This window comes from Rhinolophus hipposideros, assembly GCF_964194185.1.
Source record: "Rhinolophus hipposideros genome assembly, chromosome: 19".
Classification (NCBI taxonomy): Eukaryota; Metazoa; Chordata; class Mammalia; order Chiroptera; family Rhinolophidae; genus Rhinolophus; species Rhinolophus hipposideros.
Genome location: NC_138065.1, coordinates 3742243 through 3803693, shown reverse-complemented (window position 1 = coordinate 3803693; position 61451 = coordinate 3742243). Strand labels below are relative to the sequence as shown.

Below are 61451 nucleotides of genomic sequence, written 5' to 3'. Positions count from 1 at the left end.
CTCCGTGTTTAACACAGGGAACTTGTTACAAAGGTGTTGGAAGAGCTAAAAAGACATACATAGGATGGGGAGACTCTCTAGCAGGATCTGTAACCATGGAAACACAGCTAGTACTTTGAGATGCTTCCCAAAGCAAAGAGAAGGGGAGAAATCCCCTGACTTCCCCCTGCTTCCCGCCTTCCAGGCGGCCACCAGAGCCTCCCACAGCCAGATGGCAAAGGAGACTGGGAAATGTCGTTGGTCGGCACTAGCCATCTGCAGTCTAAGGCAGAGGAGGGACAGGGTGGGGATCTGAGAGTCATCAAGCAAATGACTGGCACACCGGGTAGCCAAAAGTTGACTTTATTGGCACAGTCAGTTATCAGATCTGGAAGGAAGTTGGAACTCACCTCAAGTAACCTCTCATTTTCACAGAGCGGGAAACAGACTCAGAAAGCGGTGATGTGGCAAATAGCAGCGGGGTTGAGACTCTGCTGTCTCACGCCTCAAAGAGCTTTTGTACCCAGTGGTCTCCAGATGTGAGCAGAGCTGCTCCCTTGGACGCAGACCACCAGGCTGCCTCCTCACCTCTTCCAGCACCATTGCTGCCACGCCTCGAGACCTTCACAGGTGACCCAAGGGCTCTGACCTTATGTTTTTTGCTGGTCTCAAAGGACACTCAGAGACTGGGCAGTACAGAGTGCCTTCCTGGGTTCAAACCAGATGAAGAGGCAGAGAGTGGGCAGGCCTTTCCTCCAGGTAGGTAGGCAACAGCTGCAAGACCCCTTGGGCTTCTGGGTCTCGCTAAGCTGTGTGTCCCGTGGCCTCGGCTCATGGCCTCAGGCAGCATGACTTAACCAACCGGTGCTCACAGTGGGTGCTGGCAGGTGAGGGGCTTGGTGACACATGGTGTCCTGTATCGGGCCCATGACGAGTGACCTGGCTCCTCGGTCTCTGTCCCCAGAAGGCCTTAGGGGCCCCTTCTCTAAGAGCTGGGATGGGCACTGATACCCCCTTCCTTCTTGAACTGCTTTTTTTTACATGTGCCGAATCCACTCTTTGGTTTCCCTTGGCACTTGACTCAGGCATCCAAAGAATATGTCACTATGCTGCAAGCAGAATAAGCTGCCGCCTTTGGATGGCCTGGGTCCCCCAGCACCTTCCTCTCCAGGTGAATGAATGCACTGCACAGCGGAATGGCTGTTTTTAAGGCTGGAGGAAGCAACTCCCCCCGTTTCTGCCTAGAAAGCTGCAGTACTTGGCCTGCTGGGGGAAGAGAGACATCAGCCAAAAGCCCTAGACACAGAGTAAGAAGTGTTCCAGCAGCCGACCACCTATTTCCCTCACCCAGACCCCTGCCTGCCCCCCTCGCCTTACCCAGTTAGGGCTGCCACACGCCGCCTGGCTGGGGGCCTCACCCGACAGCGTCCCACTGTAGATTTCCAGCAAAGAAGTGCCAGGATGTAGTCAACCTATTTTAATGTGGAAACTCAAGCATAACTGTTTTGTTTTGCTTCTTTTTCTTGACTGCATAGGAAGGCTGGAATGTCTTTCCCTTCTCTTGGGAGAGTTTAAATGAAGATTAGGTTCTTCTTGACCATAAATAAAGGACAATCAGGTTTTTGGTATACGATGATTTAGACCAGGGGTGTCCAAACTGCAGCCCGCGGGCCAACTGCGGCCTGCAATCCATTGTTAATTGGTCTGTAGCAAATTCCAAACATACATTTAGTTTACTTAAATAAACCGGGTGAGGCAATACGTACTTTACCTCAAGTGAGTGGCCCGGCTTTTGTGTATTTTACCGCATATGGCCCTTGGTGAAAAACACTGAAAAAAAGTTTGGACACCCCTGATTTAGACTCTGGGTTTAACAGATTATCAAGGGCAAGTGGGAAAGCACAAAAGGAAGAAAAGTTTTTAAGTGAGTCTATGGGGGAGGGGGTAGTCGGTCTCCACAAGCATTCTGATATGAGCCTAGCTTTTGGAGGGCGCTGGGTCAAGGCCCTTCAAATCCATGTTCACCAGTCCTTGGCCTGTTCAACATTGATGCCTTACCAAGTGTGTGCTCCAGTTACTGGAAAGAGAACCTCACCCACCCACCTCCCCACCACTGCTGAATTTGTGCACAGCTCTCTGACCCTGTCCCATGTCAGAAAGGGTTTCATCTCTCAGATCCCCTGAGCCTGGAACCTCAGCTTACGCCTGAATTTGAATTCTTCACTTGCTAGGATAAGGGTTTAGACACAGACTTCCTTCCTCTGCTGATCCTTCTCTCAACCTGAGGCGGTGGCTGCTAGCTTCTCACCAAACCCATTTCTCTTTCTTCTACAACATATGCTTAGGGCGTATTCTCCAACCACCCTCCCTTGTGACTGCATTCGGGCCAATGGAAACGCTTCGAGACTTGGCTCCACCCCCAACCTTGTGATGCTTTCTCATCTCATCTGGCAACTGATTTCAACACCCAGGATGACTTTGGAGGTCAGGTGTGGAAGATGGCAGAGCTTTGGTCATCCAGATTCCTGAATGACCTCAAGACACCACCAACTGGACATTTGTGAGTGAGGGGTACATTCTATTTAAGCTGTGGGTTAGGCTATGGACATGTAAAGGTCGCTCTGTTTCAGCGTTTCGCCTTACCATACCTAGTAACAAAATCCTTTATGTCCCTCGGAGCTCTCAGTCTTTGGTAAAACTTCTCTAATTCTTGACCTCTTCCTGGATATCCCTTCCATCTACTGGCCATGATGGCGTCCTGCCTGTCCCTGTGGGAGCCACCAAGGTCCCCACGCAGAGAGGGCAGTGGCCAGTCCCTCCTCCCATTCGTGTTCTCCTTCACGGCAAACCTTCCTTCCTTAGAAATGTGTACCAGCCATGTCGTTCTCTTTCCTTCTTTGCCACTGTTCTCACTCACGTACCCGCCAGTGCCCATGAGTCTTGGCAGCCGGCTCACACCTTCCTCTTACCCCGGGTCGGTGCCACTCCAGGTTAGGACCTGTTTTCTACCGGCAGCCGGGCCCTCAGCGTGCTCGGGATGCATGTACCTCGTCACTTTGTTTTCCTGCTCCCCACAGGGACTTATCCAATGCAGTGCCCTTCTCCAGACTCTTTCTCGCCCATGACCTGCCTCCTAGCTCACTGAGAAAATCCAGGTGCTCTGGTGTGAATCCCCTCAACTTCCTGTCCTGCTCAGCACTGGCCCCACTCCGTTCTTTGGTCTGAATCATGCTGTCCTGTGACTCATGTCTTTACGTGTGCTCTCTCTCTTTCTCTCTCTCTCTTTTTCTCTCTTTCCTAGGGTCTTAGCCTCTCTCCACTGGCTCCTTCCAAAGCAATTTATAAATATACTCAAACCTCTTTCTTTGAATATTGTGACAACAACAGATTCCTAGAAAGAACCGCCTAGATTCACCTCGTCATCCCCATTCATTTTTTCACCCGCGATAATCTGGGTTTTGTTCCGCCTCCAGGCAAAGGAGCCCACCACCTTCCTGGTGGCCAAATGCGAAGTTCTCATTTGCCTCACCTTCTCTTTAGCCTTTGGGACTGCGGGACTCACCCTCTTAAGGACAGTCTCTTCTGTCCTGTTCTTGGCCCCTTAGAGGGGCTTTGGTCCTCTGCCCCAACCTGAAGCCTTAGTGTGACCAAAGGTTCTACCTCGGACCCCTTCCACCATCCTTCCTTTCTCGCCCCTCCCCTCCCCCTTACGCCCCTCGCCTCCTCCTCGCTTTCACTCTGTGTAATCCACTCCCAAGAGTTCCCTGCCAGCTTTTACACTGATGACTTACAAATTGAGTCAGCAGCTCATCAGTCTTGAGCTGGAAATCACGATATCTGGCTTCCTGCTGGTGTTTACCTTGTGATGGAAGTTGCATGGGCCCTTTGAGCTCAGTGCAGGTGAAACCGAGCTCATTATCTCCCCCCATCTCAAACCTTTGTATCCCCACTGATGCCACCTGGAACCACCAAGGCAGAAACGTGGAGTCACCGTCCAAGGCTCCCCTTCACAGACCCTCGGTGTACAAGTTGTGGCAAAGTCCCACCCTCTGTTTGTAGCGTTTCCAGTTTCTCTCATCCTCACGGACCTGGACCCGACCCACGTCAGGCCCTTCCTAGCCCCCCTTTGGTGCCCTGTAGGGATCTCCTAACCAGGGCTCCCACCTTCAGTCTTGCTGACCTTTACTGCCCCCAGAGCCACCTTTCTAAAGCAACAAAACTTTATGTCATCGCCCAGCCGGAACCCTGTAAAGGCTCCCTGTTGCTTTCAAGACAAAGTGTAAGCTCCACAGCAGGGTTTAGGAAGCCCTCCACGGCCTGTCCCTGCCCCCTCTCCTGCCCTCTTCTCTTTCCCTGAACTGCCCCACTCAACCCCTGGCTGTTCTCCAAGGTCACTGCGCTTTCACACCTCTATGCCTTTGCTCTTCCTCGCACCTCTGCCTGGAGTCTCCTCTGACCCTGCCTGCCTGCTGCACACCACGCATAGCTTCTTCTAGAAAGCCTTTTCTCTTCGCTTTCGTAGAGTAAAACCGACCCCTCTCCCCTTGAGTCCGCCCTGCACCCATGGTAGGAGGCAGGATGGGGTGGGGGCAGCTGCTGGGACACTGCACTGTGCCCCTGGCCAAGGCTGCCCATCGCAAGGCCAGCGCCCCGTCTTTCACTGCCAGGTGCTGGGTGCCTGACCCAGTGCCTGGTGCCTGGCAGACGCTCAGCAAGTCTCTTCCTTTGGTGCTGACCGGGCAGGTGGGTGAGTGGGAGGCTCCGGACGGATTCTGATTTCCAGCGATAGAAAGGTCTCGGGCTGAAAACGGGGCCATGAGACTTTATTTACTCAGAGGAAAGTGCTCTCTCCCTCACCTCATTGGTCACGTCCCTGGCCAGCCCTCCCTTCCCTGTGGAGGGCCCCAGCAGGCTGGACAGCCAGAGGCGCGGTGACTGTTATGGGGACGACTCCTCTTCCAGCTGCAGCTGAAGGAAAACGCCTGCAAGAGAAGTGGCAGGAATGTGGGCACAGATGGCGGAGCTTGTGGGGCACCCTGAGGATCTGCACCCAGTTCCCTAGGACCCGGATCCTGCCCTGGGCTCTCCCTCACTTACCTGTGACTGCGGCACGTGCCCCAACCCAGGCTCAAAAGCTGGACCCCAGCTTGGGACTGGATCCCTTCCCTTTGTTCTGGGGGGGGGGGGTGGTGCTAATGGCAAGACAGGGCCTGGGGGTGAAGAACCTGTTTACCTGAGGACTTGGCATAGACGGTCTGCCCATCTCTGCTCTGGGCGACACAGGACATGTAGAGCTTCTGGTCTTCGATCTTTTCCACGTCGACGTTTAGTACAGCCAGAGAGCCCACGGGGATCAGGCTGGGAGAGGAGGCAGCTTAGCCCATCCCTCGTGTGAACCCCTGGCCCCCTCCCCTTACCCCTCCTTCCCCCCACTCATCCCAAGGACTTAAGCGGCTCTGGGCTCAGGGCCGGCCTGCCAGCTCCCAGAGGCAGCCGGCTGAGGAAGGAGAGTGACAGGCAAGGCTCCCGCACCCCCACTGCCCAGGATGGCCACCCCCTCATTGATGAAAAGGGCCGTGACTTTAGCCAACACCCTGGGGGTTTGTACTTACTTTTTGAACCTGATGTTCAGGCTTAGTGTGAACAGCCCCTCCCCAGCCAGGTAGGCAGTTTTAGAAAAGGTCTCGTCCATCAAGGCTGCCAGGGACCCTCCGTGGGCAAACCTGGGGGAGGGGCGAGGAGCAAGGCCAGGGCTGCAGCACTGGGCAGACTGCTCCCTGGGCCTCCCCCGGCCCTGAGGTGGGACCACCCTGCCTCTGCCTTTCCCCAGAAATGAAAGGAAACAGAGCTGGATCCCATCTGATCAAAAACGAACTGAGCTTTTCTGCTGTTCCTTCAGCGGGTGTCAGCAGCCACTGATACAATTGTTTTATTTCACCAGGAAAAGAATTTCTGTTTTCTGACAGAGTGAATAGAAAAACATTTTTCTGATTCGTCACCTCATTGCTGGCAGCAATAGCCATAATTTGAAAAGATGCGCTCACACAGAGATGGGAAAAGCCCCCAAACTTTTTGGCTTAGTGAAAAACTAAATGTGAACTGTAACTTAGGACCCATAAAGTAACTTAGGACCTAAAAAGTGTCCACCAGGTGGGCTCCTGAGGACTGCTGCCGGGAAGGCTGAGAGCCGGCTAATCTGGACGTGACGATCCTCTGCTTTATTTAACGTGCGTCAGACTCTCATTCTCACTCGTAAGCTGACCTTCACACCAAAGCTGCTTTGTTGTTGGTTGCATTGGGGCAAATAGAAAGGCATCACATTTTAGAATGCAGATAATACAAAACAGATTCGAGTTTCTGATGTGGGAGACGGAAGCTCAGTTCGCCCCCCGGCACCCCAGCTCCTTAGGGAGAGGTACAGACCCCAGGGCCTGGTGTGTCCCATTCACCTGCTGAACTAAGCCCAAGAAGCAGCCAAGGCTGTCCACCCAGGCCCGGCCTGTGGTCTTACCCTGGGGCCCCCTCCAGGTAAGGGCCTGGTTGGAAAAGACAGACGGACTTCTTCTTGGACGGGTGGAAAAAGATGGCATACTCGTAGCCTTGTCCTTCCATTGGGATGCACCTGGTGAAAATGCGCCAGTCACTTTTGTCTGGGGAGAGATGGACAGTGTTACAGCTGAAGAAGGGTGTGCGTGAGGGCATGGGGCCCCACTCAGGACATAGGGCTGGGCAATCGGCACCGTGGGTGAGCCCTGCCTCAAGCACAGGGTCAAGGAGAGAACCAGAGGACACCCAGGCTCCACCCTCAGGGAACCTTCAGTCAGAGACGAGAGGCACAGGGAGCCCTCGGTCTGGAAGGAGAGACTCTCAGGAACTTCCCTGGCTGAAGGTGGAGATAGGATTAGGGCCGGGTCAAGACTTTCACAGACCTTACACGTTGAAAATTCAAAATGTAGCTCCTATAATTCACATGTAGTAATTCAAAATAAACAGCAAAATGAGTGCAATAAAGTCCATCAAAGTTCTAATTGCCCCCTAAGACAACTACAACTTTTTTTAAAAAAAAATATTAATATTAAAAATATAGCTAAGAGACAATATTATATTGGTTTCAGGGGTACACCAGTTTTCAACATTTATTTACCTAAAGAAGTGATCACCATGATAAGTCCAGCAGCCATCTGACACTGTACCATGCTATCACACCATTACTCACTATATTCCCCATGCTGTACATTACATCCCCATGACTTATTTGTTTTATCCCTGGAAATTTGAGCCTCTTATTTCCCTTCACCTTTCCCCCATTTTTATATGTTTTAATGACAGTATGTCTGTTTCCTTTGCCAGGTTAGCAAGTTTTCCGTCATTTTTTCAAATAGGTTCTCAATCCCTTGATCTCACTCTTCTCCTTCTGGTACCCCTGTGATGTGGATGTTGTTCTGGTTAATATTGTCCCAGAGGTCTCTTAAACTCTCATTTTTTTTATTCTTTTTTTTCCCCACTGTGCTGATTAGGTGTTTTATGCTACCTTGTTTTCCAAATTGCAGATTTAATCCTCTGCTTCATCTAGTCTGCTGGTGATTCCTTCTAGTGCATTCTTCATTTCAGTGATTGTATTCTTCACTTCTGACTGGTTCTTTTTTATGGTTTCTATGTCTTTTTTATGCTTGCAATCTCTCTGTTGAAGTTCTCACTAAGTTCCTTGAGCATCTTTATAATCACGATTTTGAACTCTGTCTCTGGTAGGTTGCTCGCCTCTATTTCGTGTAGTTCTTTTTCTGAATTTTTCTCCTGTTCTTTCGTTTGGGACGCATTTGTTTCCTCATTTTGACTGCCACTCTGTGTTTGTTTCTATGTCTGAGGTAAATCTGTTATGTTGCCCAGTCTTGGCCAGGTGGCGTTATGTAGTAGGCGGCCTGTGGGCCCAGTGGCGCAGTCTCCCTGGTCACCTGAGCCGGGTGCTCCAAGTGTGTCCCTTGTGTGGGTTGTGTGTGCCCTCCTGTTATAGTTGAGCCTGGGCTACTATTGGCACATCAGTGGGAGCGATTGACCCTCAGGCTGACTGGCTGTGGGGTTTGGCCACATCCACAGCTTATGAGCTGTTGTGTGGAGGGCTTATCCCATTGAGTGGGATTCGCCCCAGTGGGCTCTGGTGCCTGTTGAGACCACCCTTTGTGTGTGCCACTTGTGGGGCCAATGGGGCAGTGCTCTGCTGTGGTCTGAAGCCAACCTCCAAGCATATTGGTTCTGGGGCCTCTTGGGAGGGGCTCCAGGGCAGGCCCAGGTCTGCCACTGCCTGTGACTCGCCAGGGACTACCTGGTAGGGACACAAAGCGATTCGCCATTGTTCGATGCCTGTGCTAAACCTGAGGCATGTGGGAGAGATTATGCTATGAACCGAGAACAGCTGTCACCAGTACCAGGCCTGGGGTAATTGCAAAAGGCCAGGACACCCAGAAGCCTGCTGCCACCTCCTGGCTCCCCTAAGGTTCAGCCACTGATAAAGTCTCATGTGGTACTCAAGTTGGGTGAGTCAGGGTCTCAGAGAATCACTAGAGTGGGAAGAGCTGTGGTCACCAGGTTAATGTAGATTTTGGTTTGGTGCCAGTGCTGAGCCTGGAGCAACTCAGCAAAAGTCTCAGAGCACAATGAGGCCAGTTGCCGCCCACCTGGGGCCTGTGGACTCTGATAGTTTTCTAAGAAAGAGTGCAACGTGGGAGGGGCTGGCTGCTCCGGGAGAAAGTGCCTCCAGCTGTGGGAGAGTTGGGTGGGGTGGGGTCCTTGCTGAGTCAGCAGGGTGGAGTAACAGAGCTCACCAGGCCAATCAGATTCAGATTTGGCCTGTGGGGGCGGGCTCAACACAAGAAAGATGGTGCCCGCCTGCCAGCTACACTAAGTGGACTCCTTGCTGGGAAAATGCTGACTGTTCTCCAGCCCTCCCCCTGCAGCCACACACCTTGGTCTGCCACCCGAATGTCTCCGAGGCCCCCTGAGTCACTGTCCCTCCGCTGGAGCCCAAGGTGAGTTCCTGCGAGCGAGTGAGCCTGTGTACGGGCTGTTTAACAGGACGTCTGGGTTTCCTGCAGCCTTCTGTCCCACCTGAATGGGACACTGTTTTTCACAGCCAGATGTTGTGGGAGCTCCTCTTCCCGGCACCAGTACTCTGGGCTGGGGACCCTGGTGTGGGGGGCGGAGGTCCCTCGCTCCTCTGGGGGTACCTTCACGGCCAACATATCCCTCCTGATTCTCGGCCACCACAGGGAGGTTTGGGGCCGTTCCGTGTCTCTGTCCCTCCTACCAGTCTTGACATGGCTTCTTTATATTTTGAGTTATAGGACTTCTGTTTGGCTAGACTTCAGATGGTTTTCCAGGTTGATTGTTCTGTAATTTAGTTGTAATTTAAATGTGTTCATGGAAGGTCATAGGCACAGTGTTTATCTAGTTCTCCGTCTTGGACCTTTCCTAGTACATCCTTTTTGAATGGATACCAAATTCTTGTAAACAAATTATTTTGGCGCCGCTGCTTTGTTTGTGCCATAAACCCAAGGGTAGTCTGCCTACTGTACTACCCATTCCTTAATGGCAAGAAAACCACATATATGAATGAGAGAGGCAAGAAAACATGGACACACACATGAAGAAGGATGGAGGTGGAATGCTGTATCAGTCTGATTGGTGGGTGTTTCAGGAAAGGTGGTCTCAGCCCAGCAGAGCAGGGACAGTGTGCAGTGGGGGAGGGATCCCAAAGGCCTTTGGGGTTGTGGGGGGGCACTTGGGACCCGACAAAGGGCAGGGAGATGAGCTGGCAGTTCTCCAGGGGGCCACTAGGGTGCGCTCTCTTCAGACAGGAGGAGGGGAGTCCGAGAGCCAAGAGGACACTCATCCACCTGCCTGGGGCTGCAGCCCGAGGCGTGGAGTTAGGTACCAGGTAGAACTTCTGGCTGAGAACTGGACGGCAGCTGTGAGTTTCCTTCCCCAGCATCTTTGAACACGGGGGAAGGGGCTGGCTGAACCGACCCTGGTGGGCTGGGACGCCTGTGCTGGGGCCTTCTCAGGCCAGGTCTTACCTGAGGTCACTGCTAATCCGGATGGGAGCTTGAGCCCTTGGATGTGGTCTCTGTTGGACTTGAAGGAGGGCAGTTTGATCCAGCCATCGGCCTTGGTCTTCTCCAGAAATTCCTGGTACAGACTCAGCATGTCTGGACACCAGCTGGCATTGGGAAGGGCATAATCCTTCAAGTCTGTCTTCTCTGGGCAGAATCTTGAGACCTGGGCAAGAAAAATCAGGGGGACTAGACAGCTTCCTGGGAGTGGGGTGGGGTGGGCACTGCTGCTTGGTTGGGGGGACCTCCAGCTGGTGTGCTCCTGCGCTCTGGGCTCCTCGACCCCTCCCACCAGTATTGACAGGAGGGAAATGGCCCTTCTTCCTTGCAGAAGATTTGGGGACTCCTTGGGGACTCCTTGGGGACTCCCTGATGCTAAAGCGCCAGGGAAGGGAAGGAAAATAATTGGGGCTGACAATTGGAAGCATGCTGCTCCAGGTTTGTGAATTTCAGTGGTCCTGTTTTAAGACCTGTGAGCTGTTCCTTGGGACTGTGAACTGCTAGTATTCACCCCAATGTAAAGATGGGAAAACTGAGGAAATATGGCTAAGTCTGCAAAGCTCTTGAGCGCCAGAGCTTGAGGGTCAGACCAGAGCCCGTTCAGAGGCACTGTCTTCCTAGGGGGTTGGCCCCAGTTGGTGAGGACCCTGGGTACCGTTCCCTCATCTCATGGGCCCCTCCAGCTCTGTCCACAGCTGTGGGTCTGCCTGGGCAGGGTGGCTCATAGAAACATGTTTTGGGTGTTCACAGAGGTGAGGTGCCATCTGGACAAGGAGGAGTCCTCTATGGCATCAAATGCTCACACACCAATCACAACTGTGGGCAGGAAGCCAGCTGCTTGCTGGGACCACACACAGGATCCTTTCTCTGGGGACACCCCAACTCAGCTATAGCAGACTCAATCCCATGGGAGGAAAGTGACCACTGGTGGCCACGCAAAATTCATGCCAGGAAGAAACGGTCCTGGTGGTCTCGGTTTTGGATCTGGGCTACTGGGGATCTTACCTTCCCTTTGCCCAGTCAAATAGCTCCCCAGTACTCTGCCCACTTGCCCCAGCCACGATCTGGGAAGAGGAGATTGGCGGTGCTCCTTCCACCCTGGGCCCCAAGGAGAAGAGCTGTCCAACCAGCTGAGCTGGGAGCTCACTCACCAGGGAGTCTGTGGCTGATCCGAATGCTGAGGCCGGGTTGAGTCTGGGCAGGATCCGGCGTGTACCAGGGAGGGCTCTGTGGTGGCCGAGTCTTGCCACCACCTGGAAGCCACTCCTGATCATGGCTGAGTGCTGGCCCACTCCTGATGAGGCAGCAAGATGAGTGAGCGCTTTTCAGCGGCACTTGGGGGCCGTCGTGCAGCCACCTCTGTCAGGCCTCTCTCCTTTCTGTCACAGAGCCTTCATCAGCGAGCTTCCCCTGCAGGTGATGAGACAAGGCCAGGCTGGTTTGACACAACACCCTCAGACGCTGGGGGCCTTTAGCTGGTCCCAGCCCCACCCAGTGCTTGGGGAGGAGCAGAGGGTGGCTGCTTGGGCATGAATGCACAGCCTGTCTGGCTTGAGTTCAGAAAGAAGTATTTTTTAAAGGAGCAAAAATGTGCATAAAGAAATAGTATAGGTTACACGGAGGCGTGGAGAGCTGCCCTGGAGTTTGGAGTGTGGGGAGAACCCAAGAGAATTCTCAGAAAGATAAGGGAGGGCCGTCTCTTGGTTGGAGAGCATTGGTGGAGTGTGTGTGTGTGTGTGTGTGTGTGTGTAGCATTTGTGGGGTGTGCTCCCCAAGCTCTGGTATGATTCTCTGGCTCAGAAGAGCAACTCACAGCCCTTAGCCACACTCTTCTTTAATCCCAGACAAGAAAATGGGGAGTGGGGAGAGGAAGGGCTCCATGGGGGACCCTGAAGTCTGGGAGCTGATCCCAGCCAGGTTGCCCAGGAGGTGGTAAGGGCCATCCTCCCAAAAAGAGCCAGAAGCTCAACCTGGGAAATTCTTGTTTCAGTGTCTGAGAGCCTCCTGGGAGCAGGGCTGCCACCCTCGTGTGGCCAGACTTTCTTTGCAGATCGTACCTCCCAGTGGGATCTGCATCTCTTGTCACCTGGCTTAGAGGAGTGGATCCTGTGGCCCAGGGGAAATACGGGGGAATTGAAGGAGCTGACCAGTGGTTGAGACGTCAACCTCTGGGACGGAAGAGGTTCCACGAGAGAGGAAATACAAGAAATGAAGATCTGGTCAGGTCTGTGATATGTAAGAGCAAATATAACGGGATCAAAACTATGGCCTTTGGAGGTAATTAGAAAGAAGGAAATGTGAGAAGGACGTCTACAGCAAAACCATAGGTGTGGCCCTGACTTAGGGTGATTGGAATAGAATGGTGGAGGTGGGCTAAGGCCATCTTGGAAGAGAAAGGTTAAGGTTGTGGAGAAAGCTCCCCTTTCCCCCTTTCTGACTCTCCCACCATTCCACACATCCTGTCAGTTCTTCCTGCGACACTGAGCCCTTCCTAGACGTGGGCTGGGAGGTCAGCTGTCCAGAGAGATGGGAACATGCTTTGAGCAGGTTTTGTGCCTTGAGCGGGTTTTGTTACAGGAGCTATGGCCCAGCCCTTCTCTTTCTGTGAACTCAGCTCAGGGAAAACAAAGCATCTTCCCAGACCGGGACTCTCTGAAGTGATTAGGAGACAGGGAAACCAGTCATACTGCCCGCCAGGTCCATTTCCAGAGTGGGACCCATGGGGGAATGCTGAGTTTGGGGCTTCTCTTGCTGAGATGGGACCCATCCCCAGAAGCACGTCCTGGGCCTGCCCTGCCCGATGGCACACAGGAGAACCGGCAGTGACGTGCGGGTGAACGATGACCAACCAGCTCTTGGTGGGAAGGAGCTCTGATTGGCAGCCTTCGCCAACTTCTCTGGTGTAAACTTTCCCACAGTGGCTGATTTCAGGCTACCAAAATGAAGCCCCTGAGCCCGAGTGTGAAGCTGGTAGAGACGTGCACACTCGGCTGCTGCCGCCTGGTAGAGCAAAGCAACGGGTGACCCGCCTTGGCAGGTTCAGCGTCACTTCTTGGACCCAGGCCCTTTCTTCCCCTTTATCAGCTTCCCAAGTTTAAACTCATGCCCACTTCTGTCTTGGAGTTCCCTTCCCTCCCAAGAAGGACCATGCTGTAGCTCTCAGACCCGTCTTCCCTTGCTGCTCGCAAAACCGGTCCACAGGACATTTAGAGAGGAAAATGGTAGCATTGCCAGAAACCTTACAAAGACCTGGGGGCCTGGGAAGCCCTCTCAGCCCATTCTGGACGCCGGTGGAGCTGCCCTGAGGGGGGCTGGCCGGCTCCCTGCTGTGATGGAGGTGTCCCTGGCATTTTGCGAGCGTTCCCTCTAGTCCTTCTGAATGAGGAAGGAACTTCCCTGGTGGCTTCCTAGGTGCCACGGCTGTTGTCCTCTGCGAACTCAGCCTCTCCTGAAGACTTGGCCCTGTAGCCTGAACCCCGACACTTCAGAGGGCTCCCAGGCTGCGCACGTCCCTCTCAGGCTGGGGCTGATCTTAGACTCTGTCCAGCCCGGTCCCACCCTCAGGGAAGCTGTTTCTTTGACCTTCTTCTGAGCTAAGGGTCAGGGGCAGGCTGGATAGGAGCAGCTGTGCTCAACAGAGAGTGACAGGCAAACCTGGGGGTGCTGAGGAGGCAGGGGGCGCGGCCCTGGTTCTGCTCCTCTAGGGAGCTGCCGCGATGAAACGCAGACCCAGTGCCAGCTCTTCTGACTTTCCAACGGTAGACAATGCCAATCCAGACTTTTATGTGAAACCTTCTAACTTTTAAATGTTGCAACTGGTTTATAAAGAGATTGCATGAGCTAAAACCAGTATCTCTGCCTGGATCTGGTCCTGCAGGCTGCCAGCCGGTCGTGCCACAAGCTTCCCAGCTCATTCCTCGGCCTTTCCCTCCCCTCATTCTTCCTGGAGTCTGTTGCTTGTCTGCCCCAGATCTCGTCTCTCTGCTAGCAGATCAGCCTTCTTTTCCTGGTTACCTCTGGGAGGGAACCTTCCGGACATTCATTTTACACACTCGATGCCCACAGTGGACCCTTCGGAAAGGAATAAATCGTCATGTGTTAAAATTGATGTAACAGTTGGCTTTATGCTGATTCAGGGTTTTTGCTTTGTCCAGTCTTGCCTTATTATTAAAACTTTATCCATTTCTTGATCAGGGTGTCATTCTTTATGAAATATACAGTTCTCAAAACTCAAGTTTGAAAACTCCAGCCTTCAGCCAACGACAAGGGAAATGAGTTTGCCCCACCCCTGCCTCCTCCAAGATCGCGCTCGTGGTTTAGCCCTGACTCAGTCACACTTTCTCACACTTCTGTGCCTGCACTCGTCATCACGGCGGGGCCGTATGTCCTGAGGTTGGGCACTTGGGGTCTGGAGTCGGGGTAGTGGGGAGACCAGATACAAAGCCTGGGTTTGCCTCAGCTTCCTCATCTGTAAAATGGGAATCATCTGAGGGGGAGATACAAAGCCCGGGTTTGCCTCAGCTTCCTCATCTGTAAAATGGGAATCATCTGAGGGGGCTGTATGATTTGGGGGAATTTACTTAACCTAGCACAGTTTGCTCACCCGTAAAATAAGGCAATCAGTAGGACCTAAGAAGTAAAGGAGGTAAGGCAAATAATGTGTTTTCACAATGCCTGGGAAACTGTAATTTTAGGTCATAGTTTTCAGAATCCCTGTGCTGCAGTGGGCATTTCCCTCATGAAAGGGCATGGCCTCTTCATAAACAGCCTCTGCACGTCCTTTTTACCCCTGCCTCTCCCCTGAGGCAACTAAAGACCTCATGGGCTAAGGACAGCAAAAGGCTCCCCTTATCTCTTGCACATGGGCATTTGTTTAAGAAGATTCTCTAAGGTCAGGGTAAATCACCGCTCCCTGGAGGCGGACGGCCTGCAGTATCTGCCTTCTTCCTTCCTCTCCCTGAGCTGCACTTAGCTAGGTTGCCACGTTCTGGACGCACAGACTGAAGGCATGGAAGGGCTTAGAGGAGGGGAATGAACCGCAGTAGCTCAAGGCTGGCCACGTGTTCCCAGGGGGAGCCAGCTGGGAGCCTCATTGTCACTAATATCATGTGTCGGTGTGCACACACCATTCAGAGTGTGAACGCTGGTGTAACCAATGTGCCCCAAGTCAGGCACATGAGCTGCAAAAGCCACCCCAACCTGTGCATGCAGGTGAGTCATGTCTTGCCCCGCCCCAGGGTGGCTCCTCCCGTCCTCCTGCCGGAAGTATAAGAAGCCGGGAGCCACCCAGGACCTGGGGACAGCCCCAGTGCCTGACATGGGAAACAGTGGGGAACGGAAGCCGAGGGGCCGTTCTCTGTGGCTGGTGCTCTGGTATCTCCAGTGGCCCCTTCCCTCACTGCGGAGACTGAGACATGTCCCCCACTGACCCCGTACTGAGACATGAACCCCACTGATCCTGTCTTTCTTCTAGTTACGGTGGCCTCCCAGGCACACACTTGCTTCCACAGTGAAAGCCACCATTGCTTTCTGAGGACGGGGTGACAAGAGGAAGTTCCTCTCCCAGGTGAGGCTCACCTCTGGCTGCTCCTGCCAGGTGGGCCTGGTTTCCCACTGCTAAGCCTCTACACACAGACTCAGTTCTTCAGCTGTGGGCACACATGTGGCCACTCTACACATGCAGATTCTGTTACTCAGGCGGGCTGAACGTTTGGGAGTCCGGCCATCTCATGGCTCTGACCCCCCAAACCCCTTCCCTTCCTACTCTTGCCGCTGCTCTTGCCTTTCTGCCCTTCTCTCTCCCTGCAACTCCACCCATGCCACCTGGGTACTTCCAGACATGACTCAGAAACTTTCACTCTTAGAAAGAACCCAGGATCCTTATGCAAATCACCATCCCCCTCACCTCCCACTGACTTCCTGGGACCCACATATCAGTAGTTACAGGGGGTAGTGTGTGAAGGGATGGAGTGGCTTAGCTGCCTCCATCCGCCTGCCTGCCTGACAAGATTCCACTACTGGAGACAGAAAGGGGGTTGACACGTCAACCAGAAATGGCTCATTTTCTTAGAAACATGATTTGACCAGGCACTTCTCTGTTGGTTCTGTGTTGAGCTCGTCTCCTGTTGGCTTATAAATTCCTTGACTGTCGCTATGCTTATTTGATGTTTAAAATCCCAACCCTTAACATGTTGCTATGTCTTGTGGGCTCGTAAGTGTGCTGGCATGGCTCCCAGCCAATGCATGCGAAGAAAAGAGGGACAATTACAGAAAACATGCATTTTTACCTTCATTTACTCACTTAGTCCACATGACTGTCCTAGGAAATAGGGACTAAACCACCTCGATTTTACAGATGAGGAAATGGGGCCATTCAGAGGCTCCCTAACGTGCCCAAAGGCACACAGCCCGCACATGAACCCAGGCCGAAGCCCCAGCTCTTCCACCAGCCAGAGGCTGTAATGGTGGCTTAAATGCCTCCTTAGTTGAGCACAGAGCCCAGACTTGGCCAACAGAAGGCAAGTTCCAGTGAGGTCTGTCTCCTCTATCAGGACACGGTCCTGGTCGAGGCCCTTCTCTCGCTCCCTGGGGATAGTCACACATTCGCTGAATACTCTGCACGGAACTAAGGGCTGTGTGTGGATTTCCTCTTTTAATCTCCATATCCTGAGGTCGTCACCGTTGTAACCATTCCGCTTGTATTTTATCAAAGTAATTTCTTACACAGCGCTTGGCGCTAAGCTTTGGGGAAGCCACGTTGATGACAAAAAAAACAGTGTAATCCCTCCACCCTGCTCCATTCCCTCTTCCACAGATTCAACCCCTTGTAACCATTCTAACTGTTGTGCTTTGGTTTTTTACAACTGGCCTAATATGCTTTTTGATTTGTCAGTGTTAGGTTCATACTCGACAAAGTGCTTTGCTGTTGTTTCCCTTCCTAACATTGCCATATTTTGTTTTGAATCAGAACCTGTGAAACTCCAAAATAGGAACTTTTTCATAGGAGCTTTATAAGAATTTGTGTATTCAGTCATGAAATGTTTTAGATTTCTATTGTACCAAATTCTCTCTTAAGAAACACAATGTTAAAAACTCAATCCTGGTGTTGGGGGCCTCAGTCATGGTTTTATTTTGTAAAAAGGTCACAAGCCCTTGGTCTACCACTCTGTAATTTATTTGCTGCCCCTGATGGTTTTGTTTCAACAGCACTGCCAGGCTTTTCCCACACATAAATACAGTGCACACTGAGGAAATAGGAACCACTCCTAATACCAGCTTAATAATCAGGCGTGTAAACCTGCTACGTAAAAATCTTCACTACGATTATGTGGTTGGCTAGCGTGTGTCACCAGCATTGAAATCACCTAATCCTCTTTGTCAGTTATCCGTTGCTACATTACCTCAAATTTTAGAAGCTTAAAATAACATTTGTTACCTCACATCATTTCTGAGGGTGGAGAATCTGGGAGTGGTTCTGGCCCAGGGTCTCTCATGAGTTAGCAGTCAAGCTGGCGGCAGGGACGGTAGTCTCTGAAGTTGACTGGAGCTGGAAAGTTCCTCAACACATGGACTTCTCCACAGAGCTGCTTTTGACACGGGTTCCCTCGGAGTGAATGACGAGGGAGAGGGAGACAGACAACTTCGCTGAATTCATTTATTAGCTCTAGTTGTTTTCGGTGGATTCTTTGGGATGATCTACATCTGGAATCGTGTCATTTGCACATGGTTTTATTTCTTCCTTTCCAATTTCGATGCCTTTTATTTTTTTCTTGCTCAGTTGCTCTGCCTAGGACTTCCAGTACGATGTTGAATATCGGTAATAACAGTGTGAATCCTTGTTTTGTTCCTGATTTTAGGGGGAAAGCTTGCATACTCTTTCACCATTGAGTATGATAGTAGCTGTGGGTTTTTCACAGATGCTCTTTATTATGGTAAGGAAGTTCTTTCTATTCCTATTTTGAGTGTTTCTGTCATGAAAGGGGATTGGATTCTGTCAAATGCCCCTTCTACATCAATTGAGGTGATCGTGTGGTTTTGTTCCTTTGTTCTATTAATGTGGTGTGTTACATTGATTTTCTTATGTTGAACAACCCTTGTATTTCTGGGATAAATCCCACTTGGTCATGGTTGTAATCTTTTAAATGTGCTGTTAGCTTCAGTTTGCTCGTATTGTTGAGGATTTTTGTATCTGTATTCATAAAGGATATTACTTTGTAGTTTTGGTTTCTTCCTTGTGGCATCTTTGTCTGCAGGCCACTTAATTTTAAATCCATAATTAAGATGAGGAATAAGCTAATTCTGTGATTCTGAGCTGATCACGGTAGTGCCAGACCCAGAATACTATTAAATTTTAAACTTTCCCAAGACATCAAATCCATGACTTACTTTCAGTGATCTAACTTTGAAAGTGATTGCCTTGTTGTCTCTGCAATAGAGAATGTTGTACACTTAACATTGAATCGTATATTCGCGTAGGGTTATTAGGTAGAACAGTACTTTGGCCTCCCAACTGGCTGGGATAGCAGAAAAGTCACGGTCCCAAGAAGGTAACAGGGTGGGAAACATAGGAACATAATGGACATGAGCTTCCTTAACACCGAACAAAAAGATTTTCTTGACTTCCTTTTATATTTCCTTCTGCCTTCCCATGAGAGAAAAAAAAGATAATTTTATTTTTCATTACTTCTTATTGCTCCAACAATGGATTTCTGTACATGACTGTCTTTCTATTCTGCTTCTCAGACATTTAGAAACCGGGGGGTTAAGAACAAAAACTCACGGCCTAATTATGTTTGTACTGACAGTTCTAAGATATTTTGACACTGACCGGCATCCATTCCTAATCTTCATTCAAAATGTTACTTACCTCCCTGTGTGAAGAGGGGACATGGGCATCGAGGAATGGCTCCCTGGGTCACACAGCAAACTCGCGATAGAGTGGGGCTAGCAACAGTTCTGATCACACCTCCCTTCCTTCTGACTTTTCAGCCACGTTTGGCCTAACTTACAAATTTATCAACATGCAACCCGATGAAAGCAAGAATGCCAGGGTTTGATTGAGCGTAGGAACAGAGTCTGCTGCAACAGAGAAACCGTTTTGCCCTCACTGGCCATGGGAAAACCCTGTGTTAACAGCTACTGAGCTTTTCTATTAGTCGATTCGATAGAGTCACGTTCATGTGCTGCAGCGAACGCTAGACATGGCCAGACCAGTGTGAGAGCTAAAACTGACTGTGGGTAGACAGGCAGGTGTGAGCACACTTAACAGAAAGAAGAAAAACTGGTCGTTGGGCATTCTCTCAGGTTCTTTGGCCTTGAAGGAAGGTCAGGTGTGCTTTAGCACTGTTGCAGACCTGTTTGGATAAACCAAATGTTGAAAATTCTTTCTTTAAAATTCCTTCACTGTCTAAACATTCGGTGCAACTAAGCCAGCAGTGCTTTGGCTTCACGTCATTTAACCTGCCTCGTGTCCACAAACAGCAAGAGAACCAGGATTAGAAATGGAGCCTGAAGATGGGACTGAATTCCTGCAATCTCATGACAACACGTGAACAGTTGCTTCTTGTGGATGAGCAAAGTGGCTTCTTGAGGTGGAAGCTCCTCCTGATGAAGGTGCCGTGAAGGTTGTTGAAATGACAATTAAGGATTTAGAATATTACACACACTTAATAAAGCAGAGGCAGGGTTTGAGAGAATTGACTCCAATGTTGGGAGAAGTTCTACTGGGGGTACAATGCTATCAAACAGCATCATATGCTACAGAGAAATCGCTTGTGAAAGGAGGAGGCCATCAGTCAGCAAACTTCATTGTTGTCTTATGTTAACAGCTGCCACGGCCACCCCACCACCCTGATCAGTCAGCAGCCATCAACATCGAGGGAAAACCCTCCACCAGCAAAAAGATTATGACTCACTGAAGGTTCAGATGATGGTTAGCTTTTTTTTTAGCAAGAAACTATTTTTAAATTAAGGTATGTGCATTGTTTTAGACACAAAGCTCTTGCACGCTTAATAGGCTCCGGTATAAACATAGCTTTTACGTGCACCTGAAAACCAAAAAATTCATGTGACTCACTTTACTGCAATTCTCGCTTTCTTATGGTGGTCTGACACCGAACCTGAGTTTCACTCCCATCTTCTGTCTTCCCTGGGCCTTCTCCTGTGTGTCTTCACATCCTCTTCCCTCTATGCATATCTGCCTCTGTGTCCAAATGTCCTCTTTTTATAAGGACAGTAGTCATATTGGTAGGGTTCATCCTAATCATCTGATGCTAACGCAATAACATCTATAAGGACCCCTTATAAGGTCGCATTAGGTAGTGGGGGTTAGGACTACAACATACCTTTTTGGGGGGACACAATAACCCATCACAGAACCTTCGACAAGACTGAAAATGAACTGAGAGACTAATGTTCTGAAAAACATTCTGCTTCTAATAGATTGAATAGGATCTCTTGTAGACAATAGACTCCTTGGCTTTCAATAGACTTCTTCTTTCCTTTCTTTCCCTCTAAAAAAAGTTCAGGCTACAAAGGAACAAGACAAACAGAGAAACAAATAAAAACTCATAGACACAGACAATGGTTTCGTGGTTACCAGAGAGTAAGGGGGAGGAGGATGGTAGATGAGGGTAAATGGGGTCAAATATATGGTGATGGAAGGAGAACTGGCTCTGGGTGGTGAGCACACATTGTGAACTATAGGTAATGTATTACAGAATTGTACACCTGAAACCTATATAATTTTACTAACCACTGTCACCCCAGTACATTTTAATAAAAATAAAAAAAAGAACGTTCAGACTGAACGATACGAAATTACCATTGCTGGTCAGAATATTGACAATTTCCTATGGTCTGACCTAAGAACTTAGGGGTAACCTTGTGGTACCCTACCAAGTCATCCTTCCAGCCAAAACATTAGCTGGACTCCCACTGCCAGAGCTGACTGACCCTGGGATGGCCAAGCCCAAGAAAGACTCAGGCCCAAGGGCTCACAGCTCTATAGCTGAATGTCTGGCAACAGCCACCCTTTCTTTCCAGGCTTCATTCTATTACACTTGACCCTGAAACTACAGAGATAGTGGGCTCTTAAGACTTGCATGACACAGGATTGCCACAAACCTTCGATTAGTAAAAGACACGGTATCTGAGAACTGCAATACAGCAAAGCACAATCAAACAAGGTGCATTTCTATCTGCGAGCCAAGGAATGCCTGAGGCAACCAGCAGCCAGGAGAGAGGCCCGGCCTTGCTGACACCTTGGTTTTGGACTTCTGGTCTCCAGAACTGAGACAATGAGTTTCTGTTGTTTGAAGTCACCCAGGGTGTGGTGCTTTCTTACGGCACCTCGAAAGCTATGGTCTGAATATTTGTGTCCCCCTAAAACTCAGATGTTGAAACCCTAATGCTCAATGTGATGTTACCAGTAAGAGGGGCTTTTGGGAAGTGCTTAAGTAATGAGGGTGGAGCCCTCATGAATGGGATTAGTGCCCTTGTAAAAGAAGATCCAGAGAGCTCTCCAGTCCCTTCCTCCATATGAGGACACAGGGAGAAGGTGCAGCTACGAACCTGGAAACAAGCCCTCACCAGAGGCACCTTGATCTTGGATCTTCCGGCTTTCAGAACCGTGAGCAGTAAAATCTCGGTTGTTTATAAGCCACCCAGTCTGTGGTCTTTTGTTGCAGCAGCCTGAATAATTGAAGACACACAGGAAACAACTCCAGGCTCCTTCCAGTGATGACAAACGATGCTGTTGGTAAGACACAACTACACAGCCAGTGTTAGAAACGGCACAGTGGTTTAACCCCTAGAAGCCAAGACAACCGACTGGAGGTGTCCATTTCTACAGGAACTGGCCGTGCATCTGCCTGTGGTCAGAAAGATTTGGATATACCAAAGCTAGCTTTGTAATTCCTCGGCCATAAAGAATGAAATCTTACCATTTACAACTATATGGATGGACCCAGAGACCATTATGCTAAGGGAAATAAGTCAGACAGAGAAAGACAAATGCCATATGATCTCATATGTGGAATCTAAAGAACAGAATAAATGAACGAACTAATCAGAAACAGTCTCAGAGACATAGAGATAAAACTGAGGGTTGCTAGATGGGAGGGGGTGGGGACGAGGGGGAAGGTGAGGGGATTAGAAAGCACAGTCAGTAACCACAAGATTGCCACGGGGATACGAAAGACAGTTTGGGGAATATAATCAATACTGTTGTAAAGATTTTGTAGGGTATCCGACGGACACCTGTCTTATTAGGGAGACCACTTCATGGACGGTGTAGGTGCCTGACCACTGTACACCTGAAGATGGAGCTGAGTAATACTGTATGTCAACTATAAAATATATATATGTAGTCACAGGATGTGGAGTACAGCGTAGGGAATAGTCAATGGAATTGTAACAGCTGTATACGATGTCACAGGGGTAGTAGATAGGAGGAGGGGGTTATCACTTTGTGAGGAGTGTAAATGTCTAACTAGTACATTGTTTTATACACCTGAAACTAATAATAATTAACAACAACAACAAAAAACTAGCTTTGTAATTGATCACGTATGCACGCTCGTACCACACATACACATATATGCACCCACATATTTATTCCTTCCTTGGTGTTCTGGCATTTCCAAGTTTGCAGTGAAAGTTTCAATATGAATTGTTCCTCCAGTCTGCAGTGGGGCAGATATCACATTTCAGGAAAACCAGACACTTATCCTAAGGCGACACCAGGAATTGCTGACACTCACAGGAAGTTTCTCTGTATGAAAAGTTTAGAAGGTGGAAACAGAGCTCCCAGAGTTGTATTCAGGGGACCATTCAGGAAGGCAGTGATAGCAGGCTTCACCCTATGGGGTGGCTCAACAGTGGGTGAGCAGGCAGGACTGGGGACCATGGCTTCTTCTGGAGGAAGGAGAGCCTTACGCAGAGTGGTGTGGAATTCACCAGAAGCTCTTCTATGTCAAACTTTTTCCAGGCTCCAGCTTTATAAATAAGCCTACACAAATGAAAAAAACAGAAGAGGATTATAAGTCAACTGACTTCAACGTGATGGGACTTCTCTAAGTAGAAATATATATAATCAAAGAAAGGCATTTAGACTCATATTTGCACCCTCAGTCTAGCTCTCATTTTTTCAGCCAAATTAAGAATCAACTTTTGACTATCTCCATACTGTATTATTTTCCCTGGGTAACCAGGTTCTCCACCACTTGGTCATTTCATGGTTCATTACTGCTTCCATTAGTGATAGTCAGAGACGTGAAAGGAAGTAAAATTACAACTGAGCCATCTGGTACCTTCATGAGACTGAAAGGCTGAGTAAGACAGGAAGTATAAACCACAGCCTGGAATGGAGTTTTTAAACTGACTATGGATTCAAATTATTCATGATCTTCCTCCTGCTTCTTTTCTCCATTATTCCTGCAAACAGCTGATACTTAGGGAAAGAATGAATTTCTTAAACAAGACACACAAAGCATTAACCACAAAGGAAAAAATTGAATAAATGAGACCACAATAATATTAAAAACTGCTGTTCGTTAAGAAAGATACCTAAAGCAAGTAAAAGACAACGTACACACTAAAAGAAGATATGTGCAGCTTATATATCCAATAAAAAGATGAGTTTAACATAAAATAATAAAGAACTATACATCAGATTAAAATAAGGGAAAAAAACACACACAAAAAAGAGGCTGACCAAACAGGAATTTCACAGAATGGGAAACAAATATGGTTAATAAATATATGAAGAGCTGCTCAACTCCATATGTGATCAGGGAAATGCAAATCAAAATTACACTGAGACACCACTTTATAACCATTAACTGGCAAATATCCAGGAGTTTACCAATTGCTGACTTTACCGATTGCTAGAGAAGCTCATATATTGCCGGTGGGCATGTAATTAAGTAGAACTTGAGAAAACAACCGGACATTCCCTGGTGAAGCGGAACATTCTCACACTCTACAACCCAGAAATCCTAAGTATATGCCAAGCCCACACACCCCACGAGGAGACACGAGCAAGTGCGCCCACAGCAGCTCCATCCACAACCGTCAGAGGAGAGAAATCCCTTGTGACACAGTCACACAGTGGAATGTTATACAGCAGGGAAAAGGAGCAAACTCCAGAGCGAGCACCGTGGGTGAACCTCAGCCCCGTGAAGCGAAGGGACAAAAAACCCGGGTGCCAGAGAAGCACTTGCAGCGCGGTCTCTTTTCCACGAAGTTCAAAAACAAACACTAAACAACATATTCCTTAGCTATGACTATGGCCTTGACAGAACAACAGAATCAAAAGTAACAAGGCACAAAGGAATAAAGTCCACAACATTCTAGACCAGAGTTACTTCTGGAGGGAAAGCAGCAGGATGAGATGGGGAAAGTAATTAGGCAGGGATAAAATATGATTACGATTCTGGCTCTCGTTTGATGGTAGGTTCCAGGGTGTTTATTATTCAATGAAAACTATAAATATGTTAGTGAATGACTCAATGACAGATGACCATTCATGTACCAATGAGGACTGAGTGTCCGGAAATCAAGGCTTATGATGAACCCAAACCTGTGCCACCTGCGGCCCATTAAAATAAAAAAGAATACAGACAAACAAGAAGCCCTGGGTATCTAAATTCACTAGTCTCAACCCCTTCCCGTGAGGCTGCAGGGGCCCCGGGAGAGCTGGGAGCTGTGCTGTGCTCAGCGATGTGATCAGGGAGCGCTTCTGTGTGACAATGGCTAGTCCACTGCTAGTACCGAGATCTCAGAAGGAAGCGACCTGCATTTCCAAGACAGCGGCAATATGGTGTGATTGCTTTTCTCATTTAAAACAATACTCGCTTTTGTACCCAAGTTTGCAATCTTTTCCTTAAATCTGGCTTCTTAAGTTGTCTAAGCTTTACTCCCCACAAAACCTAGCTCCTCTTCTGGTCAATCCATTCACACAACCAACTTTCACAACGTAGAAATGGCCTACGGTGGACCCTCCCTCCCAACCCACCTGGTCTCCTTCCCAGGGGCAGCCCGTGTTTGCGTGTGTGACTTTTCTGAAACAGTCTCAGCCATGTACGCATGTACAGATATTTTTGCCTCCCTCCCATGTCTGCCTTTTCATTTTGAAATAATTTCAAGCTTACAGAAAAACTGTGAACCTAGTACGAGGAACTGTTTTGTCCTGAAACACTGAAGAGTAACTTGCCAAAATCTGTGCAAAATGACAATATACCAAGTTACTAATTACAACATGATTGGCAAGAGCAAAAGGCTGGGAAAACATACACGTCGAGCATCTCGGATCCCAGTCCACACCATAGGGTTCATTCTCAGTTCTTCTTTCCGTATCTGGAGCCGCCTTCTCCGACAGCAGGAAACCTGTCCACTCATGACCGCCAGCCTGTACAGATGCCACCCTTGTGCTGTGGGCTCTGACACCCACACCACTCTCCGTGTGGACCCCTTCCTTGGGCCCTGACACCGCACTGGGCTACTCTCACGAGCAAGCGGACACCCGCCCTTCTCCTCTCAGGCCCCCACATGGAGCTGGGCCATTGCAGCCACCTCTCCCTGTGGCCTTCCCCTCCCCCTCCCCCTGAGCTTGACTCTACTTAATGGCTTTTGGAATAAATTATTCAGGAAGGAAGGAAAGGAAGAGAATGGGAAGAATCTCTCTACTTTTTCTGTACTAATAACGTACTGTATTCACTGTCCTGTACCTTGTGTTTTTCTTGCAATACGTATTAACGAGCTGGTTCCAGAGCATGCATAAAAAGCGTCCTTGTTTATGGCACCGCAATATTCCCCATAAGACTTCTTATGGCACACATGATATAGTTTATGGATGAACTGTAGTCTCTTTAAGCAGTCTCCTGTCTATCGATATCTGTATTTTGCCAATCTTTTGCTATTCCAAATTACGTTGCACGAGTAACACAATTACTGGGACCACAGAGCAACCTCATACATTGTAATTTTGCACACATGTTGGCACACCTGTGGGACGAAGTCCTGGAAATGGGTGAAAGGGTACATAACTTTGTAACTTTGATAAGTTTTGGCAAATAACTCCCTACCAGCATGTGTAAGGAATACCTTTAACTTATTCTTTGAATGACAGGGAATTAAGAATTTCTGGGTATGTGTGGCTTATAAAACCAAAGCAAAACAAACAACCCCAAAAGCAACAAAAAAAACACCCTGAAAAACAAACAAACAAACAAACAAACAAACCTCCCAAAACTAAAAAAAACAAGCTAAACCAGAAAAGGCGAGGGGCAGCTTCTTACTTGTTGCCTCTGAGTGTACCGTCTTCCCATCAGCGCTTTGAACATTACAGGAAACAAACACTTTCCTTCCTTCAATTTTATCAACGTGGCTATTTATCACAACAGCAGAACCCAGGGGGATAGGTCTGCAGAAGAAAAAAGAGGCAAAAAAAATCAGTTTTTATTGGATGTATGTAGCACTGAGACGTGTCCCAGTGAGAGGTAAGGGTGAGTGACAAGTCAGCTGGTGCCCAGGATCTTGGAACATTCCTCGAAGGGCTGAGAGCAGCAGCTACTCACGCCCCCTTCCTCCCATGCACCGCTGCTCTCAAGTGGCCCCTGGGCACCTGGTCCCCGACTGTCCTCCTGGGTTAGGCTCAGGATCACCAGGGATACCAGCTCTGTGATGGCACAGGTGGTCCCATCTGAAGGCCCAGAGCAATGGCTGACGGAGGCTGAAATCCTTTAAAGACATGAAAACAGGGCCGTGGGATGGTCCCTGTCAGCTTCTCTCATAATCAAAATTTCTCACCCAAACCTTTTAGAGTAACTCTCAGTAGAAAGACACGTAGTAACAACAAATTGCTGGTAACGGCTTAATGTGCTTAGCCAGGGCTGCCCGATAGAACTTTCTGTGACAACAGAAACATTCCACGTCTGAGCTGTGTGCAATATGGCAGTCACGGGTGGCTGAGCATTCAAAATGTGGCTCCTGTGAATGAGAAACTGAATCTTTAAATTATTTAATCCTAATTAATTTATATTTAAATTTATATAGTACATGGGACTCCATAGTGGCTACAGTCACTTTTGGGAATCCTGGTGAAGAGTACCATAAGGAAAAAGCTCTCTCTTTAAAGGTGACATTTTAGCTGGCAGAAACAACACAGCAGGGAGATGTGTTTTGCGCTCCTCTAGTGCCACCATGTGGATGAAGGGACTACTCCAGGTGGGAAGAAAGTTACTCGCAACACTGTGAGTTTTCCCTCCCATTTGCTTTTCCCCAAACTCTCCATAGAACGACCGAACTTTGCTCTCTTTTCTTGGGCCAGTTCAAGATTTACTAAGACCCAGGGGACATAGGTGTTCTGCCTGCCCAACATCTCTGTTTTCTACTAACATTTCTCCCTTCTTCCATCTGTCTTACTCCTCAGTTCATTCTCTCATTCACACAGACATTCTTAGCCCTTGTAGGTTGACTGGAGTTGACAGTGGACCCTCCTCACCCCCCCACACAGTGACTGGTTGAATTGGTCAGTCCTGGAACTTGCACCAGAGCCCTTGGGGCTGTGTTCTTTGCCTGCTGGAGCTGCCAGGCTTGCAAGATACAAGCCTGCCTGGTGGCTATTGCGGCAGCACATTGGGAAAGATACCTGAGGATGAAGCAGACCCAGAGGAAAGCGTGACATCTCTAATCACCTGAACCCAGCCACCTGTCTTCTCATCCACATAAGCCAATAGAATCCCCTTTCTTCCTTAAGCTAGTGTGTGAGTTAAGAATTCTATCCCTTGCATTGGAAAGAGTCCTCGATTAATAAAAGGCGAAGAGAAAGTATCTCCGAAAATACAAAACAGTATAACCACTATGTTTATAGAGTATACTTTGGTAAATTTAAGTAACATGTAGGCACAAATTAGATTGGTTGGCATCAAAAACAGGTTTCAGGTCATTTTCCTTAATCCAGTTTTGCTAGATAACTTACTGACACTTGTATTAGAGGCAGAAAATAGATAATAAAGATAAAAACAAAATTTAAAAATAACAGAGAAAACACACCTACACAATAAAAAGGCTTAACAGAGCCAAGTGATGGCTCTTTAAAAAGATTAATAATCTCTGGCAAAACAGATCAAGAAAAATGAGAGAGAGAGAGAGAGAGAGAGAGAGAGAGAGAGAGAGAATAAATACATCCTATTAAGACCAAAAGGACATGACTACAGATTTAGCTGAGATTTAAAAAAAATTGAGAATACTATGAATCACTTCATGGCAATCAATTTGAAAAAATAAATGAAATGGAAAACCTTGCAGAAACATATGGTGTCAAAATTGGGGGCGGGGGGAGGACTAGGAAGCCTGAATAGCTGAATAAAGAAAAATACCAAGGTCCTAAGATAGAGAAGCCACATTTGGGAAGGAGCCCTGGTGTCAGCATTGTTTCCGGGTTAAGTTCCCCACTGACCAGAATAACCACGTCAGACTCTATAGAAACACAAAGGCTATTGATTTAAGTAAGTAAAATGTCAGGGCTATAAGAGTAGCTAGCGTTACCCTAACTAATTTACTACAGATTTTTTTAAAAACTCCCTTATTTTTGACTTCTAATTTAATGTGGCCAGAGAACTTGGTCTATCAGATTCCAGTTCTTTCATATTTACTGAGATTTGGTTTATGGACCAATAGAGGATCAATTTTTGTCAATGTCCCATGTGTGCTTGGGAAGGAAGTGTATTTTTCTCTAAGTACTGGATATAGGGTCCTCTATAGGTCCAATAAATGAACTTGTTTAAATTTTCTCTTTTCTAATTTTTTTTGTCTCCTTGCTCTGTAACTGAGAATACTGTGTTGAAATCTCCCACTAGGAAAGTGGATTAGTCAATGTCTCCCTATGAGTCTACTAATTTTGCGTATATACTTTGAAGTCATTTTACTAGGTACATACTGATTTGCAATTGTTACTATCTGCTATTGAACCAAATATTTTATTTTTATGAAGTAGCCTTCTCTCTCCCTAATATTACTCCTCAGACATTTTTTTATATTTTTTTCTGATATCCCAGCTCTCTTCTGGTTTGTTTTTTCCTGGCATATTTTTCTTTCCTTTTAAACTTTTCCATGTTTCCATGAAACACCTAAAACAGTTAGGTGTTTAACAGTTTATAAACAGTTTATAAACAGTTTATAGCTTTCTACATTTTAAAACACAGTTTTATAATCTCTTGTTTTGAACTGATGGTTTGGTCCACTTATATGTTTAGTGTAACTACTGATATATTTAGACTTATATCTATCTCATTTTGGCATTCTATTGAACTCACTTTTTCTGACCCTCTTGTTTTCTTTCTTGAATTTTTAAAATGGAATTTCATCTATCTATCTGTCTGTCTGTCTATCTATCTATCTCCATCATCTATATATCCATCTATCATCTACTTTTTAGTTAGATACTCATCTACCCTCACCACTGAAAAATAAGATGTTTGAACGTTAATCTTGTTTGTCCCCTCCCAAACTACATGTGATTTTTTTGTCCAGTATTTTAGCTGTCCTTTGTTTCAATTCCCAGAACTCAGACATTGTGATTACCTGTATGCCGACTCTGTTTAGACTCTGTGTCACCCATATGTTTACTGCTGTACTTGCTCACATTCCCTCTTTCACCCTCCTCCCTGGTGGGGTTACATTCCTTCTTTCCCAGCTCCATCCCTTAGACGTTCTCTAGGTATTGTCCTGTTGTTTGTAAACTTTCTCCATTTTTGTTTAAATGAAAAATGCCTTTACTTTGCCCTAAATTTTGGACTTTGGTTTTGCGAAGAGCATGATTGTAGGGTGCATGTTTCTTGCAGCACTCTGAAGAAACTGTATTACCTTCTGGTTCCCTCTGTCACCATTGAGAAACTTACTGCCAGAGTAATGGTGCCCTCTTCCTTCTAAGAAACAAGACTGCTCTTGATGGGTACCCTTTTGTCTCTGACTGCTGCTTTTAAGATTTCTTTGCCCTCGGTGTCCTTTAATTTCTGTACAATATATCTAGATACGGATTTATTTTTATTTATCGTGCTTGAGAGATGTTATGCTTCCTGGATCTGTGGGCTCATGATTTTCGTTCTGGAATATGCTCACCCATTATCTCTTCAAACACTAGATCCCTTCTATTCTCTCTGCTCTCTTCTTCTAGGGCTCTGATTAGAGCACATTAGTAGAACTTTTCATCTGTCCTCTCTAGCTTAACCTCTACTTTATATTTTCCATCTTGTTTTCTCTGTGCTGGAATAAGGGTAATTTCTTTAGTTCTATCTTTTTGTTTCCTTTCAGCTGTGTTTAAATAGCCCTTTAACGTACCTACTTGAGCTGTGCTTGATTTTAAACAATTACATTTTCATTTCTAAAAGTTTTAGGTTCCGTGGCAAATCTGTTTAATAGTTTTTAGTCTCTTTCTCTTCTTGTGATTTCATCTTTCATTTCTTTAAACATTTCATACACAGTTCTTTTACACTGTGTTTCCGATTATCACACTATCTTAAGTCCCTGAGGGGCTAAGTCTGTTGTTCCCAGTTTTTGCTGATTCTCTCTCATAGTAGTTTATTTCCTTGCGAATTTGGCACAGGATCTAGCTGGTTTTGAAAGCAATGTTCTTCCGAATTTCTTGTCTGCCGTGTTGCGTGAAGAAGTCTAATCTAGAGCTTCCAACCAATTCACCATGAGTGGGTTACAGAAACGCTGAGCTATCGGTCCTTTCAGCTGGCTAGCCACCACAATAGTTAGCTGCTTTGTCTTTTTATCTTAATAAGTTTATCTTAATGCGCTAAGCACAAGGACGTAAATCAAATGTGATATTTGGGTGGGGAGGGGCTGGAAAGTAGGTGAGATGATTAGGAGTCTTGCTTCTTAGAAGTAGGAGGGTGGATTAAGGCATCTGATGATTAATTGACACTACATATAAATTACCTTCAATTAAATTTTAATCCCAAGCTGTTACCTCTAGTACACTGGTGGGTCATCAACTGATTGGATTACATTTATTATTATTATTATTACTATTATTAATCTAATAACTTCATTAAAAAATATAGGGCCTGGTAAATATTAAGTCCTAAACTACATTATTATTCTGGTATTTAATCGTCAGTTAATAGAAGAGAAGGGAAGCTGTGCATTGCAGTAAAGAGCCCCAGACTCAGAGTCAGAAGGTTTGATTTCCACTCCTGGCTGTGGTCTCTCTACCCACGTGACTTCAGGGGAGAACTGTGATAAGTAAGTTCTCTGATTGTGGGTAACAAATTATGTGGGTGGTTTGAGGAATGGGGCAAGGACTAGGCATAGGACACAGGCAGGGAGCATGTATGTACTCAGGACAAACGCTTATTGAACGAAGTGATAATCCAAATATTTTGCTGAGCTTGTTTTCAAATGAAACTTTTGTTTTTTGAGAAGGGAGGTTGTACCGAATTCTTCATCTTTATTTGAACATAGGAAATATTTTTAAAAATATGAAACAAGGAAAAATATTAAAACTTAATTTTAATATATTGTTTATCATATTAAGGAAGCCACTTCTGGGATCACACTTTATAGTCATAAATAATCTAAAACGCTGACTACATCTAAAGATGACAATTTTTCCTGAAATTAGTCTTTAAAGTCAATGTAACTGTTATCAAAGTCACGTTTTGTGTTTGGGTAGAATTTATGGTCCCCGGGATAGTATTTTCCTATGCTGTATCCCGTGACTGATGTGTGAGAGTTGTGGCGTCTGCAGCAACCTTGCCTGAGGTTGGGGCGATTCACCCCAGAGTTCCTGGTATGGCCAGGCTGACGCTCCCCTCCGCAGGACTCTGAGGTCAACCGTGGCTGGCTTCCTCCCCTCCCCCGCCCTGGCCAGCTTCCTCTGGGAGCACTTCCGCAATAATCCCTTGCACACAAATCTTTGTGTCAGGGTCTGCTGCTGGGGAACCTGGCCGGTGAGCCCTAAGAAGCAGAGAATACCCACGGCTTTACCTTTTAAAAGTGATGTTGAGGTTGGCAGTCATGACAATTCCCACAGCTATCATGGCAGATGTGCCAAGCGTGGCGTCAATCATGGTGGAAATGGCCCCTCCATGAAGGAATCTAGTTACAATAGGAGGGAAAGAGAAATGTTTCAGAAGGTCTGAAAAGAGAGCCTCTCAATAGAGAGAAAAATTATCCAAGTATCTCCACGTCATTTGCTTATGAAAGGTCCATTTAGCTCGCGTTCAGTGTACTAAATGTCAAATCTCCTCAAATACCTATGTCCCCGACTTTATTTTGTTCACGCCACGACAGTGAAACACTTGTAATAAATAAAGCAGAACTTTATGGTGATCAGATCACACGCAGGCAAAAAGTTAAAATACCATTTAGAAAATGTACAGTATGTTTTCATTAAACTATACACCTCAGTGTTTAAAAATTTAGGAAATGCAGATACACAGAAGAAAAAAGAGATATAAGTATAAAATTGTTAAGGCCATCTAGTGACAAACCACTGTTAACATGTCGATTATATTCTTTCAAATTATACTCTATTGCCCTATGTCCTATGCTTGTGTGATTTAACAATTTACTATAAACATCTTCCCATGTCAATAAATGTATCTGCACTACCGCTGTAATGCCTTCCTTCTGGATACAAGGGGATACTATAAGAGAACACTCTTTTAGATCCACGTTTCTAGGCTATCATTCTTACCCAGGTGCTCCTTGCAGGTGAGGACCTCCTTGGAAAAAGCAAACTGTCCTGTTCTCAGCATCATTATAAAACATCACATACTCAAAGCCCAAGCCTTCCTCGTAGCTTCTGGTGAAGAGCTGAGCTTGTGACAATTGTTTATTTGCAAGCTTTCCGTCTGTAGGGAAATAAGCCAGAGGAACACATGAAAACAGGTATGAGAAAGATTCATGACAGAGCTAACCATCTGTACCCTGCAAGAATCCCAGGTCAATGGACGATGGATTAAAAGGTCACCCAGGTACAGAATGGAAGGAAATGGGAAGGCCCCAAAGAATAAAGTATCTTTGCTCTAAGTGGGGACAGCCTACGTGGGGACATAGGAAACATGCAATTACTCAGAATAGCCATCAGGAATATGGCATATAAATGCTGAGGGGATACTGAATAAAACTGTAAGGTGTACACAGAAACCCTTCTTGGAATAAGTGGGGTTTCAATGGGATTTAAAAAAAATGAATGCAACAGGAGCAAGGTTTTCCTTGAAGACGTGAGCTTAGCCTAAGAAGGCAATTATACTGGGTCAGAAACCGGTCTAGTTCAGCCTAATATTCTATGTGATTATGACTCGAAGCCCCCAAACTCAGGGTTAGAACTGTTAGGGTTCACGAAATCAAATTAGTGAGTTATAATCAGATGTCAAAAAGAAACAGAACGCTTCCCATAGAGGTACTAATACATTCGTTTAGATGTTTTTCTCAATTACACAACTGTGCACAAGTTGTATGTACTGGGTTGTGGGTCAAAATGCAGGTCACTTCAAAACAATGACAGAGCTCCTGCTCTAAGGGGGGGCGTGTTTGTCCTTTCATATCTATTTCAAGATTGCATTCCCCCAACTCTTAGTTTTCTCCAACAGCTCACGATCTGCCACGTCTAACACTAAGGTTCTTTTACTGCTCCCAGATTTCCATTTACTAACTTGGAAAAAGATGAGATGAGATGTGGTCAGAAGTGAGGAAGAAGTGGGGGCGGGTGCCTTTTATTCAGGCCGTGAACATCCTGGGGCCAGGCAGCCTGTCTCTAAGACTTCGTTTGCTCAACAAGTGGGAGAGCTGTGCACACACCGTGTGTACTCTCTCAGCTGTTGAGAAAGTGAATGACTGAGGGTCGTTCTTCGGTGATGGGGAAGCAAAGGAACTGAGGAGCCACGGTGTGGAGGCTGGAGCTTCTGAGAATGGTGAATGGATTTGGGGAGACAGGCGGTTAACCATGTGGTGAAAGACTCAACACATGGGGGAGGGGTTGCCAGCTTTTCGCTGGCCTCTAAAGCCATGAGAATGAATGAGATCATCAGTGGAGTATTGAGGAGGGGATACTAAGGCCGGAGACATGGGGCACCCTAACACTCAGCTTGAGGATAAGGAGGAACCAGCAAAAGACCCTGAAAAGGAGGGACCAGTGAATAGGAGAATGCAGTGTCCTGGAAGCCAAGTTCTAGAACAGGAGTTGATGGAGTGACGGGAGTGTCTCATTGGAATGAGTTCAAGAGAGACGGGGAAGAGAAATGCAGTTGTGGTATGTCTGTGTGCTGATGAGAAAGGTCTAGCAGAAAGCCGTGTCCGTAAAGAGGCCAAAGGGGGTACACAGAGCCTCCCAGTACATTCGCAATAGAAGGCAGAGCAGCAGGCACAGACCAGAATGAGGTGGTGGGAGCTTGAAGTTCTCTTCTGATCGCTTATTTTTCTCTTACGGAAACAGAAGGCAAGGTCAGCTGCCAGTGAGGCTTGCGGGGAAGGAAGGTAGGAAGTAGTCAGCTAGGAGGGCAGGAGAGGGGACGGATGAAGGAGAAACGAAATAGGACTGTCAGGCGACTCTGAGGGCCCACTTGAGGCCAATTTTTAAAAAGCCGTCACAGTAATCCATGTAACTCAGGCCTATTTCAGGAATTCAATGCTTGGCAAAGCACATATACTCAACAGATAATTGTTGAATGAATAAATACTGTATGTTACCAATCAGAAATCAAAATCTTTACAGGCTGACTCCCAAAATGAAGAATATACATACGTAGGTTTTATTATATACTCTTCAGTTAGGCTCAGCAAGTCAGCCGCATAGTTACAGAAGATGGGGAAAAAAGTTTGCAAGAAAGACACAGGTGTCAGTGACTGTCAGCAGAGTGACATGGCACCTTACCCAGTGCTAAGGTCTCATTCTGCATGGAAAGACCATCAGGCTGAGTTGTGGAAAGCATCATTGAGGGTTCTGCGAAGCTGAAGCAAGTCCTGGGAAAAGCAACCAGGAAACATGAAGGAGACTGAACTACCCCCTGGGAGATATGTCTGCAAACGAGAAGACTGGCCTGGTGAGGAGAATTGGCAGGCGCGCAGGAGTGAGACGCATGTACCTAATTCTACATGGAAGAGGATTATATTTACTCTGCATGTCCCTAGATGGTAGAATGTAACACATGAGTGCAAGTCACAAGTGGAAGCTCAATACAGTCTAAGGAAGAAATTACTGATGATTAGTGCTGCCCCCAAAGGAAAAAACCCCTTTGCCCCAAGTGCCCCAGGAATGGAGGGGTTCAGGTGAAGTCCGGATGACTGGCTGTAAGCGTTAATGCAGAAAGCAGAAGACAGAAAAGGTTAGACGACAGTGCTGGTTCCCAACCTTTCCTCCATTCCGAAGCTACTGAGGGGGCTCTCTTCTCTTCAGCAGCAGTGGCTTAATAAGGACAGTGCTGGGTCGTGAGTGCCATGAGGGTAGGCAGCTCGTTTGTTTTCTTCACTGCTATACCCCAGGGCCTAGCCCAGTGTCTGCCACACAGTAGGTGCTCAACAAATATTTGTGTAAGAAAGAAGGCTAATGATTCTTAGGAGAACAGGAAGTAGTGATGGAGACTAAGAACCCCCTTTTAAGTGGTTCTGATGGTCCCCTTCCATCCACGGAATAAATGATCTTTCAGGTCCAAATGCTCAGATTCTGTTGGTCTCTTTATCCTCATTTATCTAATTAATATATTTATTTCGATAGCTACCCACATTTGTGAAACGCTTTAAACTAGTGTTTCTTAACATTTTTAGGTAATGGTCTCCTTTGAGAATCTTATGAAAGCCATTAATATCTCCCTGAAAAAAAAGGAATTTCCTTGGGGGAGAGGAGACTATTATTGAGTTTATCTGAAAGAACGGTGTACTTCTTACAGTCTCATAAGGGCAGGTACTGCAAGTTTTTGTTTTTAAATGCAAGTTTAAGCGTCTAATTAGGCGTTATAGCATCTTCTAAAATGGTAGGTAAAGGTGGGTATTATTATCTCCATTTAAAGGGAGATAAAACCAAACATGAAATCAGTAACACTGGAGAAAGCAGAAAGCAGGAGAGGAAGAGTTACTCATTTTGCTCTAGGTACCTGCCAGGTATTCATGAGGCATACATGCTAATAAACAAACTTCTGCTGTTTTTCTTGTTAGTCTATCTTTTATTAGCCAAGATCTCAGAAGGAAAGAAAGAAAATTATTTTTCCTCCCCTGTAGTTTCTGGTAATCCAGATGGGACCTGCTGGGACACTCCACTGCTCTAAAGCTGGCAGATGGGATCCTCAGAAATCTGGCAGAAGCTGTCAAAGGGTAAAAGTTCTTACCAAAGTCCCCTCTCTTGGATTTTTGTCTCTATTGCCAGGCCCAGAGAGCAAAGTAAAAATTCTATGTTGTTCTTTCCTTTCTAAATTCATCTTAGTGAAGGAGAAAAACTTGTGTTAAGAATGAGTTCTTTCAATAATGGCTGGTAAATTTACTATTAGGTCCCCACTGCTTACCAATCCTGTTCCTCCCAGGGAATGTTATTGCTTCTGTTAGTCTTGTTTTGCATTCTGAGAACTTGGCTTGGATTTCTGTCAGCTGGGGACATGCAGGTTGTCAGTTTTTAATGTGAAAACTCATAAAAAGAACAACACAAAGAGTGAACCCTAATGTAAAGTGTAAACGTTAGTTAATAATAACGTATCAATACTGGCTCATCCATTATAACTAATGCAAGTTGTTAGTAATAAGGGAGGGTACTTTCCACTCATTTTCCTAAAACCTGACACTGCTAATAAAAAAAACCAAAAAACAAGTCTTAATTAGAAAGATCTCTCTCTCTTTCTCTCTCTCACACACACACACAGAAGAACAGGAAGTGTAATGTCTGTGTGTTGGAGGCACGGGGGGTGGGGGCTGCCTTGGGCATGAGGAGTCTGGGCGATGAGGGGGTGACCTGAGCGTCCTGAGCTTCTCAAGGGTGACAGAGCCACATATCAGGATAAAGGAGAAAACAAGATCATTGATAACAGCCTTAAGACAGAGCAGCGGTGCGGCGGTGCAGGGGTGGAAGCTTTCTGGGGTCCTTTCTTCACGCCTGCTAACGGTGCCAGGGTGGGAGGGAGGCAGTTTCATTCTTGGCTCAAGGCTTCATGCCTTCTCACGATCTGCAAAATTCCTTGAGATTTTTGGCCCACCAAACTAGAGACTACAGAAACCCCTGCACTATATTCTTTCCTTTTTCAAGTGGTAACCAGTGCTTCAATCTGTTCTGTTTTATATTTGATATTTAAATGTCCTTTATGGGAGCGTGGCTGTTCCTACCATGAATAAGAGTTTTGAAGTCTTGAGTACTTAGAGTATTTTTATAGTTATAGGAAGGCATATGTGTCCAGGAGCCATCTTCACATTTCTTCATGAACTGCTCAAAGAGGAGCCTTAACTCCTTGTTCCAGCTGGGGTTAGGGAGCGAGCGGTCCTTCGAAACGAGCTTCTCCGAAGAAAACCACCTCTAAAAGACAGAAGAAAACGAAGAGTCACGGGAGCGGCATTCTATGTCATAACACATTCTCCTATTTTTAAAGACTACATTGCAGCTTTTCCTGTTCCCAGAAGCTTGTCATTTCGGAGAGGGAGCAAATTTGAAGGATAACCGGATCCAACCTCTGTGACTGGCCGAGCCAGCATTAGCAGACTCCATTCCGTTTTTCAAAACAAGCACTGGAGATAAGAGAGATGAAGGATAGAGACTTATTCCATGTGAAAAGTGTTACCAGTGGGAGACGCACAGGAAGCCAGAGCGCATGGGAGAGGCATTCAGCTCAGACTGAGGGTTCAGGGAAGGATTCTCTGACTTAAATCCTGATTAGACAAGCAGAAATTAGGCAGCTAGAAAGTGTATTGTAGGCAAAGAAACACTGTGTGCAAAAGCAAGGAGACACGAGACAGTTCTGAGGGGCCTTACCACCCTTTCATAATTGGTGAAACAGGCACCAATTATGATCTCCATTTTGCAGATGATGAAACAAAGACCTACAAGAAGCTCGGTGTACGGAAGGAGCAGAGATGGAGGCAGGGGCCGGACTGCAAGAAGTCTTCACACTGAGCTGGCTGGTTTGAACGGTCTCAGAGCTCTGAGTGGTTTACACAGGGAGAAACGTGAACAGATCTGGTCACAGTATGAGACCACGGGACTGACCAAGACTGGATCGGAGGGCCCTGTCTGGAGGCTGCTGGGCTGGCCCAGGGGAGAAACTACGAGTGCACGAAGCAGAATTTGGTGACTATTTGGATAAGGAGAGTGAGGGGAGAGGAAAAACACACAAGCCAATCCCAGGTTTCTGCACTGTGCAACAGAGTGGGTGACAGAGCTGATTACGGAAAGAATATAGAGAAAGAGGAAGAGGAGTTTGGGTTGGGGGGACAAGAGCTTGGTCAGAGCAACCACGGCTTCCACTCATGCAATTTCTGTGATGTACCGAGCACTGCTGATACGGGAGAGCCCCCCACTATAGGAATTTTCAGTCTCCTTTCCCTAGTTTCTTAGCTCCCTAGTTCCTGATCTTAATCATCTTTCAAATCAGCCTTTTAGTCTTAAACAGAAGATTGTTCCTAGCCTGAATCATAGGAAGTCCCCTGCCCCTGTTCCAGGCCATTCCAGGCCCAGCCCCTGGGTGAACACCGCCACCCGAATGAGCGGATTAACCAGAGGAAAAGACCACAGGCTCCAGGGAGCTGACAGAATTTCTATCACACAGCCACCTTGCGTCGATGGCTTTGGGTCCTGCTTCTTGGGCCAACACTTTTAACTCTATTTAACCCAAATCGATCTCTCCTCATCTAGGGGCCATCGGGATGCAAATGATGCCCTAGCAAAGCTTCCGGTACATCCCGACCAAAGAGGTCAACATGGTCTTCCGGGCAGATCTTGAGACCCCGCCCTCTTATCTAAGATCAGATAGGGCGAGAGTTCCGTGAATCCCCAATAGGTAGGGACAACGACCACGTTCAGCAGGAAGCAGATACAGAAGAGACCTTCTGTCCCTCAACTTCCCATAGAGATTTACGGGGATCACGCCTCTCAGGGGGAAATAAGGCAGGCAGATAGAGACAGGAATGGGGTCTCCAAACATTCCTGCACATTCGACACGGCCTATGGAAAGCGACCAAAGCCACCGCCCAGAAGAGCTCTCCTTCACGCCCAAATCTTTCCCTTATCTACTATAACCATCAACCGCTATGAGGAAGTTAAAGGATACTAAATACCTATCTGGATTAGACCGGTCACTCACACCTGTGCAGTAAATGCTACAATAACCTTCACTTCACTTAGCCTCATTATACCATCATTATAATATCATACATATCATTCATTACTATCATTATAACAGACTGAATTCTGGGAAGGAACATGCACAGTCTAAAAAGATGACGTAACAGCCTCATGTCAACCAAGTGGCCCCACACCTACGGAGGAATAGTCCATTCTAGAAAGAAAGGAAATGAAAACTCCAAGCCCTTGCTAGTCAGCGCCTCCTTGAGCCACGGTGTTGCTTGGCGCTGCTCCTATCCTTTTGGGCTATACTTTCACTTCTAATCAACTCTCTTTCACCAGTGTATTTCTCTGTCTCGTTCAATTCTTTGCTCCAGATGCCAAGCGCCTGGACACCACGCCGAAAAGGGCCTGCATTCCGGTAACACTGCCACCACTATGCCCAGGCAGCAAGGGGAAAGGTGCAGTGGCCCTGGAGAAGCAGGACAAAGCGAATGCCACAGGCACCGGAAAGGAAAACCAGTTCCTTGGACTTCTGCAGAAACCTCAGGATATTTAAGATCACAGAAGCTACCAACTCTGTGGCATTCTACTTCCAGCCAACCTTATGAATTCATTCAGATCCAAGGTACCTATAACACTTGGACTGCACCCCAAAACTATAACAGGGAGACCAAACGTATTGTGATGAAAGAACCAGCTAATGAGACTTCTGCTGACACCTGGAATGGCTCCAATCCTGGCCCAATGTTATAATAATTCTGGGAGCCTGTCTCAAGAACTCTACAGAACTAAAAACTTCCTGGCCGAAGGAAAAGAAGTCTTGATTTAGGGAGAGGAAGGAGAGCAGGGTGGAGACCATGCCACTCCCCAGCGCAAGACTTGTACCTTTGTTTTTTACCTATGGTTTTGGATTGGCTCATCCCTTCAGAACCCAGCTCAGAAAATTTGGAAAAGAAAAACAACAAAAAATCCACTCATTATTTCTCCATCTTAATATAACCAATAACAAAACTTGGATGTATTTCCTCCAAGTTTTTTAAAACGTAATTTTTCCTATAATGCTTGTAATCTCAATAAGGAATGTAATTTTTCTTTCTGCTTCACCACTTAAAGTTATTTAGCGCTCACTTTCTCAAGTACTTAATTGCAATCATTTTCAACAGCAGAAAAATAGTCCTTTATACTTAGGTACTATAATTTACTTAACCATTTAAGTTGGACATTTAAATTGTTTCCAATCTTTTGCTGCTTTAAATGAAAATGTTCATTGGAACATTAGGAATATAGCCTTTTCTCTATTTTGGATTATTTCCTTAGAATCTACTTTCAATTGTGTAGCTTTGAAAGTATGTGAACACTGGAAGTAACGGACGCGATAAGTCACAACTTAATATGCATTGACCAATCCATGTCAGCTAGAGGTAGAAGAGGATTTGTAGGCTTCGGAGTTGTAAATTTGGGCTCTTTTCATTCATAGGTCTCATCTCTAGGATCCATCAGTTCCAGTGTCCTTTTATAGACCCGTGCAATAGAAATAATTGAAGATGGTTAGGAATCAGAATAACTTCCTTGACTGTGGGCTCTCCTACTTGATTTTAACTTTGAAAGTCTGGGATTCAGCTAAACGCAGTAAACTTTTTTAGTTCTTCTATGTGCCCAGGAACAGGGAAGACAGAGAAGACTTGGGCCCTGCCTTCAAGCGCTGGCGGCCTTGAGTGTGAAAAATGCTACAACAATAGTAGATACAGACACAGGAGTGACTTTTGGGACAACGTCAGAAAGAGGAGTGATTTCTAAAGAATAGAAAGGTTCACTAAGCAGAGAACGGGAGGGCTGCTCCAAACAAAGGGATAGAAAGATGAAACAACCACATGACATGTTGGGGGACTGCTAGGATTTGAGTTTTAGGATGTAAGGTGCAGAGAGAACAACAGCTAGATGGGGATGGCAAAGCAGAAGGGACACCACACCGCAGAGGCTCTCCGGCCTTAAGGAACGGCCTAGACTTCATCTTCTAGGTCAATGTTTCCAAGGGCAACGTGAAAGATGATTTTAGACAGCAAAAGGATGATATGTGTATTTTGAAGTACGCATTGTAAGAGAACTTAATGTGTTAACATAAAGTAATGTGTTAACATAAATAACACATCACACTTGTGATTTCACAGATGTTATTGCTTAGGATGAAGCTAATTAAAGAAAGGAAGTCTTTAAAGAATCATGAAGGTGGGACCTGAGTGAGAAGATACTTCTTCCCATTACGTGGAGTCTTAAGCAAAGCATTGACACGAACTTAGGTTTTAGAAACCTTCCTCTGGTGTAAAAGATGAATTGCAAGGTGAGAAGCAACGGCAGGGAAACTAATTAAAAGCCTGCTGCAAAGGTCCAGGTGAGATATGGTTAGAAGCTGAACTAGGTAGAAAGGAATAAAAAAAGCGATTTAAGAGATATTTAGGATATTGGGACCAAGAGATGTGGAGAATGACTGATTGTGGGAGAAGAGAAAGTCGAAGAGTCTTGGGTGATTCCAGAGTTGTAACTCTGAAGATTGCCGTGGATAAAAGGAAAAGAAAGAGGAGGTTTTTGTTAGTGTTCTTCTGTGTGTCAGGAGGCAGAGAGGAGGCGTGGAATTATCATTGTGAGGCAGGTTGAGTGTGGGACCCCAGACAAACAGTATGATGTGAGAAATGCAAACAATGTTTCAGTTCAAGAAGGTGAGAACTACGAGATACTTGACGTAAAGGAAGGCACCTGTAAATTCAGAGCATAGACTGTGTATAGGAGGAGTAAATGTGTGGGACAATCATTACCTTTTGTTGCCCTGAGCAGAGGAAAGGCTGTCTGACCTTTGGTTATGTATTTTTCAAGTGGGGCTTGTGAAGTTATCACTTTTAAACATGTGTCTCCTTTAAAGTTCCTGAACAGAAAGAAGCACGCCTTACAAAGGCTGTAAATACTGTGAAATATTCTCAACACAGATTACCAGGCACCAGCATATAATTAAGGAAACGAGTTTACCTTTGTTGTAGATGAACGCAGGACATTTTCTTTTCCAAAGTGCAAGATGATACAGGGTCCACAACCAATCTGCACTTTTATTATTCTTTAAAAGAAAGCTACAACAGCTCTCCGTTCTTGCTCTACACAGAGCTGTTCCCTCATCTATGTTCCCTTAGGACTTCCTGATAGCACACAGTATGTATTTTTTTTTTTTTAATTTCCCAATTTCACCCCTTTCTTTCAAATTAGACTGTGAGCTCCTTGAGAGAAAGGGTCACACTCAAATTTATGGCATCAGTGACCCAGTCTGGCATATTGTTGGGGCTTGATTAATACTAACTGACTACATCAAGGAGGCAAAACACAGGGGCTATCTTTATTTACTGCTACCCGCCGGCACTGTGCTAAACACATGACTTGCAGGATCTCTTTGAAATCTCCGTAACAGCTTTTGGAGGTGAGGAAATTGGCTTAGAGAGGGTAGGATTCCCTGACAAGCAGAGACAACTAGGATTAAACCCGTGGAAGAGCAAGTGTATAAAAAAAGTCTCGTCCCGGATAACGGAATGCCTGCGGGCCAGGCTGCCAAGCGCCCGACCCGCCTCTACCACGTGACCTCTGTGTGACCTTGCTTCAATAACTTAACCTTTCTTTCTTTCTTTCTTTCTTTTTTTTTTAAAAGAGGGTAGTTTATTAGAGGCAGAAGAGGTCGCAGCTCCCACGCGGGAGGGCGTCCCGAATGGGCGCGCCCCTCACTTAACCTTGCTGCATTAAGCCCAGCAGTGGCTGTGCGCCTTGACCTTCTGAGCAGAGCAAATACCCTGCACGCCTTCCTGCGCGATCTCTCGTGGTTTGCACGTCGGGACTGGAGGATCCCGTGCCCCTGTTCAGCACCGATGGCCTCCTGGAGCTGCTTTTGCTCTGAGATCGGCTGATGGTGGTCGCGAATCGACAGTTCGCCCCGTGCACCATCCTCGGCGGGACGCAGCCGGACGAGTCTCGCTCCCAGCGCCCGCCCCCGCCGCCCCGCGCCCGGAACTCACCTGCGCGGGTCCCGGGTTTCCAGCCGGTGGGCGCGCGCCTCCCCGCCCGGCCCCGAGCGTGCGCAGGCGCGCGGCACAGCTCCGCAGCATGGCTCCGAGGCTGCGCGGAAACGCCGCCGAGACCCAGGCAACCGCCGACTCCCCCACCCTTCCGCCCTGCCTATTAATCTAGATGAGAGGAGGGCGGAGCTTGAGTCGGAGGCCGCAAGCTCCCGAGGGGTGGCGGGCCCCGCGGGGCGTGCAGGCCCACGGCCTCTCCGGCCGGAGGAGGCGTGCGAGAGTCCGGCCAGCCTGCGGTCGCCGCTTGGGGCCCCTCGGCCCGGGCGCCTGCGCGCTGCGAGGGCGGGACTCGGCGCGCCCCCTGCGGGCTCGCGCCCCCCGGGCTCGGCGTGGACGGGGCCCTCCCGCGGAAGCCCTAAGGCGCCGGGGCGGGCGGGAGCGCCCAGCGGGAGTTGGAGGAGTGAAGTGCTTCCTTGTCGGCCGTGGGCGAGTCCCCGGGAGAGAGCCCAGTGGGTGCAAAGGGTATTTCTACGCTGAAGATGCTCCCCTGCCGCGCCCATCCCCCCCCCCACGCCCTTCCAGATGCCCGCAGCGCTGAAAGTCCTTAAGTCAGGCTTTTTCGAGTAGAAACCGAGATAGAACTAGAAATCGTGGGGACGTTTGAAGGATGGGTCATCTCCTTCGGGCTCGGGAGACAGACCCGGATTCCGACGCCCTCCCCCTTCACCAGTCAACGCCTTGTACAGACTCTTCTCCGATCGCACCTGGCCTGGTGTCTCATCCGTCTGTTGTGAGCACTAAAAGGAATGTATTATATATGGAGTTTTACCGGTGCCAGGACCTGCTCTTTCATCAGGAGTCCCAAAGTTAGAAGTTACCCGGAGTTACCTTGTACTGTGTCCCTTACCAAGCACGTGCGCCCAGGCGCTGGTTTGCACAAGCTCCTGGGAGCAGATTGTTAAAATTTCAAGCATTTGGTTAGCCAGTTCTTAAAACACTGCCTTTGTTCAACTTGTAATTACGTAAACTTACAACGAAATCAATTATATTAAAAATGAAGGTGTTAGATCCTAAAACGGTAAATTCCTACTTATTGTACTACATTTTACTATTATTTGTGCTGTTGGGGTTATTTACCTGTATTGTATTCGTGTGGTGGGACTTAGGGTTTCCAGGTGGGAATTCCCACCCGGAATTTTTTTTCGCTTTCCCGTTCCCGAATCCCCAGATATAAACTATTTTCTGTTTTTCACGATGGATCGTTTCCGCAAAGTGACCGCCGATACTACCAACCACCTGGGTTCAAGGAGCCGATTTTCCGACCAGCTTTTCTCAGGATTCAGGAACACGAAAGAGAAAAAAAATCCTGAGGACGGGCAGGAATTCCCACCTGGAAACCCCAGCTGGGACTACCAGGCACATATCTTCCAACTGCCACATTCAGTCATATCACAGTGGTAGCTTGAAATTGACTGAATGGGAGTATTCAGATACTGCAAATGAAGGACTTCCTCTCTTTTAATTAAACATTTACCAATATACTACGTCCAAGACCACCCTGAGGTAAAGTTTTAAGACTCTAGAGATTAGAATACTAGAATTGCATATTCCTGGCACCTCATTACACAATATTTTCCCACCAACAGCTCTGTAACCACTCACATAGTAAGGTGGGCCTGGAGGGTCCTTTTTCAGGAGAGATATATTAGAGATAAATAAACTTGGCTTTGGGCTTGGATCTCAGCTCAGAGAGCTCCGGTTTACCTTTTTTACCCACGAAATTAGTTTCCAATTATTGCAGCACTGTTTATTGAAAGATTCTCCTTTCTCAATTCAATTGTCTGCACCTGGATCAAAAATTGGTTATCCATATATCCATAGGTCTATTTCTGGACGCTATTCTCTACTATATAGATCTAGTTATCTTTCTTGATACTTTCTTGATAGTGTCTTGATTTGTGTAGCCTTATAATTAAATGTCTTGAACTTATTTTCAACTTTGTTCTTTTTTAAAGTTGTTTTGACTATTCCAGATATTTTCCATTTCTGTATGAATTTTAGAATCAGCTTAACAATGTTGATACCTGTAGTTGCTCTAGCTCATTGTTGGACCCAAAATTCTTTATCAAGGTGGAGTCTGGTATGTTGTCACATAAAAAAGAGAGCAAGTCGCCTTGAGGACCTGCGGAGGGCGTCAGAGGCCTATGGAACCTGGTCCTCATTGGTCTGTAGCACAATTCAGAAAGTGGCCAAAGGGCACTGTGACGTGATGTCACCGTGGGCAGGAATGAAATACCGTGAAGCTTACAGATGGAAAGAGAAGACATCTCATTTTCTTCGTGGCTGTTTTCCTACCACATTTCTCTTTAAAAATTGTTTTTGTTTTTAGTGTCTTTAAACTTTCTTCCTAATCCTGTCCACCATAATGGCATTTTATTGCAATTACTACATCAATTTAGCTTCTTTATTCCTTATAGTCACTCTCCTCCCTACTCTTTTATTTCCTCCCTTCAGAGGATTCAGATTATTTCTCTTATTTTTACGAACTTCAAATTTGTCTTAAACTGTACTCATTTAAAATTGTCTCTATACATGTAAAATAACGGGAACATAGCAGCACTGATATTGTAAAAAAAGTAATTACGACCAAGAGAGAAGAGTGCTAGTAGGTACTCAGTGTTTTCTTGGGGGGGGGGGTAGAGGGTGAGGGGGCACTGAATTAAAATGAGGTGGAATTGAAAGTCATAGAAATACTTATACTTTAGTTAGGAAAAAGGGAAAGTTTAACTGAGATGTTTTGAATCGAGATAGATTGAGATTGTGATTTCCTTGACTGTTTCAGAGAAGCTTTTTAGTGCTCGAACGTCACATAACTGTTTCCTGCAATCGAAAAATATTTGTGAACTCAGGCAAAATGACACATGCATAAAAGGTGGTACGCATTCAATTATATTTGGACTCGTGGACTCAAAGACTTAAAGCTGAAGAGACCTCAGACAGCATCTTGTCACCCCGTTCCTCTTCCGGAGTGACTGAGAATCTCCTTGAGACACAGGCGAATGTCCCATTCTTTGACTCCAGAAAGCCCAGCCCAGAGCGTAGTCTGTAGCAGGTGTTCTGTAAATATTTGTTACCTGAGATGATTGATTCTTGTAACTTCATACAAGTCTGTTGTGGAGCTGGGCCAGCGCCTGGGGTTCCTGACCTGTGCTCACTGGTCTAGCTTGTCCATGTCGAGACACAGAAGCACCAGTGCCAAGCTCTTCATCTCCCCATCAAAATTTAAACTGAGCTGCAGGCCGTGTGTGTGTTCTGAATTCTGCCTTTTGTCATTTACTAATATCTCATATTTTCAAGTATAGTGGTTCTCTATTGCTGCTGTAACAAATCACAAATTTAGCAGTTTAAACAATCCAGGTGTCAGCGGGGCTCTTTTCCTTTCTGGAGGTTCCAGGGGAGAATCTTTCTCTCTGCCCTTTCCAGCTTCTAGAGGCCACCCAAATTCCTTGGTTCATGGCCCCTTTCTTCCACCTTCAAAGCAGCAGTGCTGAACCTCTCTGTACCCTTCTTTAATAATCACATCTTCCTCTGACTCTCACTTGTCTGCCTCCCTCTTCTACTTTTAAGGACTCTGGTGACCGCATCGGGCACAGCTGGATAGTTCCTAGCTTAAGGTCAGCTGATTAGTAACCTTAATTCCCCTTTGTCGTGTTATTTAACATATTCATAGGTTCTGGGGCGTAGGACATGAACATCTTTGGGGGGAGTGTGCATTATCCTGTCTTATCACATCAGATACCAAAAAAGTTGACATATTTAATGTCTATTTTATTAGTTAAAGAATTGTTCTTTGTATAATCTGGCAGTTAATAAATTCTGCTTTAATTGTGGGCTCTGTGAGTATGGTCCTTTCAACACTTATGGTCCAAATCCCCTTTCATAACAAATACTTTGTAATGTTCCCTTTGCTCTCCTGGAAGAAAATTCATAGATAATAATAACATCTACACGAATAACTTAAAAAAAAATCCAATGTCCAAGCAGTCATGTAACGGAGAAATAAAAGAGAAGTAGTTATAGTGAAACACTATCAATTCCAATATGTCATTGTTCAGGCATAACTACCTTAAAAGAAATAACGATGGAATAAGAATCTTACAAGTACACATACAATCACTGTGATTGCAATAACTACAGGTACTGGCCGGTACAGGTATGTTGGTAATTCAAACTTGTTATCTAGTTTTACAGAATGAACAATTCTTGGAATGGTTCTGAACAGCATGAAGTTTGGCTTCCCTTAATTTACTTGAGAGTTGCATTCCTGGAAAATTCAGTAACATTCAAGCTGTGCAAAACATGCCTTGCGTTTATATGTAAAAATGGAAATAGGCTCCAGGCTTGATAATCATTAACAAAGGTTTTACCATATGAAGATGGGGAGTTCACGATTGCAGTGACCCCTGGCGTGTAGAACATCTAGTATCTAACCCTAACCCTAACCCTAGCAGTGTGTGCCAATCATTGTGACAACCAAACAAAAAACACACTTGTAAATTTCCCAGACACTTTTTAGAGGTGACATCATCATTGCTAAAAATCACTGGTTGATGGGGTCAGCATTTTTGAGTTGACATTTGTTGAGTACCAATTATGTGCTACCCACTGTTGTAAAGATTTCATCTAGTTGAACACAATTCTCACAACAACCCTACGATATTGGACCTGTTATTATCCCCAATTTATAGATGGGGAAATTAAAGCCTATCAAGGTTAAGCAACTCATTAAAGAAAACATAGCTAATAAGTAAAGAAATTGGAATTCAAAACCAAGGCATCTGGTGCCAGAGCCCATGTGGTAGCTGACGGCACCCCACAGCCTTATGGTAGAAGCTGGTCAGTCTTGAATCAGTTCCCTCAAAATACGTATTAAAATTTATCAGTGTCCTAAGCTAATCTGACTAAGCCTGCTGCTGTGGAAATTGATCAAGATCATCTGACTCCCTTTCTAGCTGCCCTGCCGCTTTTCTCATCCACACACACCCCGTTCCCGCCACCATCGCCACACACACATTCTTTCCCTCTGGTTCACTGGAACAAATGATATCATAGCTGCTGCAGATCTCTGAGCGATGGTATGGGGACTGGTGAAATGAGTCAGGGCCCATTCATTGGGAAGATCAGATTTGTGTGTGTATTGTATTTTCACCACTGATGTAGTAACTTGGTTACGGTTGCTTGGTAACTATATGCTGTTCTAAGTAATTTTTAAAAATCAAAACTGGCTCTGTAAAAGTCCGTACAGATTTCCCACTCCCTGTACAGTCTCTAGTTCGCACTGCTATCACGGGGAAACAAAAATCCAATCGTCCTCCATGCTTTGCCTTTCCCCTCCCTTCTCCCTTATGCTTGGCGTCCTTCGTAACCCTTTTTGCCAGATCTTGCAAGTTCAGACATTTGAATTCATGGCATGGAATTACTTCCTGGTGGCTTAGTAAATCACTATAAATTATATGTATGTATATATATTTATTTATTTATTTTTGGCAGAACTCACTGCTGTTCTTTGCTAAAGAAGAATTCAGTAAATTTTTATTTTGAGGGGTTAACATCTGAGCACACTGAATTTGAACATGTCAGTACCCCCAGTCTGAGAGGTGTGCTCAATGGGATCCCAGGACATGAGGGAGTCCCGCCCCTCAGCTGGAGTGCGTGGCTGCCCCCACAAGCCCTACCATATCTTCGTTCTGGGACCTTGGGTAAGTTACTCAAACTCTTCCAGACTCAGTTTTCTCCCCTATCCACGGAGACAGTGGTATTAGTCCCTAACTCATTCTGTTGTGTGTGGGGGTGTGTGAAATGAGATGAAGGGTATAGAACACACAGACCAGTGGGTGCCAAAGGCAGATAGTAACATGGACACGAGCTTAGTATCATGAGTGCTCCAAGGTCGCCCCACCTTTAAAGGTCAGAAGCAAATGTGCAGGGGTGTCATCAGCGGCCAGAGGTTGTGACTTTGAGGTCTGTACATATTTGGTCATTTACACAGTCCTTTAAAAATGTTTAGTTAGTAAATTAGTAGTTTGCCAACCTCCAAAATCAGATTCCTATAACAACCTCAGTTTCTGGCTGCTCTTGAAAATATGGGAACAGCTGACAATCCCCTGCCCTCTTTCCTACACGGTAGCAATGGATTGGAACTGAGCTGGGCACGTTGTCCCCACTGACACTCTCTCGTGATCTGCCAGCCCCAAGGTATCTGAGTTAGCAGCTGCAGCCCGCCGGGCAGAATGTCGTGCCCAGTGCCTGCACTTAGTGACAGCACAGCCACGTGTGTCCCGCCCGTCCTGTGTGGAGGGGCTGGGAAGCAAGAGCCCAGTAAAGCAAAGGTACTCAAAATCACATCACCCAAGAACTATAACCTGAAGTGTCCGTAATCTTACTGGGTTTAACAGCTGGAAGCCCGTTCTTCAGAAACATTTCAAGCTAGTGGACAAGAATGTATTTACACGCCTGTCCTATTGGGGCATTTAGCTGAAAATTCAAAAGGAAGTTCTTGAATCAGGAAAATGGCTGTTGTCCAATAGCATTTCTATGGCTTGTAAGACAAAATCTAGTTCCGAAACCCTCTAGGGTGCCTCACTGGGAAGGGGGAGAATGAGAATGTAGGAAGCACTCAAAATACGCTGAAAACATAATTAGTGTAAATCCTCGATGGAACAAAACACTCCTGCCAGAGTGGGGAATGGAAGAAGTGGTAGTAACCAAGGGGCCATTTGGGGACTTCAGCCCTCATCCGCCTCGTAAGTACCTCCCACAGAGACACCCCCCCCACGTAAATATGCAACTAAGTAAAAAATTTTTTGCTATCACAAATGAAGCTATAAGTACCCATGCCTTCCCCCCCTCCCAGACTTTGACCCCAGACCCTTTCTTTTTGGAAATTCCTGAGGGAATGTGGGAATAGTGGTGGCAGCCTGTGCCCCTCTCTCTGAAGGGTGTTGGGAGTGAAAACGGTAGGGATTGGGTCTCATTCCTCAGAACTGGCCATGCCTGCGTTAGTAGATTCAGCACGAACAAGGTGGCTTTATACGATTTGTGTTTCTGAAAACCATCTGATCCCCTTTTGAACTTGATCAGGTGCATGTTTGGGACTGTGGTCAGAATTACTTTAAAACAGGGATTGTGCTTCACTTTGCCCCTTTAGCGCTCCAACATTCTGGGGAGGCCCCTTTGACTGTAAATACTTTGGAAGGAACTCTCCCAGCCCCACAGCTAGTCAGTTGGCAGAGGGGGTGTATGAGCCCAGGCAGCTCCGATGCGTGAATTTCCAGCCTCCACATTTCAGTGACCTCTCCAAGGCAGGCTTACACCTAGCACAGTCCATTACGGGGGCACAACGGGTTCGCATGGTGACCCACTGCAGGCTCAGAGGAACTTCTTGGTACCATCAGTGCCCTGAATCAGACCTAAGAACGTTGTTTGCTGACTGTGACAGAAAAGTTAAATGATGTCAGTGCCCCCAAACGTGGTTCAGTTTAGTTCTCGGTTTGCTTTTGAGTTTAGGTTCAACCACACCTCTGCTCAGAGCTGTGCGTTCAATGAATGTGGTCACCACCTCCTTTTGTATCTGAGTGTCAGCACGGCTGACCCAGAGCTGATAGCCCTCTTGAGTTCAAGCAATTCAAGCAGCCTGGGCGTCCTGGCAAATGGGGACATTTCTTCAGGACGAAGGCTGTCGTGCCTGTCCCTCCCTGATGGCCTCTGTGGGTAGGGTAGAGCCTGTGGGTCGTGTTTCCAGTGATGGCTGGCCGTGGACGTGTTCTGCTGATCTGTCCCCAGCAGAAGCCCCTTGTGGTGACGGGTGGGACTTGTGAGATGCCTGGCCAACGTGGGCAGAACCTGTGGCTGGCAAAGAGGCCGAAACTGCCAGGTGAGGAGGAACTTAGCTGGACTGGCACCAAGCCAGAACATTCTCCACGGTCAGCCATTCTAGTGGCCATATCTCTCCTTCATCGCTCTTCAGTGTTTGCTCAGTTAGCTGTTAACTCACATTAGAAATCCATCCTGTTCAGTCTTTAAAGCCTTGGTATGATTTAACCTCAAAAACAAACAAACAAAAACCCAACCAATCTGTGAAGATCTTCTTCTCCTAAAACCTGATCGGATGGAGTGTTGGGAGAGTGGGTACTTGCAATCAGACTGCCTGATTTTGAATCCTGACCTATTACGTACCAGTTGTGTAGCCTTAAGCTCTGGGTGTCTTAGTTTCTTCCTCTGTGAAATGGGAATAATAATAAGTGATGCTGTGAGACTTAAGAGTGCCTCATAGTCAGACCTCAATAATTATCATGATTTTTGTTTCCCATCATCCATCCTCAGGTGGTTCAGTGTTGTCTGTAAGTCACAGCAGAGACATATACCAAAACGTAGCTGTTAACAAAAAGTTAATTGTGTCATTTTGCATCTCGCTGTTTTCTCTTTGCTTTTTGCAGGGCTATGTGGCAGCTTTGTTAGTGCCAAGTGACCTCTTCCTGTGATTAATGTTTCAAATTTATAACTAGTCAAACAGATACCAAAAATAAATAAATAAATACAAGCTGTAGTACTTAGTCTGACCACACCCAAGTGAGGGCAGATGCTGGGCTGTTGCCATGGTGATGAAGAGTATTTTGTAAAACACTTGGCCTGGGGGACAGGTGATGAGTCATACCCGTGCCTGGGTGGGGAGAGGGCAACAGCTTTCGATTAAAACCGCCAGCCAGACCATTGGCTGAGTTGGGAGACTCCCTTGGTTCCCTGCAGTAAACCAGAAACTCTCAGGTCTGGGTGCGGTTGTACACTTAGTTCATTTGTCGCGTGGATGTTTGCTCTTATTTCCTTCCTCTGGGTAGAGGGAGCTAGAGATACCCTTTGCTCTTCCACGTATACTAAGAAACTGCAACCTCCGTTCTGACAAAAGTATAATCTGTTTTCCTGTGAAGTCTTGACACGACTAAAGCCAGCAAAAGGCGTGGGTGAGCTGCTGCTTCTTCCATCCTGTCTCTTCACACATACCCACTGCCCACAAGTAAGGCATACCGAGACATATTATTCAGCATTTTCCTTTTAGTGGGAGTTAAGCACATGGGTGTGTTAGGCACAGCCGGAGGAATGAGTCGCGGAGACCAAGATTGGTCTGTTAGAATTGATTTGTGGTGTTTGAGCTGCGGGAGGCCAGGCTAGAGCAGAGGGAAAAGACCATAACCTCCCCAGCACAGAGGGGTGTGGAGCTTTATAGGAGGGGGTCATGCTTCAGGGGCTTTTCATTGACAAAGGGTTTCAGGGCATGACCAAGCCCTCCAACTCCACATCCTGGCCCCAGTGGGGCAGGCCCCTAGGAGATAAAGCAAGACAGGATCAAGACAAGATGATTTTTAAGATAAGGTTTCTGCTCCTGGCCTAAATACGGCTTCACAGGGAGGATGTTTTTCAGCTAGAAGTGTTTGAACCACTGTAGGCATCGTCATTTCAGCATGGAAAATCTGTCCCAGCTGTGACTCCGCTGGAATTTACTAACTGGTTGAAGTCAGGAAATGTGCCTCAGCAGGCTGAGAAGTAGGTTTCGTGCCATCTCCTGACAGGGTGTGCCATCCTGTGGATTAATATTGCTCAACCATCCTTGACGCCCGTGCGTGTCGGGCACACATACCCTCTAGGAATGACATGCTAGGAGAGGTCAACCTCTGAGTCTAATTGGGTCTTAGGAAGCTCATGTGCCCACGGCATTCTGCTAGACAGGGAAACACTTGAAAACACAGCCCTAGCCTTCTAGGAGTTTCTAATCTAGGTGAGAGAAGATTAAACAAAAAAGAAAAAAATACCCAGCAGTAATCTGGTGCACAGGTAATATGAAATAAGCAGAGTCAGCAGTGGGTGATGTCTGTGCAGAACAGGGAAATCAGCGTGGGCTGTAGTGAGGGACAATGGCATTTGAGATGGGCCTTGAGGGACAGGGAGGGGACAGCGAGAGGGCATTCAGGAAGGGGAAAAGACAGGAGCAACAGCCTGGAGGTCAGGTCGCTTCAGCACTAGAACTTGTGCAGGGATGTCGGGACAGGCGAGGAGGGTCGGAAACGGGACAAGCCAGGCATTGATGTGGGGTGCTATTAGCACATAGTGGGAGGGTCAGTAGCACAGAGTCTAGTGATTGGAGCGCCAGATAAAACGGGGAGAGCCATGTAGAATCCAACGAGGGCTAGTTAAACATGTATGAGTTATGGGCCCTGCTGTGCAAGGAGAAGACGAGAAGAATGCAGAATGCAACCAGCTCAATTCATGCAATAAAGTGCAAAGGTGTACAGTGTAATTCCATCATCCGGGAAGGGGCTGATGAATGGACAATGACATTGCAGTCACTTGAGCGCCAACTGGAAGGTCTCATTCGTCAGAAAGAAAACAAAAAGAAAATACACGAATCTACAAAGTCAGCTTTAAAATATGTATGGGCATTTCATTAATTTCTGAAGGCACTCCTTAAAAGTGATTGTTGAATTTTGCTGGAGTAATAACTAGAATATGAAGATGGATAGTAGAAATATGAGGCTTTTAAATGGAATAAACCAGATGTTAACCTGAAAAATCAAAGCATCTGCAAATAGTGTTTTTCCGTGCACAACTACTGCTGTGGCGGACACCAGCAACCTCCCCCTCGCGTGGTTTCAGTGGCAGACCTTCTGGGGAGGGAGGCCGCGGCAGGCCCAGCCAGCGTGGAGGGAGTCCGTGTGGGCCAAAGTGGGTGCAGGCAGCCAGGTGGGGAGAACCAGGTAGAGGGCTGTCGACCTTGGCATTGAGGTTTGGGGAGGGACTTTGGTCCCCTGCGGCTTGGAGAGGAAATTGAACCACTGATAGCACAGGCCCTGGGGCAGGAAATAGAGTCAGATGTCAGAAACTATGTGGCAGAAGGTTTTCTCTCGCAAGCACAGGGAAAAAGAGAACTTCTCTTAGGGGACAACATGTGGACATTCAGTTAAATATTCTGATTTTACTTTGCATCGGATAAAGCCTATAGTGACCAGGAATTAAATTGGTATTGGTCTCTTCATCATATTGGATGTTAAGCCAATAATCTGGACCTTTCAGGAGAATTCAGCGTGTGGTGAGAACGGGTCAAAGCTCAGAGGCCTGTGGTAAAGCACCGTGGAATAGGGGAGCTTATGAAAAGCACTTCTGATTCGGGACCCCCCCCAGACCAACTGAATCAGAATCTTTGGGGCTGAGGGCCTGGCATCAGTGTTTCTTTTAAAAGTCCCCCCGGTGATTCTAAGCACGTCCCGGGCTGGGGGGCCACCTGTGGGATGGAAACCAGATCCTGACCGGGAAGCCCAGAGCCCAGGTGTAGAGTCCCAGCTCTGAAACAGCTGGCTGTGTGTTCCCAGGAAGGCATTTTAACTCTCCAGGCATCTCTTTCCTTTACTCAGTAAGACTGGACTGGATGACCTGAGGCTCCAACCAGCTCCACCATCCTGGGATGTGTAGAGAAGCCGCCCTCTTCATTAGCTCAGAGGCTGACCTCCCCACAGCCACAGCCCAGCGGCCCCTCCTTCGGGAGAAATTCCACACAGAATGGGCTGCTAGCGGCACTCCAGAGAGATGGGCAGGGACTTTTAGAGCTGGTCAGGAAAACAAAGGAGACAGCAAACAAACCATAGCAACAACGAAAAGCAGGCCCCCTTTTGGCCTGTCGGTGCGCTTGTTTCTAAAGTGGACTTGAACAGGCAGAGAACAGTGAAATCTCGGCTGGAGGCTTATGTCGTGTATTCATTTTCTGTTGTCGTCATAACGAATAACCAGGAACTTGGAGGCTTAAACAACACAAATGTATCATCTTAAGTTTCCAGGGGTCAGAAGTCTGACACGGTCTCGGCCCTGCAATCCACGTGTCCACAGCCCGCATCCCTTCCTGGAGGTTCTGGGAGGACCTGTTTCTTTGCCCATTCGGGTTGTTGGCAGAAGTGAGTTCCTTGCTGTTGTAGGACTGCGATGCCGGATACCTTGGGGGCTGTCAGCTGAGGGCTGTTCTAGACCCACACGCCTTGACTGGCGGCGGGGAGGCTTCCTCCATCTTCAAAGCCAGCAGTGGTAGGTTGAGTTCCCCTCACCCTTGCAAGCGCTGCTTCTTCTGCCCTGCCTTCTCTCTAACCCAGCAGGAAAGTTTCTCTGCCCTAAAGCGCTATGGTAATCAAGATTAGCTCCACCCGGATAATCCAGGATACTCTCCCTGTTTAAGGTCCTTAACCTTAATCACGTCTGCGCCTCTGTTGTCATGTACGGTAACATATTCATAGATTCCAGAGATTAGGATGGGGCGGGGAAGGAAGGCATTATTCTTCCTACCTATGCCTCCAGGTAAAGAGCTTTCTTGAAGGTAAGAAACAGGAGTAGGAGCGCGTGGTACAGGGAAGGTTTTAGGTTTATTGATCCTGGAGGGGATGAAAATGTTAATGTGACATTAATGGTTTCCCCGAGTAGGTAGAGCGGAATCCAGACACAGAGAATGCTAGGTCTGGCCTTTCTTTTCAGGTCAGGGGTAAGAAACTAGAAAGTCTGATTCTATTAGTTCATATTCTGTGGGATCAGGCGTCGATGGCGGAAAACACCCTCCTTTCTTGGCCAGCGCTTTTTGTCCCCGCCTCAGGTAATTCAGAGCTTTTCTAGGGATCCTTCTGGTAGAAAGTCTGGCCCTGTCAGTCCTGCTCGATCTGCTCCCAGCTCATCTTCTTCAGCAGTAAGAACATTAGGGAATGCAACTGGGGCACTAGCAAAAGTGAATGGAAGAAGACACTCCAGCCTCCAGAAAGAGGAAAATAATTTCTCTTTTTCAGGTCCTCCGTATACTTAGGAGCTGAGCTCCAGGTTAGATGGCTCTGAGCTCTTAATATAGGAATGGGGAAGATGTATTCATTCTGTAAGCATCATGGGTGCCCACTCTGCCAAGACACGACGCGTCCCGAGACCTGAGGAAGAGGCAGGGTGTTGTTCTGATCAGAAACAGTCATGGAGCCAACTCCGTGTTCCTCTGCAAGGGCTGGGCTTGTTGATTTGGAGTTTGTGCACCTCCCGTAATTGTTTGGAGATAGACAGGAACCCGAGTCTCCCTGGACTAACGTCCCTTTAGTCAATTAATTATTCAAAAGATTGTTTCCACTTTCTAGCAGGAGGAAGAAAAGATACTGTCCTTTGACTTTTTCTTTGTTTTCTTAGGCACATTTTTTGGGGGGTTGTTTTTTCCTGGCATGTTCTGGCAGAGAAAGGAAACAGGTTTTGTATTGAAGAGGATGGAAGTGTCGCATTCCAGCACTTTCCACTCTGGTGGCCGATTCTGATAGGCAGAATTTGGGAAACGTTCTGGGGAAAAACTGATTTTTCCTCATCTCCCATTAATATGTTGTGTGTGAGTTTCCTCTTCATTAATTTAACAACGTCTTTGATTTGAGCAGTTTTCCTTCAGGGAGGGAATCATTTCAGCCTGGGTACTGCTGTGTGCTGGCGTGGAAGGAACACAGAGGGACAGGCAGGCCGGGGTCCGAACCCAGCCCTGTCACTCCTTGGTTAGGGCTTCTTTTGTGGTCACTGCACTTCTCTAAAGTTGCAATGTCCATAGCGAGGAAAGGAGATAAAATCCACCTGTATCAGTCAGGGCTCTTCGTGTATAACATCAGAAACCAACCATGCATTTAATTGCACACTTAAGTAATAAAGGATTTTACTGAAAGGGTAATGGACAGCGTAGGGAATCTCAAGAGAAAAAAATGCACAGGAAGAAGGGTGGCCGAGCAGCTGCCAGGACCACCGGGGAAGATTGTTACACAGCTGGTCTGGTGGAGACAGCGATGCCCTGTGGCCGGACACTGACGCCGCTGACACTGGGCACTGATGTTAGCTGGCAGTGCTGCCCTCTGCTCACGGGAACTCAGATTACTGTCCTCCTGCCCTACCACGGATTCGGTGGATTCTTTGCAGTCTCTGCTTTTCAGCGTCACTACCTTCCAATCCAGTGTTTGGGGCAACATGTGTCAGCTTGGAGGACTTAGGTCACCTGCTCTTCCCTAAGAGCAAAGGAATCTGGGAAAGCAAGTATGTGGTATTTCAGCTTCAGTAGTGAGGGGCGGGCTCTTCCCATCCACCCAAACTCCTCAGACTGGAAGGTTTCCAAACATAGAAAGACCAGATGCCAGGTAGCAACCCCACCGCCCCCCCCCAAAAAAAAATCGCAGTCCATCCCTCTGGTGGTCCAACATTGACCTACTTCCCTTTTCCTATGTTTATACTTGCAAAAGAGAAAATTCCTCTGGCACGATGTAATGCAGCCATAATTTGTGTAATTTAAGTGTCCTCATCCCTTCCCCAAGGAGTATACAACACTCCCATCAGTTACTGTGTTCATTGCCCAATTCAGGATCTCTAGATGGTGTCCATTCCTTCTCAGTGAATTGTAAAGGTAGTTGTCACTGGCCTACCCTACATAAAAGAGAGAAAGAGAAAATAGCTTAAATACATATTTACATATATGACATCGCAAGAACGACAGTATAGATAGCTGCTGTATCCCGCTTCTGAGTCAGGCCACGAGGAAGTGTTACTGACTTCCCTCCCTCATTCCCCATCCTTTTATCTTGATGGGCAGATGTTCTTCATCCGGTGGTCTGACCCCAATCTCCGCTCCTGGGGACCCAAGCTCTTGGCAGTCTTCCCTGTATCTTCATTCTGGCCACTGGACACGGCAGTACTAGGAGTTACCCCAAGGATCCCCTCTTTCCAGCCTTGTTTAGGCAGCATCCCTATTTCCTCTGGATATGCAGGATCAATGACCTCTAAACACCGTAGGCAGCACAAAGCCTGTTCCAGCAGTGGCGTCAGGAGTCTGACCTGCGCTTGGCTCTGCGGGGCAGGCCGAGATCTGCTGTGGGTCGAGTGGGAAGTGAACTGGCTCCCCCCCGCACAGGGCCTCCCTCAGGTTGTGAGGTCATCAGGGGATGCTGAAGGAGTCTCGGGACAAGGAGCGGTGGCAGCTTTGGATGATGAAGACTCGGGGAGAGGTTTCTGAGGGCTCTGGGTCAGCCATATACTACCTTATTTCCCAATTCCGGTACTTGGGGTTAAATTCTTTCTGCTTCGTGTGTTGAATCACACACAAAAGATCTTGCAAGGCTGATATATATAATTTGGTGACTCACAGAACAAACTTTCTGTTGTTTTTCTGACTCTGAGTCTTGTGGCCCTAAGAGATAAGGGTTTTATCTGTATTTTTTTCTAAACCTTTTTTATTGTGGTAAAGGATACGTAAGAGAGCTTTATTTTTTTAAGTTACACAAAGCTTTGGATTCCAGTCCATGTTGTGCGGGTAACGTGTCAGAATTTAAGCTTACTGTTGTCTTTCTTTACTCTGTCCGGGGACTCTAGAAGAAGCCATTGCCTTCCAGTCCTTGGAGTATGGAGTTCCCCATGCTGTTTGTCTTGGTCTGGAGTGCTTTGTCCCTCAGATCTTCCCTTCCGTGGATTCTTTATTCCACGTGACCACAAGGAAGAATTCAAGTAACAGAGATACTTCATAGTCCCGGCTTCTCTGGGTCACCAGCTTTTGATCAAACCTGGATCAGTGTACCTGACCTCCTGCTAACCTCCTGCCCTCCTCCTGCCCAGGCCTCCTGCTAACTTCCTAGTTCAAGGGAGTCTGGAAAGTGAGTACCTGGTTTTCCAGCCTTTCAGAGGGAGGCAGACTCATCAAAGAGGGGTTTCCTCGAGGTGTGGAGGGAGGTCAGGTGTGGGCAGTCGGGAAACTGTCCAGGGCTTATTGCACTTCCTTAAGAGGTTACGAATGATGATATGTAGAAAGCATCTAACACAGTCCCTGGTACACATTACATCTCAGTCACTGTGATTTCCTGCCATCTTCCTGGTTAATCAAATCAATAGGCCTGAGCCGTGAAAGATAGAACTGTGAATATATAGTTAAACTCCAGCACTGAAATTACCATGTATGATTTAGATCAAAGTTTAATAGGCAGGCTAGGAAAGGTCTTATTCAGTTACAATCTTCTGATACTCAGAGAACTTTAACTTTTGGTATAAATATTGACAATTTAACTGAGAAAAAGTATGAATAGTCAACTTTTGTTTTTCTTACAAAGTTCTTTAATAAAACCGGCTCACCTATTTTTATTTGGTTCTTCTTAGAAAAAGAAGATAAAAAATTAAGCAAAATTTGAATCCATCTTCATCCGTAGAATGTTGTTTAATGTCGGTGTAAATCCTCTGTTGTGTTGGTTTCTCAGTGTATAGGAACTTGCTCCTGAGCGCTGTTCCTTCTGGGTATTGCAATTAGTTTTCCATGTTCGGTTTAAACTTATGAGTCCATATGAAAGGATCTGCAGAAATGAGAAAATATACTGTTTTGACTCCCCAGGGGAATCTGAAATCAGGATGAAATTGTTCATGAATTTTCTAGTCATGAGCTGCCTTGAAATTAGAGGCCCCAGAGGCATAGATATTAGCTTGGAAACATTCTCTCCATCTGTTGGCTTCCACAAGCAACAAAAGAATGTCACCAGTCAAGATGCACTCTGCATGACTTGATTCTTTCACATGTACATACGTGCGCTAATCCATTCATCAAGCATTTACTGAGTTCCTAGTAGCTCGTGGATATTATATCACGCTCTGAAAACACCGTAATGCGAAGACTTGGTCCGTGAACTTAGGGTGTTCACATTCTAATAGGTAAGGCAGATGTATAGACAAGTGATTGTAATGTAGCGTAGTAATCAATATACGAAGTATGATTAAAAATATGGTGAATATTTAAGTAAAAATGTATTACAGTAAAAGACACATTGCCATTAATCCCCCTCAAAATACTCCCCCTCGCTTCAAACACACTTATCCCATCGTTCTTGCCGCTCTCTGAAGCAGTTCTGGAAGTCCTCTTTCGTGAGTGTCTTTACTTCATCCTCCATTGTGACAATGCTCCGTGTCACACATAGCTTCTGGTTGGGCAGTTTCTGTGCAATAAAAACATTACAGTGTGTCCTCATCCACCTTACTCTCTGGATCTGGCACCGTGTGACTTCTGGCTTTTCCCCAAAGTCAAAATGATTCAGGACATCGAGGCAGCCACGACAGCACAACTAAAGACACTCACGAAAGAGGACTTCCAGAACTGCTTCAGAAAGTGGCAAGAACGATGGGATAAGTGTGTTTAAAGCAAGGGGGAGTATTTTGAGGGGGATTAATGGCAATGTGTCTTTTACTGTAATAATTTTTAAAAATTTAAATATTCACTGCATTTTTTGATCAGACCTCGTATGTACCAAGAAAAGTGATGGCTCCCAGAAGAAAATGGTGGGGCTGGGCAGGCGGATTCAGAGAAAGCTTCACAGAGAAAGAGAGACTTGAGCTGAATCTTGAAGGAGATCCGGTTCCCCAGGGGCAGGGGGAAGGCATTTCAGATAGAGGCGTGGCACATGCACAGCACGAAGCAGCCCGATGCTTTAGGGAGCTGCAGGTCGTTTGAAGGGCAGAGTGGGACAGGGATGGCAGGAGATGAGGTTGGAGAGGTGGGCCGAAGCCAGAGCGTGGTGGGCCCTCGATGCCATGCTGAGGAATGTCCACTCCGTCCAAAAGGTATGAAAGAGAGAGCAACTGATGTGATTTCAGAGGAACAGATTTGAATTTAGAGCAGTTGTTCTAAGAGCGAACTGTATCATCAGCTGGAAGTGGAGGGAGGGTGAAGCAGGGTGAAATCGGAGGTAGGAAGTCCAATGAGGGCAGAGAATATCGCAAAGGTCCCTGTGAGAGAAACTAGTCAGTCCATTTTTGACTCCATCTCCACTCGATATGATGAAGGTATTGTCGCTATACTAATCAGGAATCCCACTTCTTCACCGATCACTTCAGTTTCCTAAAAAAACATCGATGGCAGAGTGGCAGAGGCAGCTAGCTGACCACCAGAGATCCGTGCTGCCCTTCCACGGTGTAGGGCAGTTGGGAAGCAGAAACCCACTCCCCACCTCGCAGCCT

General features: G+C 46.7%; 2 protein-coding genes across 3 annotated transcripts; both read right to left on the bottom strand.

Moving 5' to 3' along the window:
• Positions 1-4917: 4917 nt before the first annotated feature.
• On the bottom strand, positions 4918-12976 carry THEM5 (thioesterase superfamily member 5; the record flags this gene model as incomplete). Its single annotated transcript, XM_081025165.1, has 6 exons — positions 11237-12976; positions 10050-10251; positions 6491-6629; positions 5592-5702; positions 5213-5337; positions 4918-4961 (listed from the first exon to the last, which is right to left on the bottom strand). Exons 1-6 carry the CDS (start codon positions 11357-11359, stop codon positions 4918-4920), a joined length of 744 nt encoding a protein of 247 aa, XP_080881291.1. The 5' UTR covers positions 11360-12976.
• Positions 12977-19773: 6797 nt separating this feature from the next.
• On the bottom strand, positions 19774-43878 carry THEM4 (thioesterase superfamily member 4). Of its 2 annotated transcripts, none has more exons than XM_081080461.1 (6): positions 43395-43732; positions 37431-37587; positions 32794-32950; positions 32082-32192; positions 26384-26508; positions 19774-23094 (listed from the first exon to the last, which is right to left on the bottom strand). In XM_081080461.1, exons 1-6 carry the CDS (start codon positions 43482-43484, stop codon positions 23054-23056), a joined length of 681 nt encoding a protein of 226 aa, XP_080936587.1. In that variant the 5' UTR covers positions 43485-43732; the 3' UTR covers positions 19774-23053. The 2 variants fall into 2 exon arrangements, with proteins under 2 accessions (XP_080936587.1, XP_080936586.1); XM_081080460.1 differs by having other exon boundaries at positions 20503-23094; positions 37401-37587; positions 43395-43878.
• Between the last annotated feature and the right edge of the window lie 17573 nt (positions 43879-61451).

Bases quoted from the DNA above. Each gene is read 5' to 3' on its own strand.
- THEM4 (XM_081080460.1), bottom strand. From the start codon at position 43,484: ATGCTGCGGAGCTGTGCCGCGCGCCTGCGCACGCTCGGGGCCGGGCGG. The intron at 32,193-32,793 runs GTAAGAATGATA...TATTGTAACTAG, and splicing joins CACCTGCAAGGAGCACCTGG to ATTCCTTCATGGAGGGGCCA. The intron at 26,509-32,081 runs GTAAAGCCGTGG...TTTCTTCTGCAG, and splicing joins CTCAACATCACTTTTAAAAG to ACCTATCCCCCTGGGTTCTG.